The following is a 70,243-nucleotide window of genomic DNA, read 5'->3' on the forward strand; positions in this document are numbered from 1 at the left end:
AGGAAATCACTCCTGTTTATAGTTCCTGTTCTACTAAGGCACAATTGCACTGATTAAACATCGAGCTGCAGTCTTAATTTCGAATGAGCTTGCTTCTCTGTGCTAAAGTCAATAATCTTAACGATATGTACAACATTTTCATTTCCCTGAACATGTTTTTTCTCTGTGTCCAGCTGTATAAAATGTTAGAAAGAAAAAAAAAAAGAAAAGGAAAAGAAAAAGAAAAAGAAAAAGAAAAAGAAAAAGAAAAAGAAAAAGAAAAAGAAAAAGAAAAAGAAAAAGAAAAAGAAAAAGAAAAAGAAAAAGAAAAAGAAAAAAAGGAAAAAAAAGGAAAAGGAAAAGGAAAAGGAAAAGGAAAAGGAAAAGGAAAAGGAAAAGGAAAAGGAAAAGGAAAAGGAAAAGGAAAAGGAAAAGGAAAAGGAAAAGGAAAAGGAAAAGGAAAAGGAAAAGGAAAAGGAAAAGGAAAAAGGGGAGGGGAGGGGAGGGGAGGGGAGGAGAGGAGAGGAGAGGAGAGGAGAGGAGAGGAGAGGAGAGGAGAGGAGAGGAGAGGAGAGGAGAGGAGAGGAGAGGAGAGGAGAGGAGAGGAGAGGAGAGGAGAGGAGAGGAGAGGAGAGGAGAGGAGAGGAGAGGAGAGGAGAGGAGAGGAGAGGAGAGGAGAGGAGAGGAGAGGGAAAATCCAAGCCTCATGGAAAAGCAAGGGTAGAAATGAGTGAGTATCATGGTTCTGAATCAAAGCATCTGTAAGCAGTTTTACAGCTTTAACAATTTTTTAAGAGTTTGTATGACTTCTACTTTGAAAGAATATCCTAGCTGGTAAATGTTAGCTGGATATGAGTAACAGGTAGGACAATTTGACACAGTTCCATTTAATTTTCTCTTTAGAATTTATTCACAAAAGAAGATGAGATTCATTCAAACAATATTGATTGCTCAAAATTACCTGATTAATATTTTCTTAAAATTCATAACTCATTTTCTTTACCCATTACTTCGCCGGTTTTCCACATTTAGCTTTTAAAAGACAGAAGTGGAAGCTAGCGTGGTTAGGCACTAATCATATTTTCACAACCAAGCTATATAGTTTGATAAGAATAACATCTTTTTGTTTTCTAATTTATTATATTTATTTGCTAAAAATATCTATTTGTCTTTGCTCCATCTCCTCTTTCCTACCCACATCTTGTCTTGTCTTACACTGTTCTGGTGGTGCACAAGCACGGGTGTTCCATATTTTATACGGCAATAAAGGCTTCGCTTAGTAGCACTACTGTGTTTTGTTTGTTAAGTAGCAGTAATGTGTCCTGATAAGGCAATTAAGATTTTCAGAATTAGTTTATCCTGGCATAATTTTCACATTCAGATCCAAAATGTTGTCAACAATTCAATAATTCTCACTTAAAACCCCGTCTTTCAGCAAATACTCTTGTTCTGTGTTAGAACATCCGCTGGAAAATGATAGCCCAGCGTGGACACGGTGTAATGGGTCTGCGCATCGCTGCAGCCACAGCTTCCACCCGGAGTTAATTGAAGGAGAATGAACGGGCTCGATATGCATTCGTGCAAGCATCAAAGCCAATAATCATGGAAAAAAACCATCGCAGTAAGAGTTAAACCTTGCTAATAAATATGGCACTGCCCTGCCCTGCCCAGTGTGTTTTCCCTGGCTCGAGATCAACTGGGCAGAGGACAGGACACACCGTGGCCTCCTCCTTCCCACCATTATTCTCTGCCTGCACTCAGCTGTACCATTCCACTGTGGATGGCGGCAGCTGGAAGTCCAACGCATGGGTGTCTAATGCATAATGAAGATGACAGAATGAAGATGACAGAGCAGTGTGAAGCTGAAGACAACGGGCAGTGAATTCAAGGAAAAAGAAAGGTGTGGAATTGAAATAAGATTTCTGAGATTTACTTTTTTTTTTTGGTCAGCAAGTCCTGATCATTACCAAAAATAAGCTGATTGCAAGGTAAGAATGTGAGTGGGTTTAGGCACAAAATTGGAGGATTAATAGGAAAGGAAGTAAAAGACTCCATCAGGCTCTGCTGGGGTCCTGCCCTCGGGATAACAAGCCTCCCCAGGAGCTGGCGTGGCTGGAGACCCCTCACCTGCTGGCGATGGGGGCCCTGTCCTGCCCCATGAGCCTTCCAGCCCCGGCTGCTCTGATCCTTCCTCCTGTTTAATTCATACCAAAAGCAGACAGAGTCCCTGCCAGCGCCCTGGGTAGAGCTGGCTGGGAAGGTTGGTGGCAGCACCCCCCTGAGAACAGGAGGGGTGTCATGGTTTCAGCTGGGAGGGAGTTGACTTTCTCGCCACCAGCCGGTGCAGTGCCGTGGTTCGGGTTTGGGATGGGAATGCTGTTGCTATAAAACACTGGTGGGTTTGGTTGTTGCCGGGCACTCAAGGCCGTTCCTGCTCCTCACCCCACCCCACCAGCGATGGGCTGGGGGGCACAAGGGGCCGGGAGGGGACACGGCCGGGACGGCTGACCCCGACTGACCACAGGGACACTCCATGCCATGGGACGCCACGCTCAGGGTATAAAGCTGGGGGAGAAGGAGGACGGGGGGACGCTGGGAGTGATGGCGTTTGTCTCCCCAAGTCACCGTTACAGCGATGGAGCCCGGCTTCCCTGGGGATGGCTGAGCACCCCCCTGCCATGGGGAGCAGGGAATGGATCCCTTGGTTTGCTTTGCTTCCGTGCGCGGCTTTTGCTTTACTGACTAAACTGTCTTTATCTCAGCCCACGAGTTTTTCCTCACACGTACTCTTCCAATTGTCCCCCTCATCCCAACCGGGGGGAGTGAGCGAGCAGCTGCGTGGCCCAAGCTGCCACTTGGGGTTTAACCACAAGGGGTAAGGGCAACGAGAATGGACTAACACACTTTACCCTCAGTCTCCTTCTCCCCCCATTTTTTTTCTTCCTTTCTCATGAAGGAGCTGCCTGACCTGACAGCTCCTCGCTCCGCTGCCTTCGGATGTCTCTAAACTTCCCTTTGAAGCCGTGAAAATCATGCCATGAATCACAGCGGCGATGAGACACGAGCGCAGACAGACAGAGCGAGAAGTCAGGCTGCCAGTCTTGCGCGGCAAACAGCCCTCCCAGGTCAAAGAGGTGGGCAGGCTTTTCAGCAAGGTAAAACTAATGGGTGAAACCTTCAATTAAAAGCAGAGACAGCCCTCTGGATCGCAGTGCTTAGGGTAGTAACCATCTCTCATCTTCAAGACTCTGGGCTTTGGCGCCGACGGGGAGCCCAGCAGAAGGTGACACAGCCTTCACCCGCCGCCAGAAGCCCAGGCATAATTGCTTTTGTTTGGCCAACTTCCCATTCAGCCATAATCCTGGGGTTTTATCCTTCCTTACATTCGGTAGGTGCAAATAAGTGGTTGTTAAAAAAAATGGTCCGGGATCCATCGACGTCTTGCAGCCTTTATTATTTCAGAGCCATGAGAGGCGTGGGGGGCTCTACCTGCAGCAACGCATGACTTTACACCGTGGTGACTGCCGTGATAAATCGAGGACTGGATATCCCAAAGACTGGATATCCCATGGAAAAGATTCCTACATGTAAAGAGAATTTGTGAGAACACACATCAAACTGTAACTTCCATTATCAATTAGTTCTCTTTATTTGCATCGTCAACATTCAAGCATAAAACAACTGGAACAAAAACAAGCAACGTCTACATTTTACCAGTGTTTTATACTCAATTAAACATCTTCTCTGATATTTACATAGTTGAATGGCACTACATTTACACCACGCAATTTCGTGTTATTTCTATGTAAATATTTCTTTAAATCCAGATGTGAGTTCAAATTAGTTGTGAAAGACACACTAAAATAAAATAAACTTCCATTTGGGGGTGATCACGAATTACTCTAAAACTGAAGAGCAAGCTTGTTAAAACACAAAGGGAAAAGCAAACAATATTAAACCAAGCTGAATAAACGAGGAAAAATAACACACGAGGATGCCTTTAAAAAAGGTTTACCGTATTGCAACAGATTCTGAGGATTACAGGTAAATTAAGATTCAATGGGAGTTTTAATTTAAGCAGCATGGAGTGACACAGTAGTTTAAAATAAAAGCTCGTTGCACATGCATACATGGTCCGAAATTCCTGTAGTGCAACTGAAAGCAGAATTTTCCCCTTTCTTCCTTTATTTCTAGTTAAATCGTAAACGGCAATTTCTTTCTTCCATCCTGTTTCCTCCTTGAAACCCGCTGCCAAAGCACACACTCCCTCAGTAGGCTGCCAAATTCTGCATCATTTCAAAGTAAACTTTAGGGGAAAGAATGGAAAAGCACAATCTCAAAACAACTAGCTCGTAGCCTTCCTTCACTCGTGTTTGCCTGACATCACGCTTCCCTCTCAGATGCGATCTTGTACCCGATTTAGACTGAAAAATCCTCAGTGGTGACCACGGCTTTACTCCTTCTACATTTTTTTCCATTCCACGGATGAGGTTATGTACAAATAATAGGCCAGGTCTTTAAAGTCGTACATTTCCAAATTCCACACAAACCTCGGGGAACTGTGGGTGTTGGAAAACACAGCCTGAGCATAAAAAAATCCTCTTCAGTTTGAGCTTTAAGCGGGGGAATGTTTTCAAACCACTTTATGTGGAAGATTTCTTGAATGACGTGGTAGCTGGGTGTTCATTTCCACCTGTGCCCCATTTTCAGGTTTCCAGTAGTTGGATAAATAATAATGTTGATAGTTATCAACAGTTTGTTTAGCAAACAGAAAGGTGGATCAAGTGGGGCTCTGAAGAGATCCATCCAGGGGCTCATCCTTGTCAATGGCTTCATGAATGATCCAAATGATAAACTACAGAATATACATGAATTTTATACACAGAAGATGACACCAAGCTAGCAAGGACTGCACGTGGGCAATTCAAAATGACCTTGATAAAATGGAGAAGTGGATGAGGGGAAAAATAGAAAGCTGTTAGACTTCCTGGAGTAATCAGCTACATAATTAGATGGAGAGATCCTATCTTGGAACAAATTTTTAGGGAAGAATTTACCAGTTTTTGTGGAACACAGGCTGAACGTGAAACATCCATGTCAAATGACCATTAAAAAAGGCAAACAGAGATATTAGCAGACGTATAGGCTGTGAGATAAGTGAGATAAACCTTCAGTTCCACTCCACATGCGTCTAGTTGCCCGACTGGACTGTGCCCAGTCTTAGCCACGTAATTTCAAGAAAGGTACAGCTGAATTAAAGAACCAGCAAAACACCTTAGACATTTAAGAAGTGTAATATTAAAAAAGAAAAAAAAATTAAACCAATTGTCCAGTGTAAAGAAAAGAATGCTAAAGGGGAACATGTCAATCACGTATGTAGAAGTCAACTGTAAAGAGGAGAAGAATAAACCACTCTCCATGTTGATGGTAACTAGAAGGTGCAACGAGCTTCAGTAGCAGCAGCAGCAGCAAACTCAGAGAAGATTCGGGAACAACTTTTGCCAGTAAGAGAGAAATACTGAAATAAATCACCTGCAGAAGAAAGGACTGCAGCTGGTGGAGTCTCCATCTCTGGAGACATTCCAAACCCGCCTGGACGCGTTCCTGTGCCACCTGCTCTGGGTGACCCTGCTCCGGCAGGGGTGGGACTGGGTGATCTCCAGAGGGCCCTGCCAACCCTGTGATTCTATAATTCTATGACTCTCCTCCAGAAATCTGTGAAAATACAAACCCCTGCCAGGTACGCTGAGCTTGACAGACGGTCACAGCTTGCAGCAAAAGGTGAGACACCTGCCTCCTCGGACATTTGTTTTCTCTGGCTGAGTTTAGTCCTTCCAGCATAAGCTGAGATATTTGCACCAATTTACTTCAATATCAACCGCCTTAGAGTCCAATTTTTTTCTGAAAACACTTTGGCTTCGTTTATTTGAAAAATAGAAGCGAAGGGCTGTATTGTGGTGTCAAAAGCCCGGTCAACGTATTCACACTGAAGAAAAATAAGTCAGTGGTCATTTTCTGCTTGTGCCACCAGCCATCCAACACACTCCTTCAGCCACCTTCCAGTCCCTTTAGCTGTATGGATTTTGTCCGGTCCCTCTGCACGGGGTCAGCCCCTGCTCCGATGGATGTTCTCCAGCGAGGGAAGTCCCTTCGTTTCATTTTCTTATTAAGGTGCACTCTCCCGAAGGTGAAGGGTTAATGACAGGCACCAAATTATACCCAAATTTCTTTAAGGAAGAGATTCATCTTAGACCTACAGCTAGAGAAAGGGATGACAATGATTGATCTTCTCACCACTCAGCAGCGTCGGCAAAGCTACAAACATATATTGTTTTTACTCCTCTGGGAGTTATTTATTGCGCGAAGGGAGGGTGGACAGCACTTCCTTTGAAGTCAAACATCTTGCTTGGATAAGGAGATACGTTGCATGAAACGAAAGTAATAAAAGGACAAAATGCTTTATTAAATCTTCTTTATCACAATATTGTGTTCCAATAGCATGATCTAATTAAAGACGTATATGAACCTCTTTTCATCTGAGGATTAGTTCAGAGGCCTTCATTTATTCTGAAACAAACACGCTGCTGAAAAGTTTCCAAGATCTCCAGTGATGTATTCTTTCCATTCTCTCTAATAGGTGTTGATGCTTTAACTACCTCTTCAAGATTTGTTGTGGAGGGGGAAAAGAGACAGCACGTTTTGAGAGGAAGAGACGAATTATTTCTTTATTATGAAAGCAGCAGGAAATATACCGGTTAGTCATTTAATATAGCAAAACTTTTTAAGTTGTATGGACGTGGAGAGCTCTTAGAGGATATTTCATCGCTTACGGGTAGTTCATTTCACTTCAGCTCTTTCCTTCATATGCAAGAGGTGTAATATCAGATTTTTTTAAATACACCTTGAACCAAAAATCTTTAGGAAAACTGGGTTCCTATGCATTTCCCTCCCGACTCCCACATACCGTGTGTGGAGGGCATTGCTAATTTTCCTTAGGATGGTGCTAGAGGGGAAAAAAAATGTGGGCTACAGCCACTATCTTCCTCCTGGACCTCTCCACTCATTTTTGCCCAATATTTGCAGTTGGCTTAGTCCTGGACTAATATCTGCCTTGAAAAGGTCTTGTTTTACTTAAAAAATCTATTTCAGCAAAGTTTGTTTCCATTTCCTGGTAAATGGGGTTGTGCTATGTTTGGTATAAAACAAACAAATAAATCCCATATCTCGTATTCAGTAAAAGTTAACTGTATAAACACTATAAATGTCTTTGTTTAGGTGTACTGTTTTTCAAGTCTCTAATGAGAATTGGATGACAGATAAATCCAGCCGTCGCTACCTACATCTCAGTAACTTTTATGCCATGGAACTGTAAATCTTGCATGAGAAGCCTGAACCTCCCAAACCAAACTTCAGGAAAAGTGTATGTATTCTGTAGCGACAGGTTTGAAGAGCTTTTATAAAATGTTTTCTATTGCTCAGAATTTAATTGAACTACACGTAGAGGAGATTGTTCCCTTCCTGGAAACAAGCATTTAATTGAAGGGATATTTCTTTTTTTCCTTCATTTCTTTTGCTCCCAGGTTATCCTCCTCCATATTGTGCACATAGTTCCTTCCTCTTCATCTGTGGTTGGTTTTGGTCTGGTTGCTGCATTCAGCAGTCATCCCTGTTCATATGCATGAAGATTCTCAACTGAGAACATAAATTGAGAGTAGTTTTTATTTACTTATGCTCACAAGTATACTCCCCTTGTGGCCCTTACCAACTGCCGTCGGCCCTGCCGTAAGTCCTTTACTCTTCCTCTGTAATCATGTATGAAGTGACTGTAGTTAAAAAAAACCCAAACCTTGCCATACACAAGTACTTTTGTTCTTACCGACATTAAATATCCAAGGCCTCCGTTCCTCCCGCTCAGCCCTCTCAGTGGGTTCCTTACGGCTGTACATTGTTCTCCTCCTCGTAGGCAAGCAGAGCTCAGGTTTGACAAACTTAGGACCTCATCCAAGACCATCTGGTTTATCAGGCCTTTTATCGACCCTTATTAAGCCGTTATTTTAAAACAGAAAATGGGGATGCATTATTAACTTCTGCAGTCTGGAGGAAGACAAAACCGTTTTCTGCTTGAAGTGGTAAAATATACCCGTGTGCTAAGGCAATTGGAGCTATTACAAACAACTTTTAAATAATGCAAATTAAGGCGTACCTACAGAATGTGTAAAGCAAAATACCTTTGAAGAAAAACAGATGAAATGGACCGTTGGAGTCAAAGGAGGGGATACATCTTTGGGGATGGGGAGTTGCATACTTGTATTTCAAAATGGGGTTTTGTACTTGTAATAAAAATTTAGGCTATATATTAAACGTTTGGGGGAAATGAACTGCAAATAATGTCTACGTTAGACTCAGAAAAAAGGTCATTCTACAAAAGAATAAAAGAAGTATGAGCCAAATGGGACTTCTATCGTATCTCATTTCATACAGCTCTTCTGATAACTGCAAAGAACTAAAGCCCAGCAATATTTAGATTAATACTGAAAAGAACTGGCAGATTTAACCGATTCTAGGGCAGAATGTTACAGCAGTAGCGACTCCGCACTGTTAACTCCTCAGCGGGGGAAATTCCAAATAGTCACAGTAAGAACGAGGAGATCACTGCTCCAGAAGGCAAGTTCACTCCCATCTCTGGCAAACAACGGGAAGCTTTGGTGTCTTTCACTCAGACACAGAATCATATCTTGTATCGACACTTAAGTTAAACTTTTATTTTTCATTTATTTTACTGTGCCTGTTACCTATGTTTGTTCTTGTTTTAAACATATACTCTTGTTCCTAATGCATCCCTTGATGGATCTTGAGGCACGTACCGAGGTCCCTCTCCAAACTGATACAGAAGGCCCTTTCCGGGGATCACACGTATAAATTGATTCTTGATCATCAAGATGGATCATTGAGTCAAACACTGAAGGACACCGTACCATATACAGCAATCCCGTCTGTGCCCTTTCCTACTGAGCTGCCGTGCCTTCACCCAGCTGGACTGATGAACTGTCCGGATTCCAACAGAATTGCCTATTTATTTCTGCAAGCATTTTTACTGTCTTCAGATATTAGAACACTGTAAGTCTTGCTCGGCGAAATGTTAAACCATTACTAACACAGATAAAGAGTTCCCAACTGGCCCTGATATCCGTCAGAATGGCAGGTTCAAAGACATTGAAGAGCCCCGGTACCTTCGACCTGTAATATGAGAATAGTGGTTCCAGGAAAAATCATCCCATCTCTTTCCAGTGGAACTGCTGGTCATACACTTCTTACAGCCAGCACCAAATCCCCATCGCATTTAACAGATATATGAGGAAAAAAAAAACAACAGTTAATGTCCCAAAACTGTTCCAACACGACTGGATATGAAGCTGTGGAGAAGTGGAGAAACATCTTTTGCTGGGGAAGAAAAGAAACAGACTCAGGCCTGATGACGGCATAATGGAAGACACAAAAGTGGCAACAGATTCAGCAACGGACTAGCAAATCCTGAGCTAAGATTGATGCTGGAAAACAGACCGCAAAGAGGTTCTTTGAGGTTGTTGAGGACCTCAGCAACATCTACAACAAAGCAGGGTAATTCAGACAGTGATTAAAGCTGAGGAAAAGAAAATAACCGAAGTTTCTGGTTGCTGTATGCTGGCATTGGGTATTCACCATTGGGTGCACAAGAGGTGAAGGAGAGAGGAGAGCAGCCAAGTCCATAACTCGCCCAGGGGAAGTAAGCATATGCGTTTGCATATGTCCCTGTGCACTCCGTTCTCGACACCTACCTGGAACACCACCTATATACGGCAAAAATGGGAAATCTGTACAGATGCAAATACATCGCGTTTCTAAAAGCTGACGAAGTGAAGGCTTTTTCATCAGGCTGCCTGAAACAGACAGTGCAGGTTCTCCAAGACCTTAAAGTATCTTGAAGGAAAGACTTGGCCTCTGCAGCGCGAGCAGTGCTCATTTCTCTTTCAGAGAAGGGATGGTGGGTCAGCTGGCCCAGGAACAGGCTAATCCTGTACCATACCATAGATGTGGATGTTTTTTTTCTTCCTCCCTGGATGACGCGGTTTTTCTAGCAGAAAGATACTGGTCATTCTGGTGCTACCAGCCCTTCGGACTGCCCTCAGTCCTGCTTGCGCGGTCCTCTCCCGAGCAACCAGTAGCCAAGAGAGCAGAAAACAGGGCAGATCCCAAGCTTTTAGTAAAGCAAGGGGAAACCAGCCTTGAATTTCCAGGGGACCCCGTTCAAAAGGCTTAGTGCAAGTCACCTTCTGGTTATCAGGGGCTGCTGGAGCAGGCTCACAACACCTAAGAAATTGAGGTGAAAAGCTATGATACTTCTACAAATCTACATCTAATTAAGAATATCCTTTATGGAAAAAAATAAGAATAAAAACTCCTATTACAAATGATGTCTCTCCCCACCTTAAAACCAGCCTTCATATTAACAAATGAGTTTTTGCTCCGCAGAAATTTTCCTTTTTAAATTGTTGTTTCCTGGATCATTTATTGCTTTCTTTGATCTTGGGCTGTAACTTTAAATCTGTGTCATCTTCCTTGGGCCGTTTAGATAAACGTAGCCTAATAACTTCGCAGTTTTATCTTTAGCAACACAGATAACTATCGCACATTCAGTTTGCTGTTCAGTTGTGAACAACCACAAGATACTATTTTTAAAACTTCATAAAAGCCCTGCAAATATCTGAAGCCACTTAAAGGATAATACTAGTGGCTATCACTGTGATTGTAAAAAAAGCTTATAAACTAATGCAAGACATCTCTTATCTTTTACTATTTCAAAAACGGATATCAAAGAAGATACCATGACTTCATAAGGTCTCAGCTATTAAATAATTCTGCGTTTCTTGTGCGTTCAAATCTCAGGTTTTATTAGTCAGACTTTTAGTGACGAATTAGGTTCCTCCAGTCTTTACACATATTACTTCTAAAAACATTTTGACTTGTAAATCTCTTTACAGGCAGTAACAAAAATCTGAGTAGGAGAACTAATATACAACATGGTAATTTTAAAATAATGAAGCATTAGCAGACTTGAATACTTTATAGAAGCCAAGTTAGAGAGGTTACGAGTAAACTATTGAGTGAAGATGAAGCGCCAGTGGACTTAGTATTACAGACTTCTGAAGAGACAGGATTTCACACTGAGGGGGAGTGTTAGTGGCTTTACCTAAAAAAATTAAGTTTTTCTGACATTAAAGTACTCGATGAATGCCTAAGAATTCAAAAAGGAAGCTGAATCAAAGGGTAGGTGCTAAATTACAGTTGGGAAGATTTTGCTGAATGGGGGTTCCACACGTTCAATGCCCTACACTAAAAATGTATATTGAATATGTTCTTCCGTATATTTTAAAAACACTCCATGGTACGCAAAAAGACAGTTTATTATTTTACCAGTTACAATCTTTTCTTCTGAGCTTTTTCTAAGATTTTCTAAGATTTTCTGTTTTCTGAGATTTTCTCTAGCATCATCAATCATTCCTCCAGTTGCAAGTGACCAAAAATACTGTGTGACTAGTTAGAGATCATCTCTTCCAGTAATTCTTTCTTTTTTAAGAGGGCCGAATATATCTATTCTTATATAAGTCGTCTGAGGTGATGGCTTAGTTTGGGGAATATATCTACGGTGTAAAATTCAGATATGCTTACAGAGCATGAGAGATGCCTACACTCACTAGGTCTGGGTGTCCTCTCTGGCACCACGAGTGAAGACCCAATGGTCTCTTCCACAATATCTGATCCTCCACAAAATAACAACCAGCAAGTTGAGCTAGGAATAATTCACTGCTTCCTTTCATGGTGAAGGAAATGTTCCGCTGTGATAAGTTATCTTTCTACTTGCAGTAAGGCAGGACAAAACGTGAACATATAGACTTGTCTCCCAACACGTGGTGAGTTACTCATTTTCTTGTGTTGTAAGGATCGCAGAGCTGGTACGGTGGAAATGAGCACCTTAGTTCACCTCAGTCCCAATCCTCTCCTTTGACAAACTGGATGGCAATGGTGTTTCCTGGTACCCTCTATGTTGTTACGCTGCAGGGTCTGAGTGAGAGTAAACTGGTCGGACCAACAGCTGGGTAACTGGCAGAAGCACAAGGCAAGGGAAAGACCCAGGAAAAAACATCTCTCAAGTTACGTTAGCTTGGCCCGGTCAATGTATTCAAGCTCAACGACTAAACCTTACTGGTGGTCATGCAGAAACGAATGGGAGGCTGTAGAGAGTTGGGGGTCGGTCTCTTCTCCTAAGGAACAGGCCATGGGACAAGAGGAAACAGCTTCAAGTTGCACCAGGGGAGGTTTAGGATGGATATTAGGAAAAATTTCTTCACTGAAAGGGCTGTCAAGCATTGGAAGAGGCTGCCCAGGGCAGTGGTGGAGTCGCCACCCCTGGAGGTTGGCAGCTGTGGTGCTGAGGGACATGGTTTAGTGGCGGTTTTGGCATTGTTAGGTTAAAGGTTGGGCTCAATGATCTGAAAGGTCCCTTCCAACCTAGGCAATTCTATGATTCTATGAAAGCAGCACGCAGACAGGGAGCACAGCCGACGAACCTGAGCGAGTCCAGCAGAAGGCCGCCAAGACTGTTTCTTATATTGAAACATGGGATGTTCTGGATATCGTGGAAAAAAGATCATATGAAGATAGGGACACGTTGTGCAAAGAGGCTGCACAGGCTCCGTTCTCAAGAGATTTCAGAACTCAACTGGACAAAGCCCCGAGCATCCTGTTCTGGCCCCATAGCGCACCCTGCCTTGAGACAGAGCTTGGGCTAGAGACCTCGGGAAGTTCCTTCAGCCTGGATTATTCAATGATTGCAGATGGCTGCAGATCGTAGCAATCAGTGGCATCTCAGATTTACAGCGATCGTGAACAAATTTCAAGTTGTTTCAGACAATTTTGAAATTAAGTGTATGGATGGTTCTCTTGCATGGAAAGCTGTGAGGCAGGTGAGCTGTTTCACAGATTTTCCGTCTCATGCCAGCAGTGCACTTGCATGTGCAGGAAGAGGCCAGGAAGCTCGGGGAAAAATAGGTTTGCAAGTATCTGTCTGTCTGTCGGCTTACTATGAGCCATCAGCCTACAGTTTGTTTCCCTTTCACACCATGGTAGGACACTGAAGTGCCCATTTTTTAAACTATAAACTAAAGACCGCCTTTGTAGAAGTGTTGTTTGATTTTGGGGTGGAGAATAAGCAAGGGATGAGAGAAGACCAGTCAGCAATTCATTTTTATTGTTGCTGTTGGTAAATGTTACAAAAGGAGGTACCTCCGGAAGGAAAAATCTCAGAGAAGGGAAAATTATTTGGATCCGTCAATGTGTAGTGAAGTTATTTCTCTGTTTTTCTTTTATCCTCAGCTTTATGATTGGCATTGTGTCATACTATTTCCATATACAAGACTGCCTGAAAATTGTTGGTATGTTTTTCATATCAATGTTGGGGGGGGGGGGGGAATGAGTAAATAGAAATATTTCTTTAGTTAATCAAATGTGGATTTTTAATTTTGTTCAACCTCCACTGAAATGAAGGGATGCTTCTTGACCGTCTTTGGAGGAAGCTCAAATTAAACGTCAAAGAGAGAGCCATGGAAATGTACTATAATGAAAACGTATGTGGACCCATTATTGCCTGCTTGTGCGCCCACACATGGGCGTGTACATAAACACACTGTCCAAATGAAGGTTTATTCATCATTTTATCATCGTCTTGGTTATTTGCCTGTGTCTTACTGTGATAAAAGGTGATCTCTTGCTATGAGGCACAGATAAGGCTTTCAGTTACGGCTGGCAGAGCACACAACAGCAGAGTTTTCAAAAAGCCCTTAATACGTCAGAAATCCGTCTGTCCTGGGAGTCAATGGGACTTGGGCGCGCCTGGCACACTAAGGGTTTTCTGAGAACTTCTCTGCCCATGATTAGACAGACGGAAAGGCAGCAGGAGGACTACCAGATAAAACGACCCTCTTGTCTTTAAATTTTACTTTTGCGCCTAAATCTGTGTCTAGGTATTTTCACATCCACACACTTATATGTAGAAATGGATTAACGTCTATATTTGAATAGACTCATTTTCTTCACTCACATTGAAATACCACCGTGGTTATTTGACAGCTTTCAGGAAAGCCACATGTATCTGGTGTCCACGTACCAATTAATATATTTGCCTTTCCTCCCAGTGTTACTGATTGTTCCTCGGGCTTAACCTTAGACAGTGACTTAGTTAAACGCTATATTGAATTTCACCGTTTCCATTTGAACTACCTTTCTGGTAGTTCACTGAAGGGTTTATAGTTATCATGAGTGACCAAAGTACTTGGATGTGTGTACTTAGGTCAGTGTATGGGTCTATACATGTGGGATGGGGGTGAAATCTTTTAAAATAAAACAGCTGCAGAAGAAATGGTCAAGCCATTGAAGGCAATATGATAGCTGCTATTAAATCCCACTTTGAGAAGCTTCCTTTAGCTTTGATGATTTTTTTTCATCTCAAAAGTTGCTATCAATTTTTCGCTGACCTCAGCTCAACCTCACAAAACCAACCTAACTTCTAGTCTGTTCACATTTTTCTCGTGTGAGGACAAAATGAATAAAATAGGAATAGTGAGTGGCATTGAAACCGAAAGGGACCGAAACACAGGAAGGTTTGGGTTTTAAAAAATTCCATTAATTTTGTTTTGCTTTTGTAAAGCCGGTACCCTGAAGTGGCTCAGATCAGGATCTCTTTTTGTCTGAAGGCCAGGGAGGTATGAATAAGTAGTTTGAGCCTTCATCTTTAATTGTAACCAAATGCCCTATCTTACGAGGGATTGAGGATTACCATAAAGGTGTCCCCAGCTTTTCAGGGGTTCTTACTGTTCTTGGAATAAAAATTATTTACATAACACCTACTCCGTATAAAGCCGGAATGACTCATAATCTTTATTTATGTTGATAGCATCTTTATGGGGCATCCTTGTTACCGCGGCTTTATATATTCTTATTCTGATGGGAGAGGAGGGCATAGACGGGCTGATGCCACAGAGCAAGACGAGCTCTGCACCGCCACGAGTTGCGACGCCTGCCCGATAGTGGAACCCGGCAGGGTGAGCCAGGCTCTGAGCATCTTTTTCTCAACGGGTATCAGGCACCTTGCAATGAGGTCGGCAGAATCACCGCGCCGAGCATTTCTCGTGGCCCTCATGCCCAACACATCTTAAAACGTTGCCCCTCCTCAAGCTTGCAGCATTTGGCTGGTACAGAGCTGCCCGTATTCCAGGCTGGGAAATCTGCGCAGCTTATGTGCGCTCCATCCCGTGCTTCAGGAAGCAACACGTCCTGCTGCACATGCAGCGTTTCATTGCTCTGCGTTTTCACAGTAAATCTGACTCGCAGAGCCTTCACCGCGCGTGTTCCCGGTGACTGGGCAGCACATGGGCAGTAGGTCCGTCAGACAGCCCCCAGAAGCGAAAGCCTGGCTGTGCAGGCAGGCGGTGACTTTGTCACATGTGCACAATAAATATGATGCTCTCTCAAAGTGTTGGCCTGACTATAAGGGCTCATGCAGTCTTGTGGTTACCACCAGGCTGTGTACAACCTGCTTGGGCAGAGCATCTGACCTGCCACAGCTCCCAAACAGCTTGAGATCCTAACAAATGTATAAATTTTTCAACAGCTGCCCAAACTATGCTTCTGGGCTGAAAAAGAGAATGTGTTCAGGAAATCCAGCTGTTTGGTAGCCTTAAGTTTACGGAGCCTAAGTTTACAAAGGTGTCCCTGAAGCTCACGGTCTTCTTTTGGGTGTTGGCACCTGCACTTCTATCCTCACCCTGGGGTAAGTCACCCTCTTAACTCTAGTTACGGAACCGGGAAATATCAATACTATTCTGACCAAATTACATAAACTTGTGAAAACGCAACTTCGGAGAATGAATCTGCTCGCAAGAAATGGTCTATGAACATACGCCAAGTCTGCAGCTTTTCAGCTGCGCATACTTTGGACAAGAAAAACACCTGGTCATCCACCTCGTGTTCTGGAGTCCATCCCTCAATGAAGTCATGTAAAGTGTTGATTCTTATCCTTCAGTCTCTCTACTGGTGACCATGTGGTGTGAATCCATGGAGACGCTGCAAGAACCCAAGCAGCTCATCCGCATCCTGATAGAGTCCTGATTGCAATCCTTACTTTTAAAAAAACATTCAGTAGATCAGATGTGTTTGATGGCCCCCCCTCAAAACCCTTTAAGAACATGTCTTACCATGTCCCTTAGGTGAAAATTGGTTATCCACCTGGATCACTTTCAATCACGAAATCTTTCCCCTTATATGCTGCTTCTCTTCTGCTATCAAATAATCACCTGGGACTGCCATACACCTCCTCTAAAACTAGCAATAAGGACACAAATTGCTCATCTTTCCTAGACTTCTTGCAATCTGATGAGAAATTCTGAGACGTGAAAGAAGGCGGCTGCTCCTTGCACAACTATCAGTGGGTCTTTTTCTGAGAGTGCAACCTCTGTACTTATCTCAGATCAATGCCTGACCAAGAATTAAAATCCGCAGCTCTTTTTGCAAAGAATGACAGCAATTTTGTGCGTTCAGGCTGCTTGTCACAAACTCAAGGAGAAGCTTTGGCCAGCTAGAAGATATACCTGGTTACCGAGGGATGTGAATTAGGTGTTTATTTATGCTGCCTAAAAATGTGAAGATGAGCGATGTAAACACACGTGAATGATACTTTTGTTCCTCTACTGTATAGAAGGTTGAAATGTAAACTACTTAGAAGGTTAAAGTGTAATTGGATGATGATTTAATAAAGAAGATGGGATTGTTTAGGCTGGAGAAGAGGAGGCCGAGGGGAGACCTTCTTGCTCTCGACAGCTCCCTGAAAGGAGGGGGTAGCCAGGGGGGGTCGGGCTCTTCTCCCAAGGAACAGGCCATGGGACAAGGGGAAACGGCCTCAAGTTGCACCAGGGGAGGTTTAGGATGGATATTAGGAATAATTTCTTCCCGGAAAGGGCTGTCAAGCATTGGAAGAGGCTGCCCAGGGCAGTGGTGGAGTCGCCATCCCTGGAGGGATTTCAAAGACAGGTAGATGTAGCGCTTAGTGATATGGTTTAGTGATGGTTTTTCTCAGTGTTATGTTGATGATCTGAAAGGTCCCTTCCAACCGAGGCAATTCTAGGATTCTATGATTCTAAGATCTAAGGCATGTTTTGTATCTACGGGTGCATGCCATGGCTACCTGCAGAAGTGCTTGCAGTATGAGGATTAAGTAAACGCTAGACTATCAAGGAGGTCGTTGCCTATTTGCAGACCAAAAATTGGTCTTGAATTACAAATAGCAGTTCTCCACTTTTAAATGTCCCTCATTTCTTTCTTTTCCATGCGACAGCGGACAGACTGTGCACAGGGAATAGCCAGGCTGGGACATTTGGGGAAGAACGGGCCGTATCAGCCCGGGATGCGCACCTGGGTCTGCCGCTGTTTGCCGGCAGGATTCCTCAGGGCAGGTCCTTTGGCAGAGAGGGAGGCTGGGCTCACGGACATGGGCTTTGTTTCCTGCTGAAGAAGCCTGAGCACACGCCGTCACAGTGTGTGTAAGCCCGAGCACACTTGAGATGAGTTGGTGGGGACTTGGACGAGCGAGGCAGAAATGAAAGGCTCCATTCTCTATTCATGGCCTCGTAAACTATTCACTCCCACTTGAATTGCTCCGTTAGATTCCCACTGTGAAGACTTCGGCGTCCTTTTGGTCTTTTCTCTTCGCTTTACCCCGTTGCTTGTGCAGGATACCACTTTAGGCACGCAGTGTTTTAAGCTGAAAGGTCTCTTCCCCTGGAAATTTAAATAGACTGGACTGCATGGAAATATCTCAGAGCGCGCACGTGTTGCATGCTACGAGGGCGCGCGGTTTCTGCCCGAGTCCAAGCTATTAATAATGATTTGTACGGACACTAAGTAACAGAAAAAATATTTAGGAAAAGATTTCTCAGTTCTTATAAGATTGATTCTTTGGTAGGTAACTTTCTTAGTTTATGAAGTAATTTAGAAAGTGCCGCGTTGTAAATTACGAAGCCCAGTACACAGCACTCAGGCGAAGGGCAGTTTTGTTATTGTGACTGCCTGAGATCTGATAAACTATTATATCTGCCTTTATAAACACTTTATTAAATATCACACTATCGCAAACCCAAGAATGTTGTATAAAAGCAGCTCGAGCAATTCAACATCCACTTTTTGTCATAAAAAAAGAAATATTCTCTTGATTAGTTTCTATGAAGCATAATAACTGTAAAATAAACAAGATAATCCTTGTGTAAACAGCACAGGGTACGTGGAGCACAGAAATGGATAGAGGCACAAAGAACATTCTTGGCTTTAAAACCTGAAAACAAATTTCCGCTTCGTTTTATCTAGTTTAATAATAGTTTTAATTGCGGTATTTTTAAGTTGCTGGGGGAAAAAAAAAAAAAAAAAAAAAAAAGCTTTTTCCAGCTTTTTCTTTTAATTGTATCCATCCTCCAAGGTGGCATCCCGTGGGCTGCAATGAATCTTTGTGTTCTTGCGCCCCTTCAGATCCGTCTCTACATTTCGGCAGGGTCAACGCTCTTTCTATTCTTCATCTGTCAAGGGAACAAAGACGTGGGTCACCTGGCCCCAGCGTCCGACTTGCGGTTCACCGGCAACACTCCTTGCTCCGTGCGAGAGGTGCAACCCGTGTGTCACAGCCACCACCGTAAGAAATACAGATTTGTCTCATAATCAGCTGTTTCCCTTCTTTAAGCATCGCCTTCAAGGCAGATGTAAGGCATGGATTTTACTTTCTTTTTCTCGTTATTTTAACCCCCAGTTCTGAAGGCACAAATAGTTTACATTTCTACAGTGACCGAGATCTGAAGCCCTCGCTGTGAACGTTACTTAGCGAAACTCCCCGTGGCCAGCTGGAATGAAGACACCTGCCTCCACAAAGACCACGATCCATGAGAATCCCGAGGAAACAGCACCAGACGTTTTTCCAAGAGCTGGATAGCTCTCAAATGTTACTAATCCGGCCAGATCCCAATGTTTCTTTTGAACTAGAACACTGGTTAACGTGGTTAAGAAGTAAATACTGGGAGGAAATTACTAAATCCTGTTTTTTCAAATTCCCGTGTGTATGTGCATGTGCGCGTGCATCTGCGTGTTCATCAACTTGTATGGGATATAAACAATATTAGAATTTAAAGTCCTGGGTTTGTGTTATTTATAACTTCGTAGCACCCACCGCACAAACAGCAGGTTTCCTGTTGACAGCAGCTATGGGGAGGTGTGATGGCAATCGGCATCTCAAACGGCCGGAGAGAACCCGTCTCCAAACTCTTCTACCTAGGAGCCAAAGGAAGGACCAGTTCTTCCCAATACAGAAAGTATTCGAATGCATTATACTCTTTTCTGAAAGACAGACAGGCATCAAGGTATTTTTTTACTAAGTTTACGCTATTGCCGTGTTTGCATTTATACATCGTTTATGAAACCACCAAATTTATCCGGTGGCAGATTTGAAAAAGAATAAGAATAGGAATAGGAATAGGAATAGGAATAAGAATAAGAATAAGAATAAGAATAAGAATAAGAATAAGAATAAGAATAAGAATAAGAATAAGAATAAGAATAAGAATAATAAGAGCAAAAGAAGGCAAAATAGAAAAAAGACTTTAACTTCCACTATTTACTTCTGGGTAGCACCGTACACACTCCCGTGTCCCATTGTCCCATGATGCTTTCTTAGCCACGCACCACCTCTGTGTAGTTTAGTGCAACGTCCTCCTAGGGATTATCTTCCATTTTTCTTTATTCCCGCGCCAGCAGGACCGGTAACTTCCCATTTGCGACTTCTTCTCTCTATTTAGAGTCAGCCTGACAGGCGAGAGCAACAAAGCGTCCCATGGACACACCACAGCCTTGGGTGCAACTCCACCTTTGATGCTGCTCATGCTTCGGTCGTTAGCATGGCAATCAGTCACTGCAGATAATTCCTCGTTCTTAAACAGGCACGTGCAGCTTAGCTTTGGCGTAAGAGGAGCTAACGCACGTATTGAGGTTTTTCCCGACATTTTTTAAGGGGTGTGCCAAAGGGAGGAGGTTTCTCCCCCTCGACTTTGGCCAGTGGTGCCTCTAACGGGGATGAGGTGATGGTATGTGGGGCGGCTGGGGGTCCCTTCTCCGCTCCCCCCAGCTCTGCTGATCACAGACAGGCATTAAAAAGCCCCCAGCAGACACAGACTGGGCAGCACACGATGGGAATCCCATTACCTACAGAGGCATTAGGAAAGTGTTCCCAGCTGAGAGCCTTTAGAGCCGTTATCCAATTCCCGCTGTTGGTTGAACAACAACACACTTAGGGCAGCATCGCTCCGTTTGCTACCGTGTCAAACAGCGCGACGACCGTGCAGAATCACACTCTGTTTCCCCGAGTAGCCGAGTTTACTGGGGGAGTGGACAAGACATTTACATCCAGAAAATCTGCATTCCTTAAAGCAGATGTTTTTAATTTTAATAACATCAGCCCATAGAAGTGAATATCTGAAATATTCCGATTGCTGTGTGCATGTTGCTGTTTAGGAGTAACACTCCATCTTGGCGGGTTTGCGGAAAACTTCAGGAGCCACCAGCAGAAACAAGCTGCTGCTATCTGTGCTACCAAGAATAATGCCGCATTATTTTTTTTTTTCTTTGAAAGTCACTTAAAAATGCCCTCCTGTGCAGAAGAATGCCGTTTTCCGCACTGTAGAGATGCCGCGTTATAGACCCATTGACCCATGCTTGGAAAATTGCACATGTAAAATTGTTTGCGGTGTGTGCCTTGACTTTTCCACACATGCAGCCCAGATGTGTGCACGCACGTATCATACGAAATGGGCATGCACTGTTTTTTACAAGGTAGGACATATCTTTATGACTAGTACACGATGGGAGCCGGGGGAAGCCCTTCGTGGGCTGCGGGGCACGCAGGGCACAGCCCTGGCCCCCAGCTAAGCACAGGTTGACGCTTTTCCTGCTCCTCCATCGTGTAGACGTCCCTGAAGTGGCTGCAAAAAAAGTGCTTGCGGTGCCCTTTACAATAGCAAAATAATGATAAATGGAGTAAAATCAGCCTGCGCTGTGCTCTGCCTTCCTGTGCAATTCTGGCGACGGCATATGAGCCGGCTCCGGGGTGTACAAACTATTCCTGTTAGCAGTAGGCACACGCGAATCTTGAATTCATACAAATAGGTGCCACCCTGACGAGCTGGAGAAGCACAGCTTGTACTGGGGAGGTCTGCGCCTGGGGGGGGTTGTGATCTTCCTTTTTCCTGTGGGTGGATTTTATAGGATTTTATCGTGGGTGGATTTTATCGTTCGATACGTGATTTGTATTTTATAGGTTGTTGTTCAATACGTGATTGGATATTCGAACTGTAGATCATTCTTCAACCTTTCTTAACAAAAACTAGGGCTCTGAAATCATTTGCCTATTTTATCTAAAAAAAAAAAAAAAGCACAGGAAAAAGGCAGCGTGGCTTTCATTTAGCAATATAAAAGACAATTTTCAACTGAAAGAACTTATGTTTGAAATAATACATTTAACTGCACATGCTACCTCTGCTTTCATGGCTGGTAGACGTCCCAGGGAGCAGTGGCTTCCAGAGCCGTGCCGAGATGGGAAAAGCGCTGCGCTGGGACATTATCTGGGAAGCAATTGTTTCAAACCCTGCATTTCCAAACCCCTGCAGCCCAGCAGCAATTCCCCAGGAGCCACCAGCTATTCCCTGCTCCCTGGGTGACCTAAACCCGGAGTCGGGTGCTCAGGGTGAGCAACATCAGGAGGTGATAATATGAAAGAACCAAAACAAGGCATGGAGACAGATAGCAAAACATTCCCAGCACCTTAGATGCAAACATGCTTGCACTGAATAAAACGGTTTTAGGATGTAAGAATGCTGTTTTACAGTGGAACATGACTCTGGAAAAAAATATATTTTTCCATGAAGCAGATTTTTAAAGGTATCAAGACGCAGAGAGCTGTGTGATTTGGTTTCCAAAAGTATCCAGGGTTTAAAACCTCAAAGGGATTTCCATGCTGAACCTGCACCTATGCCAAGGAGCGTTAGACCCTTTGCCACTTGGAAATCCTCACCTCGAAGTACCCATTTTTATTTTAGCATGTGAAAATCTCTAAATAAACCGGCCCTGTGAAACTAAAGCTGTGATTTGGCTCCACGGGTGGGTAAAGGATCTCAAACGCTAATCGTTTTGGAGTAACTAGAAAGAAAATAGCCTCACGTGCTCGTTATGGGACGGACGGTGGAGTGTTCCTCCTGACTCAAAGTTTCGCGTTATCGGTAAACTAGTACAGGGTAGTGCCAGTGGCACCAGAAATAACCGGAGCCTGTCCCCGCAGCGGTGTCCTGTGCCAGCAGGACGGTCACTGGGGGTTCCGTGGTCGAGCTCGGGGGGGACAGAGTTGGATGTCCCCGATCGGGGGGCCGGGAGGGGGGATACGGGGTGTTCTTTTCTGCCTAGGTATCTTCGGATGTACCTGCGAAATGGTTGGGTCGTAAAACCGTTGAATCCTTGTGTTTTTGCTGCTGGCGAGAATCCATAAAAAAGAGATTTATTGTCATATTTCCCTTTCGTGTTGTACCGTTCCCCTCCACCGTAAAATATTCCCGTCGGTTTATGGCAAAGCAAATATAGCAGCTTAGTTCCTCAGCGCCGAAGTTTCCCCCTGTTACACCCCGGCTTTCGGGCATAATGGAATTAGCTCCTATTTTGGCTGGCTCGGGCGGGGGGGCTGCGGCGCTGAGGAGGCTCAGGGAGCCCCGGGGGGGGTCGGTGCGGGGACCGGGCGGACCCGCAGGTCTGGCGGAACCCGCCCCAGCGCCTTTAACTTTTATTCTTCCTGCCGAAGATTTAAAGCGGCTTCGTACAACAGTCAAACAAGAGTAAGCAGCTGGGGGGGGGGAGGAATATATAACAAATCATAAGAGCGGTTTAACAGGGAAAGGGGGGCGGGCTGGGGCGGGGGCAACCTCTGGTGCTGGGGGGGGTGGTCCTGGCTTCGCAGCCAAAAAAAAAAAAACCAAACACGGGCAGCGTTTGGACCGGGAGATTCTGCTTTTGATAGTGAAAGTTTGACATTTTTTTTCCCCCCAGATCCCTCGCCGAGCGGCAAAGGTGGCAGCGGGGAGGGGCGAGGGGGGGTGGCGGGCAGGTAGCCACGAACCCGGCCGTAATTCCAAAGCAAACCCGGGTGAAATATTGGCTCGGCCTCGCCCGTGACCAGATCGGCGCTTTTTGCCGCCAATTTGTTTGTGGAGCCGCGTTTGAGGGCGGCTGATTGAGGAGGAAACGCTGGAAATAGCAGCGAGGGTTTCCCTAATGAGACCTCTAGAGGGAAGCGGCGGCGGGCAGGGGGGCTGGGGGGGGGGGTTAACCCTTTCCAGCCCCCCCCCCATCGGCCTGCGCCATCCCGACCCGTTGGTAGCCACGGGCTAGTGCTGCAGCCCGGCCGGCTCCCGAGCGCCGTGATCCACACACGTCGGGGATGGTTTGAGAGGTGACAACGCCTACGGAGGGGGACACACTGACGCCTCTTCCAGGTCTCTTCCTCCAGCCTGAGCCCGATGGGAATGTCCCCCCTCCTCTGGCTGGGACAAATCCACTCGAATTCCCGAAAAACGCCCGGCCCCGCTCCCCGAGGGCTCGGCGTACGCGCAGATCTATGGACACACACCTGGACGGAGATCAAAACTGATCTGCCGGGGAATACCTAATAAAAAAAGGGAGCATCGTCTCTTCCCAGAGGGAAGAAAAATGAAAAGCAGAAAAACAACGTGTTGACTCGGTAAAATACGTCCTGCGCGGCGATGTTAAAATATTTATTTTTGTTGTCGCATTTACACCCAGCGTTTTGGCCGCGGCCCCGTTTCCCGGCAGGTCCGAGGAGGGACATGACACTCGCTCCTCCAGTGCCCGGCTTCTTCAGTTACTTTCCTACAGAAAAAAGACAATTTAAATTTTATTTTTTTTTTCCGACTAAAGTGAAGCAAATAAACATTCTGCGTACCCAGGGACCGGTCGTAGCATCTGTAAGAACAAACTACAGTACGGCCGCGCATTTCTAGCAAAGCCTCCTCCCTTCTGTTTATGTTATGCCATTCCTGTTTGTAATTATTTTTATTTTAATTTTATGTCATTTCTAACAGAAGCCAGACCGTTTTCCCCTCCGTGTTTTGTACACAATGCTCTCTTTCTCGATAAGATGTTCTTTCCTATCTTTTCGGGTTTTCTTTTAAAAATGTTTATAGTTGCCCCACCAGCAATCCTCCAATATTTCGCTCTTGTATTTTAAGGACTTGTCCCTGTCTTGCTTTATTTGTTTGTGTGAAATTCAGTTTGAAAGGAGATCAGAGAGAGCAAGGAGGGGTTTGTAATAAGAGAATGACCAAGTGACCTACGGGCTGATTATATGTCATTAACTGGAGACTCGGTGTATCCAAATTACGAGAAAGACCTCGCTCGGCCGGATCGGTTACACACCGCGACACGCCGCGTAGGAACCGCGGTGCGGGGCCGCCGCCGCCGCCAAGTGCGGGGCCGGGATTTGCGGGACCCGGCCGGGGGGTGCGGGGAGCCCCGGCCCCGCAGCGAGGGCCGGGGGGGGGGTGGCAGCACCCGGTGCGGTGGTGGGGGGGCACCGCCGGGAGGACACCCGCGTTTGGGGCGAAATTGCAGTTAATTGTCACTGCTCCAGAGGGATCTTTCCCTTTTTTTTTTTCCCCTTTTTTTTTTTTTTTAAGCCCAGCGAGGTTGCCTTTGATGCATGAACGCTGCCCAAACCCCAGCCTTGTTAAATGAAGACTTTCCATGAAGAATGACAATAGAAGTGGTGATATTTTTTTGTTAGCCCAGACCCCAAGCGATGCCAGCCTGCCCTCCGCTTCCTCCGACGCCTCAACTGCGGATGCTGGAGGACAACTTACTCATTAATTCGCGACCTATTGCATCAACGCCGAGCTCAAGAGCGGCTTAAGATGCTCTTTCCCAGGAATACAAACAACTTCACGTGGAAAAAAAAAAAACCGTGTGCGTGTCTGTATACATCCACGTGCGTGATTAAACATGTGTGTGCACAGGATAGATAAATGACAAACCAATAGAGACACCCTGTGCCCTCACTGCAGAATTTTATACGGTCTTTACCGCCGTTCTTCAGACAAAAAAAAAGGGGTCTTGGTTGGGGTACGTTGTGTTTTTCTTTTCTTTCCGTGATTCCTGCCCAGGCTCTAAATGCAGCTCTGGATCCTCGGTCACAAATATAAGCAATCCTCGAGTAATTGCTTACACATGCGACGGGAGAACGCGTCCCGTCCCGCGCTCACCGCCCCTCAGCGCGCCTTGCGGAGCGGTCAGTGTCTTGGGGGTTGCTCTTCCCTGATTTTTTTTTCTTTTTTTCTTTTCTTTTTTTTTCTTTTTTCCTTATTATCTTTTTTCTTTTATCTTTTACCTTTTTTCCTCTTTTTTCTTTTTTCTTTTTCTTTCCTTTTCCCCCTTTTTTCTTTTTTCTTTTTCTTTTTTCCCCTTTTTTTTTCTTTTTTCCCTTTTTTTTTTTTTCCTGTATACACAACGGCTGCGAGATTATCATGCCTGAAATATGTGGACGTTCGTTACCGATAATAGTAACGTAAACCAGGGTTCCTCCAACCTCCAACGGCAGCAATTATTTCGGGCCTGCTGGGCCCGATCCTGCCCCAGCCCCGGCCGCGGCGGTGGGAGCAGGCCCAGCAGGCACAAGTCCTCTCCATTAACCCGCACTGACAGGTTGACCTTCAAATGATATTTCTCCTGCGCCCCTTCCCAAAAATCGGTTTTCTTGCGGGTTTTTTTCTTCCTGCCTACTCCTCCGCCGTGATCCGGGAGCGGCACCCCTGCGACACGGGGTCCTCGGACACCCCCAAACGCAGCCGGGGGGGGTGTCCCTTCCCCATACCTCTGGTCTCAGGTCAACGACACCGTGCTCTCCATAAATCCAAACGCGTCCCGGCTTTTCCAGACCCGCAGCCCCCACTCCCGGCCGCGCACCCCGGGCCTTTGGGAGCCGTCGGGGGGGCCCGTCTATTCGGCCAGGGCTGTGCCTCAGCTGCCAGGAACTTTGGGGTGCCTTTGGGGTGCTGTGGCGGGTCTGATTATTTGATTTAATTAAAAATATAAAGCCGAAAAGGGGGGAGCCGGCGCGGGGCTGGGCTCGGTACCGGCCCCGCTGCCCTGCCCCGGGGGGCTGCCTGCCCCCCCGCATCGCCCCACCGGTACCGGGGGAGAAGATGCAAAAAAAGAGGAAAGACCGAGGAAACGGCTTCTTCGGCACCGGCCGGGCTTTTTTCTGCCCCGGGCCTGCTCATTCAAGCGCCCGGCCCGGCCTGGCTACAGCTGGCCCAACCGGCCCCCCCCGAGACGACAGTCCCCAGGAGATGCGGGTTTCCCAACCCCCCCCAGCCTCCTCACCTCTTCCCCGGGCCCGTACTCTTGCCTCTGGTTCGGCGAAATTAGCTTAATTTGTAGCATAGCTGAATTCACCCCAGGCCGGGCTGGGGAGGGTGCCCAGCTCTATTGTTTTGTGAGCCCCAAATCCCCCCCACCCCCCCTCGCCCCGTGTCCCGCAGGAGAGGAGTGACCTGGCGATAAGCTCCCCCCCCACGCCGCCCCCTGGGCACCCACCGGGGGCGAGGGCAGCCCTTTCCTCCCGCTCCGCGCCGCGGAGGGCGGCGGGGATGGAGCGGCGACCACCGCGGGGCAAAAGCGACGGTACAGCCCCCCCCGCACGCACAGACCCCCGACGAAACAAAGTTTACAAATAAATAAATAAAAATGTAAAAATAAGTGGGGGGAGTAAGGCAAGGGAAAACCAGCCTCGGCACAGTCGCCACCAAAATTTCCTAATTACAGCGAGCGAGGAAAGTCCTGTCTGGCAGCAGAGCCCAGATAAATCGCCGCCTAACATGCAACCATTTTGGCAGGGAAATAAGTGACATAAGGCTAGAGCTTCTTTTTTTTTCCTTCTTTCTTTTTTTTTTCTTTCTTTCTTTCTTTCTTTCTTTTTTTTTTCTTTTTATTTATTTTTTTTAAGCAAATGGTTTGTGCACGGGGGAAAGAAAAAAATCCGATCAAATCAATAAATCGGCAAAACGCTGGTGGTTTTTAAGGGACTCGAAGCCGAGCCTTGGGAAAGGCACCTCGGGCTGCGGCGGTTTCCACCGCGCCGATCAAACGGGAACGGCTGTAAAACCCCTCACCGTGCAGCCCGAGCAGTGAGAAGCTGCGGGAGGACACAAGAGCTGCATTTGCTCCGAAACTCGCTTTTATAAAACGCGTAAACAACTGCTGGGGGATAGGGGGGAATCTATATAAAAGACCCTGCTGGGCGCTTTATCTAGAGACCCTCTTTCTCCAAAGCTAATTAAGCAATAATGATGCTAGCTTTGGAGGCCGGTGTTCCGATCGGTATCTCCTGTATCTTTTATTACTTGTTCTCTGCCTCATGTTTTCCGTTCCCTTCATCCTTGGAGATGTTATCGGGGTGGCCGGCGCGGCTGGCCACAGGGGCTGTCACCGCCGCAGCCCAGCCTGCGGGATTTTGGGAAGCTCCTGCGCAAAGAAGGAGAGCGCAGGGAAACACAACCCCGTTTCCAAAGCCAATATACCTTCCCGGCCTTGACAATGCCCGCTCCTTCTTCCCACCGAGGGAAATATGGCAGGAAAACCGAGCCGAGGAGCGGCTGCAGAAGCCGCTGGGTGGGTTTTGCGGGTTGAGCCCCGCATCCCCCCCGCATCCTCCGCATCCCCGGAGGCGGGACAGGCTGCCCGGCCGCCCCAGGGCCCTGCCCGCACCCCTCGCCTTCCTCAAATGGAAAAAACTCCCCACTGCAGACACGGCATTTCCTTAGGATAATCCCGAATGGACGGGTGTGCGTGTGCAGATGCCGATACAGATATTTATCATTTTAGTAGGAGCCTGCGTGTGCGCGTACAAGATGTGTGTGTACACACATCGGCTCTGCAGCTGGGCTGGTTTTTCACTTTCGCACTCAGTTTACACCCCGGCGCACACGGGTAGGTGTAGGGACTGATGCACACGCAGGTCCCTGTCGTGTGTCCCCCCGCCACCTCCCCGCAGGTCCCCCCGGCCGGCTCCAGCCCCGCACTCCCCGTCCTGCCCAGACGCGGGGCCGGCGCCCGCCTTCCCCCTCGTTGTTTCCCCGCTTCCCGCTCCCGCAGCGGGCTGCTCCTCACCGGGCGGTCCCCCCTCGGGCCGAGCCTGCCCTCTCCCCGCACGGCTCGCCCCGCCGGGAGCCCCCACACCCGTCCGCCAAGCCCCCGGGCCACCGCAAACCCCCGTCAGCCCCGGCGGCGGCTACGGGAGCGAGCGGGACGGCAGCCGGGGTCGCCCGGGCTCAGCTCGCCTCCTCTCCCCACCCGATTCCCCCCAGAGGGGCTTTTTCGTCCTCTTCCCCCCCCCGCCCCAGCCCCCCAAAACATCCCCTGCAGCCGGGCCCGGGAGCGCCCGGAGCTGCTGCAGAAACGGGACTGGCGGTTCTTGTCGCCTCCTTTCGCAGACTCCTCCATCTCTATCTTTCTCTTTCTTTAATTTATGACCTCTCAGCTCCTGTTGACACAGTTTTCCACACTGCCTATATTGTAGGATTGCATTGTAATATACGCCGAAGCAGCCCAGCCGGCAGCCGACACACGTACGGCCGGGTATTTGCGATTTCGCAGCTATTTGGTAACGCTCGGCTCCAGCTGAAGATGACAACAATTCCCCTCGCCTCCAAGTTACCCATGAATTACAGCTTGAGATCCATTTTCCTGCTGTAACGTCTTCAAGCTTACCACAGCAAAACACCTAAATCGCTACGGGAGATTTCCTCCTGGCCTGGCCGTTAAACAAACATTTAACTATTCCCCTTCGATAACTAAACCTGCTTTCCGCAGACGCTGGGCTTTTTTTATTATTATTATATTATTGCAGAAGCAGGAATGCGGCGAAATATTTATATATTGGTTAGTAAAAGCTAGAAAATAAGCTCTGAACATGCTGTAAAAAAACCCAAAAAATATTCGGTGACTTACCGATCCGACCAGTTAAAACAAGCGCGACACGGGCTTCAGGAGCGCAAGCCATCCGGGCGAGCACTGGCCGAGGTGCGGAGGCGCAGGCAGCAGGCTGGAAAAGAAGGATTTAGAGTCGGGTTTATTGTTAGTGTCTCACAGCAATTCTTTCGGGAAGAAAACCCCGGCCCAGCCCCGAGCTCTTCGCTGCCTCGGAGCCGCCCGAAGCCGGGACCAGCCTTTGGGTGACTTGTGTCGCCAGCCTCCGGGTGACAGACGGAGCTCCGTCTCCCTGCTCGGGGGAGCTGCCGACGAGCTCTCTCCGTGCCTGCGAACCGGCAGCACCGGTTCGCGCTGCTGGGGCATTTCCACACCGGGCCGTCGGTGCGGTCCTCTCCGAGGCCGGTTTTATTCGTTCCTCCACCCGAGCGGCACAAAGCGCTTCGGAGAAGCAACCTCGGAGCGTCCCGAGCCCTCACATAGATTTTTGCCAAGAAATTCCTTGGATCCATACTGTACCTGCTTTGAGATTATCCGATATTTAAGTTTTAATGACTTTGTTGGGTTTTTGGTTGGGTTGGTTTTTTTGTTTTGGTTTGGTTTTTTGGGGTTTTTTTGTTTTTTGTTTTTTTTTTTTTTTAATGCAGATTTTACAGTAAGGCATCTGCTAAACACTTGCATTAACCTCTGCCTCCATGATAATTTTTTCCCCCTTGTTTTAATTACATTATGGATGCGGAGGGGCAGCCAATCCTAAAAGAGGAGCTCGGCAATTAGCAGGGCGAACATCAAAAAAGTTTTATTGCGGAGGGCGGCGGGCCCCGCCCCCGCCGCCGCCATTGGCGGCCGCCGCTTCTGACGACATATATTAACCCGAGCGGCCCTAAAGATGTAGCTGTACATGGAGGTGGTGCGGGGGAGCCCCGCCAGCGCCCCGAGCCCCGCCGATGCCCCGCAGCAGCGCCGGGGCGCGGAGGACCCCCCCGCAGCGGCGGGCAGGGATGATGCCCTGACGGCCCCCGCCGGCGGGCAGAGCGCAGCCCCGGGCCGGGGGCGCATGGAGCGGGGGGGCCGCCTGTAAGTACCAGCCGGCCGGGCCGCGGCGGACTTGGCGAGAGCGGAGGCGAGGAAGAGCCCGGGCTGGGAAGCCAAGCCATCTTGTTTTGGTCGACTTCTCTCCGTAGCTTCGTTTTATTTTTTTTTTTTTGGTGATTTTTTTCTTTTTTTTTTTTTTATTATTATTTATTTTTTTTTCCCTCTCTCTCTCTCTGCGCGCCCGGCCCCGGGCGAGGAAGAGAAAGGAGGAGGAGGAGGAGGAGGAGGAGGCACAACGCATGAGCGGCGGCGGCGGCGCCTGGGGAGGGGGTATCGCTCGGTGACCGGCGGGGACTCTGCGGCAGCGCCCGATGGCGGGGCGGCGGGCGGCGGGGCAGCGCTAGGGACGAGCGGCGGCGAGCATCGCCCCGGTGGGGGCGGGCGGGGGGCGGGCGGGCGGGAGGGGTGGGGGGGGGTGGGGGGAAACTCTTTGTTTTGGGGGCCGGGGGGGCGGGGTGGGGTGCGGTAGGCAGCGGGGATGAGTCTGGTGGGCGGCTTCCCCCACCACCCGGTGGTGCACCATGAGGGCTACCCCTTCGCCGCCGCCGCCGCCGCCGCCGCCGCCGCCGCCAGCCGCTGCGGCCACGAGGAGAACCCCTATTTCCACGGCTGGCTCATCAGCAGCCACCCGGAGATGTCCCCCCCCGACTACAGCATGGCTCTGTCCTACAGCCCCGAGTACGCCAACGGGGCGCCGGGCATGGACCACTCCCATTACGGGGGGGTGCCGCCCGGGAACGGCCCGCCCGGGTTGGGGGGGCCCCGGCCGGTGAAGCGGCGGGGTACGGCCAACCGTAAGGAACGGCGCAGGACTCAGAGCATCAACAGCGCCTTCGCCGAGCTCCGCGAGTGCATCCCCAACGTCCCCGCCGACACCAAGCTCTCCAAGATCAAGACCCTCCGCCTGGCCACCAGCTACATCGCCTACCTCATGGACCTGCTGGCCAAGGACGACCAGAACGGGGAGGCGGAGGCCTTCAAGGCAGAGATCAAGAAGACAGACGTGAAGGAGGAGAAGAGGAAGAAAGAGCTGGTCAGTGCTGGGGGGGCGGCGGGAGGATGGGGGGGGGGGGTGTCGGTGGGGACAGCGCGGTCCCCGGCCGGGCAGCGGGCACGGCGGCTGAGGGGGGGGGGGGTGCGCTGCGGGGCTTGGGCTTGTCCCGCACCCCGTCCCGCCGCAGAGAAGCCTCCGGTGTCCCCAGCACCGGGCCGTTAGCGGCGGCAGGCCGCGGCTCGGCGGCCCGCGGCTCTCCTGCGCTTCGCTTCTATTTTATTTTATTTTCATTTCATTATTTTTTTTTTTTTTCTGACTTTTCGCGGCTGTGCGAGCTGTTGCGAGCCTCGCAACATTCTTCCCCCCCCCCGCCTCCCCCGCCGGGCGCGATGCTGCCGCAGATTTCGGTGTTTCGCCCCAAATCCTCGCCGGTGCCCGGCATCCCCCAGCCCGTCCCCGCCTCCCCCGGCCCGTTCCAGGGGCAGAGGCGACCCAGAGAGGGGAGAAATATCTCCAACCTGGAGTTTTTAAAATATTTTTCTCCTCTTTCTCTCTCTCTCTCTCTCTCTCTCTCCCCAGAACGAAATCTTGAAAAGCACAGTTAGCAGCAACGATAAGAAAACCAAAGGGCGGACGGGCTGGCCGCAGCACGTCTGGGCGCTGGAGCTCAAGCAGTGAGGGCGGCGGGACGGGGGGAGCCCCCTGCTCCCCCCCCACCCCCGGCAGCCAGCTCCCCTCTGAGGACTCTCGGTATTTGGAATCGTCCGGTTTATTTATGTGCAATTTCTCCCCCCCACCCCACCCCAAAATGTGGATATTTGAAGGAGAGGGAAAAAGCATTCCATAGATGAAGAGGAAACTCCGGCTTGGTAAGGGGTATTGTCTCTAATAGTTTCGTGAATGTTATTTGCTCTGTATAAAACACACGGGGAAAACAGAACCATAGAAAAGGAAAACAAAACAACAAAAAAAAATATCCCTCCCTGGCATTAGTGTGTATGTGAAGTGTATCTTTAATACTTGGCCTTTTGGATATAAATATTCATGGGATTATAAAGTTATATTTCAACAGAAGCAGTTGCACCGACGTTTCGGTTGACTCGGTATTTAGTGTTGTAATTTTGTTGTGGTCGTTCAGTATTTGAAGATGTTTTCAACAGTTATTGGTTATGTGCACTTCCGTCCGTAAGGGAAAAAGTGGAATCTAATTAATATTGAAGGTGTAAACGTTGTAAGTACTCAATAAACCACTGTGTGTGTTTTTTACAAAACCAAAAAAAAAAAAAGAAAAAGGAAAAAAAAAGAAAACCCAAATCTTTTTATGTTTTATACCTCAAAATGTTTTGAATAACAGCGTTGTTTATGGCTTTTTTTTCATAATATTTAAAATATTCGGAAGTAAACTAAATTATAAAGATGGCTCCTAAGTTTATTTTTAACCGAGCGGCTGAGTGAAAGGAGGGGTGGAGGGAGGGAGGGATCTCGCCAGCCCCTGAGTGTCGAGCAGGACCCGGGAGCGGGGCTGGAAAGGCAGGAATTCCTTGCGGTGGTGTTCTCCGTGCAGGCGGGGGAGCGGACGCGGCCGGGGGTGCGGGGGTCCTGCGGGGCAGCCGGGAGCTGGGGGGGGAACGGGCGGACGGGGGGGCTTTGCTGGGAGCGATGGTGCAGCAGGTAATTTTACGCCAGGGAAGAAAAAAAGCCAAAAAGGCGAGGGATTTACCGCGGGGGGGGATAGATGTAAGATTTACCATGAGCGACGGTGAACTTAATATTAACTTTGTGGTTCCCAAAACTCTCCTGGGTTGCACGTTTCCAGCGAATATTTTAAATTTTTTTTAATTTTTAAAAATTTTTTTTCGGAGTGCGAACTGCCGCAGCCCGCCCTCCGGCTCCTTTTAAGCGCGTTCGGCCGCTTTCCCGGTGCGATCTCTCTTTTCCCCCCGCTTCAGTCCCCGCAGTTCCCCCCCCGCCCCGTCTGCCGACCCCTTCCCCGGGGTCCCGGTGCCGGGCCGGGGGCGTCTCTGCTCCCCCCGGCGAGGTGGGGACACCCCGCACTGGGAAATACCCTGACATCCCTCCGTACTGCCGGCAGGCGAGGGGAAAAAAACCCTTATTTTTTTCCATAAAGAAGCTGCTCTAGGTATTTTCGGCCATTCCCGCTTAAGCGCAAAGGTTTCCCCATTTTTTTCCAGGATAAAATCCGGGTTCGTATTTTAAACCTTTACTTAAATAGTGCAAATTTAACCCAAGCTGGCTCTCTCTCCAGGTCCAGGGCCGCATCCCTGCCCGCCTTCCCAAGGAAATGCCTCCCGCGGAGACCCCGCCGCAGCGCAGGTAGATGTCCTGTCCCATTGTGTCCTCCCCCACCAAAAAAAAACACCTGGGGCCGCCCCCGCTGGCAGCGGGGTTACAACCCCCCAAAACCGTCTTTTTCTTTATCACACTCGGAGAGAAGAATCTCCCCCGCGCCTTGTTTGCTTTCCCTTGCCCAGTTGATAAAGGTGCATCTTGTCCTCCCCTCATACCTCTTTTAATTTTTATTATTAAAAAATAAAATAAAATAAGGGGGGAGAGGGATGTAGATCCCACGGGGGATGCGCGGCGGGGTGCGGAGCCGCTCGCCGACTCCCCCCTCCCGGCCCCGCCGCCTGGAGCATCGCCTCTAGACAAAAAAAAAAAAATCCTCCTTTTTCGCTGGAAAACCTAACCTTAATCCTCCTTTTTTCTCGCCCAGCGACTCGCAAATACACGCCGAGGAAAGCCCCGAGCAGCCATGGGAAGAAAACGCATGGCATAATCCCCTCTGCTGCGACGAGGGCCTTATCGGTGTTTTATATTTTTTTAATTTGGGATTTTTTATTACTTTTTTTTTATATATATATTTATTTTGCGGGCCATGAAATATGCGCCTTTTGCAAACGAGCTCCGCTCTTTTCCATTTCCATTTGGGCCGATTCCTGCTCAGCCCTTTCCAGGTCGCCCCGCGCGGGGAGCGGGGGGGTGGCGGGGGGGGGGGAGTGTCACAGCGGCGGCGTTATCTGAATTATAGAGATTCACAGAAATTCCAGCTTGGAGCATCGCTGTGGCCCCCTTTCCCCCTTCCAAACCGGCGTGGGGGGTGTGTGTATATATGTCTATGTGTGCGTGTATATATGCGTGTGTGTGCCCCCCCCTCCCCAGTTCCCCCGTTTTCCTCCAGAATTGTCGCCGCTTTGATGATACGATTGGAGGGCATTGATTACAAATTAATTCTCGGACGCGCTCTAAGCCTCTCTATCCTTTATTAGGGACATCTGGGAGTGATTAGGGCCCCGCTCCCTCTCTATCTCGCTGACGTCACATCAGACGGCTCGGAGCCATCCTGCCCCGCGCTTGGGTGTCACCGCGCCGCCGGGGGCCAAGCCCCGGGACCGCCGGGACGCGGGGGACAAGTCCCCCCGGGAGGAGCACCCCCTCGGCAGACAACCCCCCCCCAGGCTCCTCCGGAGCTTACCTCCGGGGCTAGTTATCTATTTGTCTTTTTGGGACTCGGAGAAAGCAGCAGCGGTGCCGCCCCCCTCAACCACCCCCCTCCAACTCCTTTATCTCAGCGCGATTGGCTTTTCCAAAGTGAATCCCCAGCCAGGCACGGCTCCGCAGGGAGAAAAAAGGCGAGGGAAGCGCGGTGGGGACCGGCCACCCCCCCAGCCCCCGCCCGAAGCCGGGGTCGGGGCTACGCGGGGCCGGGGGCTGCGGGAAAACCGCGGGATCCCGCCCCGCCGGGCAGCGCTGCCGGCGAGGGGGGTGGCTTTTGCACCTGCTATTAAATCCTAATGAATCGCCGCTAATTGCGAGCTTGGACTTGGCCGCACAGCCAGCCTGGTAGCCCCGGCTCAGCGGCTTATTCTCACCAACTATTTACTTCGTGATTTTGTACGTTTCGTACCGATTTTATTTTTTTTTTCCTTTTCCCAAGGAGGCAGAAAAATAGTAATTGAATAAATACAACTTGAGCCTCCGCCGGCCGTTGGGCGGCTGACACTTGTCCAGCTGTAGGCTACAATCAGCGCTACTACCAGGAAGGAGGGGGGGGAATGAGAAAGCAGTTGATCCCGTCTCCAGAGGAAAGAGATAACGTTAGACTATTTGTCTGAAAGATTAAATTCTCGGGGTAAAATACGCTTGCCAGGAGGAGAGGAAAAAAAAAAAAAGAAAAAGCCCCGCGTGACCCTAAAAATAGACAAAAAAATACGCTTCCATTTCTTTGTTCCAGCAGAATAAAATAAAATAAACCCCCTAAGATACCGCAACGCTCCGCTGTGTCTCTCTGTAATCTGGAAAGGAAAAGGAACATTTCCTTTCTGAATCAGCGCAGACGGTATGCTCTGCGCCCGGCTTCCCACCACAGCCACCGACCCCGGGGAGGGGGGGAAAGGGGGGGGGGAGAAAAAGGAAAGTAAAAGTAAAGGAAAAAATAATAATAATAAAAAAAAAAAAACCACCAAAACTGGTGAAACAAACCCGAACGGAAAAAATCCCGTGGCTGGGGAGGGCGCTGGGTGGTGAGGGCTCTTGTGCGGGGTTGATGCTGTCCCCCGGCGGGGGGGGAGCGCGGGGTCTGCAGCCCCCCCCGGGCCGCTCGGCGGGGGGAGCGGGGCTGGGGCCAGCAGCGAAGGGACAATGGCGATCGTCGCTGCCCCCTCGCAGGGCCGTGGATTTGCCACCCGTGAGGGCGGTTCGAAGCAGGAACCCGGCCCCGGCGCTGCCCAACGCTCTCTCGAGAGAAAAATGCGAAATTATATGTCAATGTACAGCAGTAGAGCCGTTTTTTCCCGGCCACGTATATCGACCAAACATGTGGGGATAATGGAGAGGACGATTCTCCTATAGGGGTCCCTATTCGCATGCCATATGCGGCCATAGGCTGCAACAGCTGCGTATCACGAACTTTTAAAAAAGATAAATAAATGTAAAAAAAAAAAAAAACCACAACAAAAACCAAAACAAAACAAAACCCAGCAGCTTTCTAAAACTGGCGTAAAAAGACAAGGAAATGTCCTGCCAGAAAATACAGGAGGCGGAAGAGATTAAAAATAATACTATTAATAATAATAGTAATAATAATAATGATGACGATAATATTGGCTCCCTCCCCCCCAGGCCTGGGCAGGTTTGCCCGAAGGAGGACCCCGCAGCCGGGGGGGGGTCCCGGGGACGCGGTGTGTGTGGGGGGGGGAACCGAAGCGCACGGCCCGGCCTTGACCGCCTCCCTCCCTCCGTCCCTCCCTCCCTCCCTCCCAAATCTGGTTTTCATAGAGCCGTGCAGTAATTACCTAAAGCCATAACTGTCTCCCAAATTATTCATTAAAGTCATTCCCGGGAATCCGGCGGCGCTGGCGCTCACATTTACGGCCTTTGCGCCATCCGAGCCGGGACATCGGGGCTGGGGGGTGCGGGGTCGGGGAGGGGAAGGGGATGTCGGGGAGGGGAAGGGGATGTCGGGGAGGGGAAGGGGATGTCGGGGAGCGGGGCGGGGGGGGGGGGGGCTCTCCCATCCCTCCTCTCGCCCCCCGGGGCGGCGGCGGAGGCGGGGGCCCGGGGGCGCGTTGCCCGCCCCCCCCCGGCGGCGGAGCGCGGCGCAGCCCGGCGGCCACCTCGGGAGCGGGGGGTGGGGGGGGGGGAGGAGGGGGTATTTTGGGGAGTTGCGGGAGGATGGTGTCTGTGCCCTGCGGTGCTGTCAGCCGTGACGGATCCCAGGCGCGGCCGCTACTGTACGGCAGATTGAGTTTCTCAGCAGAAAACTCTCTCCCCTCCCTCCCCAGCGTCTTCAAAAACCTTCTCCAGATACTGCGGGTCACTTCGGCTCAAACGGGGAGAGAAAGGGGGGCGAAAAAAAAAGAGGCTTTCCCGCTCCCCCCCTTCCCTCTGCCTTCCTCCCGCCGGATCTCTCCGGGGGGGGAGCACAGTCGGGCCCTTCCCCACTCGGGGGGGGGCTGGGTCGGGCCTCCCCTCTCGCCCCCGTCCCGCTGCGAGCACGCCGCCGAGCAGGGAGCCTGGTCCAGGTAAGCGAGGGGGGGTGGCGAGCGGGGCCGGGGTTGGGGTGGTCCCCGCAGCTCGTCCCCCCCTCCCGCAGTCGGGTCTCGCTGCCTGGCGGGGGCGACCGGGGGTGTGTGGTGGTGGTTGCCCAGAATAGGGCGGAGAGGGGGGTCCTCCTGCCCCAGGGAAGACATGGGGGGGGGGTCGGGGGACGAGGTGGGAGCCCGGAGGGGGGGGACTGAGCGGGGGGGGGTTTGGGGGCTGCCGGGAGCGGGGGGGGGACGGGCCGGTGCGGAGCCATCACCGGCACCGGGCGGAGGTCGGGAGCCCCCCCGTCTTCCCCCCCACCTAGCTTTTCCTCCCCGCCGTAAGAAGCAGGGGGTTTAGCAGCGTGGGGAAACTACCCTTGCCTCCCCTTCGAGACATACAGTGTGTACCGACCCCCCCCCGTCCTTCCCCCGCCACCCCTGGACAATATTCGCCCCCCCGCGCCCCGAGCCGGGATGGGAGGCCGAGGGGCCGGGGGTCTCCCCCTCCGCTCCGGCGGGGATGCTGAAGGGCTGGCGGGGGCCGGGGTCCCCCCCCACCTCCCCGCACATCTCATCTGCCCGCCACCAGCGAGGTCTCCCCGCCGGGGGGATGAACCCCCCCAAAACCTGGGGTGGGGTGGGGGGGCTGCTGCTCCCCGCGGGCCATTCGGCGTGAGAGCCCCGGGGGGGGGGGGGGGTCGGGGTGCCCCCCGCGCCGCGTCCCCCGGCACCGTCCTCTGGGTGGAAACAACCTGATTTCGGTCCTGCCTCTTGGAAAGGGCTCCTGCTCACCCCGCTCTCGGTTTTTCCTTCCCCAGGGGAACTGAAAAGCTTTAACTCAACCGCTCGCCCAGCCCCCTCCCTTCTCGCTCTCTTTTGCTCTCTCCATTTTTTTTCCTTTTAAAAAAAAAAAAAAAAAAAAAAAAAAAAGCTCTTGCCTGTAGCAGAAGTATAATTGTGACCCTGCCTGATCCGCGGAGCCTCCTGTTGGGAGCAGTTAGCTGTGGTTGCATTAGGCCAAGGGACCTCCCAAGTGGCGGTGGCCTGGGTGTCATAGGAAGGGACTCTGCACATTGTCCATTCTTTCCCATCAAAGTCCCAGGCGCCGTGGAGCCAACAGTTTGGTGGAGCAGGAAAATAGTAAACAAGGCTTCCCCCCCCCCCACCCCCGCCCCGCTCCCTTCCCAAGCCCCGGCATCTTCCTGGGACGCAGAAAAAGGCAACAAACTTTTTCATAACTTTAGCTCGACGGTGTGATTTACATTTCCGGCCCCTCTGTCAGAGGGGCAGTAATTTACAGCCTGATAAAAAACACTTTTACAACAGCGGAACATGTTCCAGTGGTGTCTTACTATGAAAAAAAAAAAAAAAAAAAAAGATTTTAAAAAAGGACACACGCAAGACAGAAAAAAAAAAAAAAAAAGTGCGTTTCTCTGCCTTTTTCCACCCTGGCTTTCCGAGGAGACAAATGGGTTGAAATTGCAGCGTAGGCAAAAGAAAACCAAAACACAAAAGAAAAGTAGATTCAACCTGAAGAAAACGGGGAAGAAATCAATCCCGGTCTTGTGTTTATACGGTGTATATTGTATGTCCACGTTTCTCCTATTTGTCCAAGGCTTTCGCTTAATGGATACTTCTGTTTTCCTGCTGTCGGGCCAAATCCTGCTTGTCCTGCCCCGGGGAACGCTTTCATTTGGGCACGGATCTATTGTGTTTAAACAATTTCTTTTCTTCACTAATTCATTTCTTCTCCGGAGTGTAAAATCGAGTAGGTCTGGGAGCGTTTATGAAAGGGGAAGCAACTTTTATTCAGTTCTAATTTCTCTAATCTGATGTGGATTTTTCCAAACACGGGGGTGACGGCGTTACCGCTTTTTGAGGAGCATCCAGTTTGTTCCAGCCAGGCTGCTCCAGCGGGGCAGGGCGGCTCTGGAATCTCATGTACAACATCCCCGTTCCCCGGCAGAGACGATAAACTTTAGTAAATTACAAATATGTGAATTTGGCAAACAGTTACGCATTAACATGATCAAACGATTAAAAAAAAAAAAAAAGGAAAAAAAAAGCGATGGATAAACCACATGTAGCAGTTGCCGCTTTCATGACTTTGGTAATTATTTACACCTGAATCATAGTTTACTCCAGCCACGGTTTCAAAAGTAAACCTTTAAAGAATTTAATTATTTCCAGTTTTCGGCAATAGAGATGAAAAAAAAAAAAAAAAAAAACCAACCAAGGGAAAAACGTAGGTCGGTGCGGGAAGTGCCGTCTCCCGAGCTCTCCGCGCTCCCTCCCGGAGAAGGGGCAGCCCCGGGGGGTGTGTGTGTGTGTCCCCGACACACCGGGGAGCGCACCCTCCTCTGTGCCAGGCCTGGCGGGGGGGTCCTGGGGCTCGCAGGGGCAGAGATGCGTATATCTGTACCTATCTGTATCTATGTGCCTGTGTGTGCGGACGGACTCCCCGGCTCCTTCCTTCGGCTCCGTAATAGCCCTGTTATTTTTACTAAACGATGGGGATGGCTCGACGTGACCCCTCGTCATTTAACCCCATTTTCTATCACCGCACGTGCGCCGGGGTGGGGGGGGGTGGGGGGCGGGATCAGCCGGGACCCCCGGGATGTACGGCGCGGTTTACCTTCTCCTTAGGCGACCCTGGGCACGAAATACTTTCGGTGTTTTATTGCTCCTTCTCCTTAAATCCGCCCCGTCGGGGCCGCCTCGGCGTCCTCCCGCGGCCGCGCAGCATCCGCGTGTGCTCCGCATCGCCGTGGGCAGGGGGAGGGGGTCTGTCGCCCGCTCCCACTCTAGAAGAGCGGTGAGAAGTGATGTTCCCCCCCCCGCCCGCGACGACGGAGATTTATTTATTCCCCGTCTTGGCCGAGGGAAGGGACTGTCCCCCCGCACACACGGAGGCGAGGCGGCACCTAAACTAATCGCGACTCCTTTTCGGGAGGTCAGTCACCGCTTTAGCCGGACTCTTCACTTCTGATCGCCCTAAGAGGTGTCAATACTGTTCTGTTCGCTCCGTCCTTTGCAAACGCCATCGCTCCCGGCTTGCTTATTTTCGAAAATAACAGTGTTTTCGTCCTGCCCAGCCCCAGGAAGGCATACCCTAACCTCAGGTTAAGCGCACAACTGAATAAAAATGGGGCAGCGACAGTCCCCACTGCAGCGTCCCACCAAAAGCGACAAGAAAAAAGAGGCTGAAACGTGATCTTATGGTCATGCACCGTATTCCGACTGAGCCTCAGCTGGAGAAGCAGAGAAAGTGTTTAAAACTTTAACATTCCTCTGGTATTTCTTCTGCACACGTGTGGTTTAAAACAAAGTGGTTATTTTATTTAATTGCCCGTATAGAGAGAGACACACACAGACAGACAGATAGATATAGATATAGATATAGATATAGATACAGATACAGATACAGATATAGATATAGATATAGATATAGATATAGATATCGATATCGATATCGATATCGATATAGATATAGATATAGATATAGATATAGATATAGATATAGATGATATGGGTAGATATAGCTAGCGATATAGATATATAGATGATATAGATGATATATAGATAGCTATAGATACAGATATAGATATAGACAGATGTAGAAATAAATACATAGATGTAGAAATAGATGTAGAAATAGATATAGATACAGATGTAGAGATAGATGTAGAGATAGATATAGATAGGTATAGATGATATAGATACAGATATAAAACTCCCCCCGAAGAGAGCTCTGACACCTGCTGGAAGCCCCAAACCAGGAGATCTCACTGTAAATGCTTCCTGCATTTCTTTTTAATGGTAGACACAATTCTCAGCCGAAATAGCTACAGGGCAGCTTTGCTGAGCAAACGTCCTACGAAAATATCCTCCCGGTTGAATTAATCTTGGGTTGGGACGAAAAAGGTGTGGTTTCGCCCCGTGTTTCCCAAGCCGGACACCTCCGAGCAGACCTCTGGCAACCTTTTCGCTCTTTAATTAAATTCTGTAGAGATTAGTTTGCTGGATTTGCTCGGGTTTATTTTTGCCTGACGAGGAGCGGGAGGAAAAGCCTGGTAGAATTAAAAGGGATTGCGCGGAGGGTCAGGAAAAAAAAAAAAATACGATTTTCTCCTTGGGCGAAACGAAGACCCTTTGGGGGCTCTTTCCGCGGGTTATCCGCATCCACCCGCTGCCCCGACACGCGTGGCCGACCCCGCGGAGCCCCCGCGCATCCCCAGGCCGCCCCCCCGCTGCCGGCAGCGCGGAATCGGGGGGTAGGGGGGGATCGGAGCCCCGTAATGGTTTTCCCTGCAGATGTTGTCCTGGTATTTAAAGGACTAAACCCCAACTTCCAGGCACGCAGCTGGGGTATGTTGTATCCTATCAATTCATAACAAGGAGGCATTCTGGAAAGACTCGTAAGGATATTTATTTTAAAATGTGTGCTGAAAAGATATATGCCGGGGGGAGGGGGGACAGGGTTGGGCGTCTCGAGTTTTGTTTCTGAGCCAAAATGGCACAGTTCGAGTTGTGAACAAATGGTTTCCAGAGAATAGCTCTTTTCTCTTTCTTTTCCCTGAAAAAAAAAAAAAAGTTTGTTTGAAGTTCCCGGAGTTTTAAATGTTAAATAATATTAATACCAAAAAGAATTCTTCGGGACTTCTTGTTTTAATTTTGAAGGGCTGGCATGTGTGGTTCCTTCCTTCCTTCCTTCCTTCCTTCCTTCCTTCCTTCCTTCCTTCCTTCCTTCCTTCCTTCCTTCCTTCCTTCCTTCCTTCCTTCCTTCCTTCCTTCCTTCCTTCCTTCCTTCCTTCCTTTCCTTCCCTCCTTTTCCTCTTTCTTTCTTTTTCTTTTCTTTCTTTCTTTCTTTCTTTCTTTCTTTCTTTCTTTCTTTCTTTCTTTCTTTCTTTCTTTCTTTCTTTCTTTCTTTCTTTCTTTCTTTCTTTCTTTCTTTCTTTCTTTCTTTCTTTCTTTCTTTCTCTCTTTCTCTCTTTCTCTCTTTCTCCCTTTCTCTCTTTCTTTCTCTCTTTCTCCCTTTCTCCCTTTCTCTCTTTCTTTCTCTCTCTTTCTCTCTCTCTTTCTTTCTTTCTCTCTTTCTCTTTTTTCTCTCGTTCTCTCTTATTTCTTCTTTCTTCCTTCCTTCTCTTTCTTCTCTGCTTCTCTGTCTTTCTTGCTTTCTTGCTTTCTTTCTTCTTTCTCTCTTCCTTGCCCCCCACCCACCCATCGTCCCTTTCTTTCTTTTTTTTGGAAACCCCTTTCAAGCGCACTGTGTTCGGGATATTGTTGTTGCGCGTAAAAGAAATAAATAACCCAATAAATAAAGCAGGCTCCTGTTATGACAAGCTCCAAGCCGGAGCAACATTTTTACGAGTTTAAAAGAAAAAAAACAAACAAACCCTTGAGGACAAAGAAAAGAAAGCAAAAGGCTGGAAGAGCAGAAGGGCTGTCCGTGCCGCAGGACACCCCGGGAGGGACGGGGGACTTGCGGGAGCAGGAGCGGGCTCGCCACCGGCCAGCCTCCGGTAGCCCCGGGAGTGGGCAGCTGGCCCGGCACTGCCTTTCCCTCCCCGCTTCCCTTCACCGCTCCAGCCCGTGAAAACCATCCCGAAAAGAGCCCCGGGGGTGCTGGCGGCGGCCCGGCCCCGGGAGGGAGCCTGGCCCCGGGGGTGCTGCTGCCCGCCCGCCCCCTCGGTGGTGCCGGGGCCCGGCTCTGCCGGGAGCCCCCGTTACCCCGGGCCAGCATCTCCCACCCTGCGGCCAGCATCCACCGTCCCGGGGGCCTGGTGGGGGGGGATTAGCCAGGAATCCCTTCGGTGGAAGGGAGGCTTTTTTTCTTCCTTCCCCGCCGCCCCCCTTTTATTTTTATTTTTTTTTTTTTATTTCTCTTCTCATTTTAAGCTGTTAACTCCCGTTTATGATGGAAATGTTACCCCGCGCGTTCCGCTCCGTTCTGGCTGCCGTCGGCCGGCCTGGCTTTAATCAGCGGGGAAAAACGCTCGCCGCAAATGTAGCTATTGTTGGGCTGGAGGAGGCGAGCGGGGGGGACGGGACGGGACGGGACGGGACGGGAGGCCGCGGGTGACAGTGACGGTGGGACCCGCCACCCCTCTCCCGCTCCTCTGTCCCCGACCTGCTGCGGGGGAGCCGGGGCCACGTTATCTCGGGGGCATAACGCTGATAAACGGGCTCATATGTTGGACATTCCCCTTCCCTGTTTTATGGGGTCTCGCCGGTGGTGCTTAATGGGCTGGGTCACCGGGACTGATGCTGGCGAGGTTATTAGGATTAAGTAACCTAATGAATCGCATGGCCATTAGCGGGCTTTGAAAGAAAGTAGTTTTCCCTGTAACCTGGTCTTCTGCCTCTTAACACGGGCAATTATTTTTAACTGTCCCTCAATCACGGGGCGCAGGGGGGGGGGGCTTTTTTTCTTTTTATTCCTTTCTTATTTGTTTCGACCCTCTCTCTGATGCTCAGAAATGGATTTATTCACAGGAGGAGCCTGTCTTTTTTTACCTCGGGGTTCCTCGGGCCAGCCGGACACCGTGGCTGCCCACCGCCCCCCCCCCTCACCCCCGGCCCGGCCGATGGAGCGCAGCAGCCGCCGGTGCCGGTGCCTTCCCCCGTTCCCCCGCCGCCGGCCACCGGCACGGCTCCAGGAGGATTTCTGATTTCTTGTTGTATTTTTCCCCAGCGGAATTTTTTTCTCTTTCTGCCTTTTGCCCAAGCCAGGTAAGTGATGCGACGCTCGGTTCCCTCCCCAGGGGCTCGCCCTTTCCCGGCCCCCCCGTCCCGCACCCCGGTACCGACCCCGGGTACCGACAGCGGGCCGGGGGCGGGGGGGGTCTGCCTGCCGCCTGCGCGCTCTCCCGGCTTGGAGAGGTTGGCAGGAGCGAGCTCTTGCGCCATCCACCGTCTTCTCCGGCGGGGAGAAACCAAAACTATTTATTTTTCTTTTTTTTTTTTTTTTCTCCTTTATTTTCCTCTCTCTTATTTTTTTCCCCTCCCACCCCCCCCTTTTTTTTTTCTTTTTGTCCCTGGGATTTAACATTACTCCACGAAGGATTTTTGGTTTTTTTTTTTTTTTTTTGCAACCCCGGTTCTTTTGCGCCCCGCCCCCCCCCCCCCGTAGGGTCAAGGCAGCGTCTGACCGCGGGCACAGGTTACAGACCCTGGTGCCCCCCCCGGTGCCAGCGGTGAGAATCTCTGCTTTGATGAGAACAAGCGTTACCGGCTGATTAAATTCCATCACATAGGAAATACTTGCCCCCTCTTCATTTTTCGGACCGTTCACACTCAAAAAAAAAAAAAAAAAACCAAACCCAAAAAACCCCACAAAAAAGGCGCAAACCCTCCCAAAGCCCCGAAGCGGGGGTATTGGGGACAAAAAGCCGGGAAGAAGGGAGGGGGGGAGAGGAGGGGGTGCCGGCGGGGGACGGGGGAGCGGCGCAAGGTGTCGGTGCGGAGGGGAGGAGGGCTCCATCCCGCCGCCCTTGGAAAGCCTCCACTTTCCCACAGCTTTTTCAATCCCCAACACTTTTCACACCCTGTTAGGATTTAGCGCCGCCGAAACCGCTAAAACGCTCCCATGGCTGGAGGTAGGGCCCGGCGGGGGTTGCGCCCACCACCCCCAGCCCCCCCCCCCGCGGAAAGGGCTCGCTTCCCTGCGGGAAATTCCTCGGATGCTTGGTGCTCCGGCTGGGCCGTCGGGCCTGCTCGCTTCGGAGGGCAGGGAAGGGAAGGATTCCCGGGATAGCTGCTGGGAATGAGCTGGGGGAGCCTCTCCTTGGGGAATGGGACCGGGCGGGGGGGGTGGGCGACAACCGCAGGGAAGAGCCGGTCGGGCGAGCGTTTCCCTTTTTTTTTTTTTTTTTTTTTTTTTTTTTCTTTTCCCCCACGAAAATAATCTCTGGGAAATTCCAGGTGACGTTTCTTGTCCCTCCTTTCCAAACCTGCCAGCACCGTCCCCAGCAAACCCTCCCGACGGGGCTCTGCCCAGGACCGCCCGCCTCCGAGAGGCACAACCACCCCCCCCCCCCCGCGGAAGGCCTGATGCTGCGGTGTCCGACGGCCGAGGCCGGCCGTGCCCAGCCCTGGGGGCCGTGGGACCTGCAGGTTGGCATTCAGAGCCTCAAGGGGTTTGTTCGGCGGGTTTGCCGCCCCCCCACAAAAAAACCCCAAGGGACTCGTCCCCGGGGCAAAGCGAGCGCATCTCCGGAGCGCATCCCTGCGGCGCTTCCCCCCCGCCCTCCAGGCGCGGGGAGGGACCCTCTCTCCCTGCACCCCTCGGCTCTCCCGCAGCCCTTCTCTTGCACTAGAAGGCCGAAACACGGCGGGGTGGGCACTAGTTGTGCGGGCTGCACCTTTGGGTGCTCCTCCCCCCCCCCCCCCCCGCAGCGAGCGCCTCAGCATCCCTCAGCTCCGCCTTTGCTCTCTTTAAACCTGTTCAAACCCTCCAAAACCTTGCGGCGGGAGAGGGAAATCCGTCAGGAATATATGCACTTGGCGGGACACTTTTATTGCCCTGATTTGTTTTTTTTCCCCATCCCCGTCGGGAAATGCTGCGGTGGGTGCCCCGCACGGGGGCGAGGGGGGACCGCGGATGGGGCTGCGGGGAGAGGCTGGATCCCAGCGGACACCCCGGGGACACTGAGATGTCCCCGTCTGCCCTGTCCCTGTCCCTGCCCGAGGCACACACAGCCCCCCCCCCCACCACCCCGCCCCGGGTCACATCCCACGGGCTGTGCTCGGCAAGTGACACGGGGGTGACTCTGGGCAAGACCGGGGAGGGGGACACTTCGGTCGTGTCTGGGCACGAACATATCGACAGGGTCCTCAGCAGGACCCTAGAGCCTGTCCGAGCGGAGGGACCTGCGGCGGGGGTGCTACATAAACCAGGGACATGTGCCCACTGCTCAGGTGTGACTACAGAGGGTCCCTTCTCCCACCCTGCTGCCGGCTGGAGCCCCGAGGGGGGTGTAAACTGCACCCTGCCCCACACGGAGCGCATTTCAGCTTGGTGATACCAGTGATTCATATAGCGTATAGGCTCTGAAGCCCAGAGCTAGGAGGATCCTCGGGAAAAGGATGCTCTCGCCAGGTGAGGGTGAGACATGGGGACCCGAGCATCAGAAGGCTCCGCGGCAGCGGCCATCGCAGCCAAGGTGGCCCTTGAGAGATTCCCTTCCCTTCCCTTCCCTTCCCTTCCCTTCCCTTCCCTTCCCTTCCCTTCCCTTCCCTTCCCTTCCCTTCCCTTCCCTTCCCTTCCCTTCCCTTCCCTTCCCGGGAAACAGGGGGTTTTTGGGTGCGCTGCCGCCCGTACCGCGCTGCCCGAGGGGATGCTCGGTTTACAGCCGAATATCGCGCCCTCCCCGCAGGTCTGGGAGCAGCAGCGGGGGGAGCACACACACACCCCCACACACCCTCACTCCTTTTCCACCCCTCCGACCCGGTGCTTCCGCGGGCGGCGGAGCGGCGCGGCTGCTCCCGCGGATGCGCGGCGGGTCCGCGGGGCTCAGCGCGGCGCGCACAGCCCCCGGGGGTAAATATCTATAGGTCTGTGTGTATAAATGCGTGCAACACGGGCCGTTAGTGTATGTGAAATTAATACAATCGATTATATACCTATTATATTATTCTACGCATTACGTTGTTACGCGGCGGCGCCGGGGAACGGGCGGGCTTTGGCCGCCGCCGCGGGGGGACGGGAGCGCCCTGTCCGACAGCGCGGTGCCACCGACGGCTCTTCCCCGCGGGAACCGGCCCGATGGATCAGGGGAGGCAAGGGGCGCCCCGACCTACGGACAGCTCTTGACCGTCCCCAGCCGCCACCGCCCCCTCCACCCCCGCAAAAAAAAAAAAAAAAGAAAAAAAAAGAAAAAAAAACTGAGCGGGAGATGGCTGCGGGCAGCGAGCGGTGGGGACGGCGCAGCCCCTCTCGCAGCTCTGGCTGCTTTTCCTTCCTGCTTCTTTTCGCAAATCTCTCCCCGGTGCTTCAAGCCGGGCGATGCCAGCCCCAAACTGCCCTTGGCGACACTGGCGTGGCACGGAGCAGGGCTTTCGGACACCTCCTCGGGAAAGAACAGGCATTGCCCCCTTTTTTTTCGTCGTTTTTTGCTCCTGTAACCGCAGCTGCGGGGTACAAAAGACATGAATAAACGCATCCATCGATCTCTCCTTTAATAATCTCCTCCCAAGTCACCGCGTAACATTCCAGCGATTTCAAACCTGAATCCGTCACTTTGCTAAAAGAAAAAAGAAAGAAAAAAACCCCACCGCTATTAATAACAGCAGAAAAGAAAGGAAGAAAAAGGAAGAGAAAAAAGGAAAAAAGAGAAATAATAGAAAAACGAAGAGAAAAGAGGAGAAGGGGAGAAAAGCAAAGAAGACAAAAGCAAAGCAAAGCAAAGAAAGGCAAAGAAAAGAAAAGGAGATAAAAGAAAAGAAAAGAAAAGAGAAGAAAAGAGAAGAGAAGAGAAGAGAAGAGAAGAGAAGAGAAGAGAAGAGAAGAGAAGAAAAGAGAAGAAAAGAGAAGAGAAGAGAAGAGAAGAGAAGAGAAGAAAAGAAAAGAAAAGAAAAGAGAAGAAAAGAAAAGAAAAGAGAAGAAAAGAAAAGAAAAGAGAAGAAAAGAGAAGAGAAGAGAAGAAAAGAGAAGAAAAGAAAAGAGAAGAAAATAAAATAAAATAAAATAAAAGAAAAGAAAAGAAAAGAAAAGAAAAGAAAAGAAAAGAAAAGAAAAGAAAAGAAAAGAGAAGAGAAGAGAAGAGAAGAAAAGAAAAGAGAAGAAAAGAAAAGAAAAGAAAAGAAAAGAAAAGAAAAGAAAAGAAAAGAAAAGAAAAGAAAAGAAAAGAAAAGAAAAGAAAAGAAAAGAAAAGAAAAGAAAAGAAAAAAGAAAAGAAGAAAAGAAAGAGCGCTAAGCTGCCAGCGTTTCGGTCATGTCGGTGGGCGGCGGAGCGGGAGCGGCGCAGCGCGGGGCAGAGGAAGCCGCCGAGCCCCTGAGCCGCGGAGCCGCGGGCTCCCAGCCGGGATGGGGCGGGTTGAGCCCTCTCCCCTCCCGCGGGAGCAGGGGGGGCATTGCCTTCCAGTGCAGGTACACGGCCAGGCCGGCTCCCTGCAGGAGCGGAAAAAATAATAAAAAAATATTACAAAGAAAATAAATTTTAAAAAGAAAAAAAGAATAAAGGAAAAAAAAAAAAAGAAAAGAAAAAAGAGGAAGAGGAAAAAAAGGAAAAAGAAAAGAGAAAAAAGGAAAAAGAAAAAACAAAATATGAAAAAAAGAAAAAAGGAAAATAAAAAAGAAAAAAGGAAAAATAAAAAAGAACATATGAAAAAAGAAAAGAAAAAGGGAAAAGGAAAAATGAAAAAGGAAAAGGCAAGAAAGAAAAAGAAAAAAGGAAAAGAATGAAGAAAAAATAAAAAGAGAAAAAAGGAAAAAGAAAAAAACAAAAAACAAAAAAGAAAAAAGAAAAAAAAAGAAAAAAGAAAAAAGAAAAAAGAAAAAAGAAAAAAGGAAAAAGAAAGAGAGTGAGAAAAAGTGTAAGAGGGTAAGGATAAAAAAAAGAAAAGGAAAAATACGGGTTTAAAAAAAGGCTAAAACTGTCATGTGCAATTGGGGCTGCAGGAGCAGCACGGGGGCTGGGGCCAGATCCTCACCCAGGACAGACGGGGCCATCCCCGCACACCGAGCTGTGCCGCCTGGGGCTGGCACCGTCTGTCCCGGGGTGAGGATCCGGCCTCACGCCTTCCCACGAACCAAACCCGACATCAAAGGGCACGCGATAGGCAATGTGGAGCGCACATGGGAGGCTCGCAAAGCCTTTTCTGTCAAAACGTGTTTCCTGGCGTTTTCTTGCCCGTCCAGACCTACCCCCCGGCACCCTGGCAGCGGCGCGGAGGAGCGTCGGGGACCTGTGGACCTCTAGAGACGGGCTGTGCGTACGTACAGCGCCCATACAGCTCCGCCGAGCGAGCCCGGGGAGCTGCCGGTTTCCTTGCTGCCTCCCTGGGACGCAGTGGCTTGCGGCAAGTTAATAGCCATTGTCATCCAGGGGTGTTTTTAATTATCTTTTTGGGCCTCTTGCAGACTTAACTCGTCTCCTGCCACTTCGGCTGCACGAGCTGGGCATCAGCCCGACTTCCGCTTTCAAACTCTGCCCTCGCAATCAGCATCTCACCTGCTCCGCACCCACCCCACCGGCCAAGCCCTGGCTCAGCCCAACACGGCCGCCCGTCTCCAGCTCAAGCCCAAGGGCTTGACGGTTGTCCCTCTGCCCCTCCCCGGCCACTGCGTGTGGCCCCCCCAGGATCCACCAGGGTCTGGAGGCACGGCGGGGTCCGAGATGGGCTGCAATGGGAAATGGAGGAGGACTTTAAGGCTCTGGACTGGTGGGGAGCAGAGGGGCGATGGGAGGCGAAATTAAGACCGGTATTCAGGAAAAGAGTCTTAGAAACGTTGTAGGTAATGATTTAAATAAAGTTGCAATTTAGGACGCAACTGGGAATTTGTAGCACGTTTTAATGATGATTTGCTTCTATAGTTTTTTAGAGTGGTTTTTTTCCATTCATTCACACCGTGATGTTTTGGGAGGCTAAAAAAAAGAGCAATCCGTGCGCGTGCATCAGTCAATGTACTGCCGTACGCCACAATAAATGCCGCGTATTTACGTGTGTACTCATTTAGAATCACAGAATGTGTCGGGTTGGAAGGGACCTTTAAAGGTCACCTAGTCCAGCCCCCCTGCAGTCAGCAGGGACAACTTCTCATTGCTGTAACAAATGTAGAGAAAAACTTCACGTTTTTGCAGAGATTCCAAGACACAGCGTATAGAAAGAGTCGCCGCAACGCCTCATACCTAGGAACACACCGCACCTGGGAAGCTCCTATTGCTTAACTGGGACACGAATCCAGCTGGCAAACACCCCAACGCTGGGGATGAGCTGGAAATCGGGTGTTTAAACGCAGAGTGGCTTTTCCATACCGTCCTGCCTTTGCCAAGTGACTGCCCGGGCGCCGGGGAAGCCTCGGAGATGCCTGAATTTTCTGCTACGCTGATGCCCCGGGTCCTTTTGCTCCGGACAGGGCCGAGTGCGTCTCTCGCACCTCATCCCACCTGGATCCGCAGGCATGGTGTTCATTCCTGCTGCCCGCAGGAGCTGGCTCTGGCACCCCACGGACGGGTTCTGCGGTGGCACTGGGGAAAGGACGGCGGTGACACAGTGCTGTCACCCCCCCCTTGGCAAAGTGAGCCAGGTCCGGCTCCTTCCTCCACATTAGGGAATTATCTCCCATCACTGCAGCGCGTCGCTTACAGAATATCAGGACAGGGGGAAGAAATTGCCCTCTTTCCTCTGAAGCTGCGTTAATCTGCGTGACACAATTAACGATTCCGTCCCTCTTCCCTCCTCCCTTGCCCGTGCCGACACGGGAACAGTTCCTACCCGGACACCAGCGTACTATTAGAGGGTGGGAAGCAGAAGTTTCACCTCCCCGAGGAACTGAAATGAGGTCCCCAGAGCCTTGGTGAACATCCTATTAACCGTCAGGCCAGTGATATATTTTTCTATAAAAAATAATGGTTTTTTTCAGTTTCTGAGCGAAAATATTTATTCTCCACCCCGGCAATGCAGGAAAGGACTAGAAGCCGTCGGGCTGGGCAGCCAGGTCCCTGGCGGACCTCAGTAAGTGCTGAGCTGCTTGTGGGGAATGACAGGAGATTTCGTTCCCTTGGGAAAAAGGGTGGGAGGTTTTTTAAGCCTCTGACAGGGATGTCTGTCCCGAAGCAGTCAGAGACGGGGCTTTGGGAAAGCTCCAAACCAGACTGCGCTGTGGAGGATGTGTGAAGCGGTGATGGGCCGTTAGACACTGGGTACAGGCAGTGAGTAGCTGTGCTGGAAAGCACCGAGTGTGTGTCCTCAGAGGCACCAGCACAAGGTGCCGCCCACGTGGGACATCGCTGGCGTGAGCTAACTGCGGCTCAGAGCTCACTTCGCCCTTAGCACCTGGAAAACAAAGTCCTTGAAGTCAACCTGACCTCACGCACAGCCTCTGGGGAGCCGGGCTGAACCCACCACAGGTGAGGGACCTTCCCACGTTAATCTGCGTTGCTCGGTGTAAAAGAACCCGGAGACCCGGAGCCACGCACTGAGGAGTTGCTGAGGCTGCTTCAGCAAGGAGTGGAGCACAGGGTCCAAAAAAGCCCAACTTCTGAGAGATCCGAGCCAAGTCTTCCCTCTGCACATGTCAATACAACGCGTCAAAGACATTTAGTGCCCTAAATATTTTAAGAGCCCAGGGACGGTGCTGAAATGGGACAACTCGCTCCGTAGGCCGGCAGTCAAACCGACGTTTCCTAGGATCGACACGGCTGATCAATAGGGGGGTTTGGGGGAGGTACAATTCCTGGTAAAAAAAGGGAAGTGTGGAAATATGGTTCGTGCGCCCAAGGCCTTAATCTCTCCTTACCCCGCCCCCGTAAAATTAACCACATAATTTGTAATCGTTCATAACAGTTGGAATTGCCTTGACTTTTAAAAGACTTTTCTCATTAGGCAACTCTTTATTCCTTGTAAAGCATATTATTGATCTTAATATGCAGAAAATGCCATAGCTGGCAACTCAGAATGTCTGTGCCATTTTTGCTAAACAATGAGAATTGATGAGGTTTGGCAGGACATTAAAATATTTAACATTATAGCTTTGAGAAGGCTTTTATGTGTCTGTACTAATAGGAAAATCTTTTAAGAGGAAAAACGTTTTTCTCTGCTCTACTAAAATCTCCAGTGAGGGCTGATTGTGTTTGCATTAAACCCTATGGGAGGTCAGTTATTGACTTCAAAGTCAATTCCAAGAGGAATTCCAGTTTGGGAAATTATGACTAGGAAAATATCTCGGCCTTTTAGTCACATGACTAGTGCCATTTAAACGATCATTTCGTTACACACCCTGACGCTTTGGAAAGTGTCTGGGGCCGGGACGTTTGTCTTTGCCCAGAGGAGTTGCACATTAGCAGCTTGAACGCGATGGAGATGCCAACTCCTACGCCATCACGTCAGCTGAAGGTGGACCAGCTGCCGCTCCCAGGGGAGCCGCAGGCCCGTGGCACGTCCCTCTAAGACTCTACCTTTGAGATACCTTTTTATCGTTAATTTTACTCCCAGATCTCTGTTCTCACTCTCCAAACCCGACTGGCAGGGCTGAGCGCTGGTACCCTGGATGATTCTCTGCCTTTACAGCGTTGTGTCTAGGGCGCAGAGCTCGGGGGGAGGCAGGGAGGGTGTTCAAAAACCAGCCCATGGCTACGTTGAGCATTACAAGACCTTCTCTAGGCTCCCCTGCTGTGGCAGGGGGTTTGGACTAGATGATCTCCAGAGGTCCCGTCCAACCCTACGGCTGTGTAATTCTGTGATTCTGAGAAACAGGCAGCTGTGACAGGGAAAGCTTATCAGCCTCAGTCCCTCGACTCAGCAAAGGAGTATTTGCCATCTGATTTGCCGCATCCTGGTCCAAGGCGAGCTGCTTAAAGCAAAATGGGGCCATCGTCACCTGAGGATGCAAGAGCATCTCCAGGGAGCCTGAGCGCTGCCTCGGGCCGGTGCCTCCTCTGACCAGGTGTCTTTGCTCTTGAGATGAAGGAGGAAAACTCTTTAGGCTAACGAGGCGGCCTAAAAGAAGGTTGTGATGAAAAGGAGATAGTAAAGTTCAAGCCTATCATCATCTTTCGGTACCGAGCTCATGTGAGGGCACTCTATCCTCCAGGCACCTGGAGCACAAAGGACCTTCTTGCCTGCATTTCTCTTCAAAGCCCTAAGGGCAGAGCTCAGGGGCCCGTTGAGGCCTCTTGGATCTTCTGTAACATTAAACAACGGCTGATACACTTCATTTTAGCCATGTAGCTCACTCCCAAGTTTTTCCAAGCTGGACAATTTAATTATGAGCATTAGGTTATTGGTGAAGACCAAATTTGCTTTATCGTTTGCAGCCTTCCCTTTACCCCCAGAAGGGCAGCACCTCTTATAAATGCCAGCGGGACCAGAACAAAATGTAACATGGGTATCCTGTAATCATATTTATTCCTGTACACAACAAGCTCAAACGCTGGGGTCTTTTAATAGCTTTTTCCATATTGGAGTCTTTGTTTGGATGTGGTTTTCCTGATGTATCCTAGTAACATATTTAGTTAATTTATATTGTGTGTATGTGTAGACAGATATACACACATCCATATGTATGCACACACATAGTCCTCATTAAGTAAGTGTTAAACCTCCCACAGCAGAGTTGGGTTCGGAGGGCGATGGGGCTGAAGAGGGGACGTCTGTTCCCTCTGCAGAGGGGCATGGCAGAGACCGCTCTGGGGGGCACACGCAGCCCCCCCGCCCCGGGGGTGAAGGTTCCTCTGACCTGGGTGTCCCAGGCAGGGCTGGAATCCCTCCTCCTCCCTTCGAGGAGGGCCCCGGAGATGCCGGGAGGGCTGGAGCCCCTCTGCTGTGAGGACAGGCTGAGAGAGCTGGGGGGGCTCAGCCTGGAGAAGAGAAGGCTCCGGGGAGACCTTCCAGCCCCTTCCAGTCCCTCAAGGGGCTCCAGGAAAGCTGGGGAGGGACTCTGGAGCAGGGAGGGGAGCCGTGGGACGAGGGGGAAGGGTTTTACACTGACAGAGGGGAGACTGAGATGAGATGTGAGGCAGAAATTCTTGGCTGTGAGGGCGGTGAGCCCCTGGCCCAGGGTGCCCAGAGAAGCTGTGGCTGCCCCATCCCTGGAGGGGTTCAAGGCCAGGTTGGACGGGGCTTGGAGCAACCTGGGCTGGTGGGAGGTGTCCCTGCCCAGGGCAGGGGGTGCCACTGGGGGGGCTTTAAGGTCCCTTCCCACCCAAACCGGTCTATGATTCTCACTGGGAGCAAAGTGCCACACTCAGGATCCCTCTGGAGCAGGTGGGCTCGTCATCCCCCCATCCCTCACTTGCATGAGCCTGGAGCACTTGGCCAGTCCCTTGGTAGCAGAGGGACCTACATTGGGGGTGTGAGGACTCGATCCTTAAGTTGTTAGTGTATTTTGGCTGGCTGTTGCAAGACAAGCTCCAAACCCAGGAACATTCAGCGGATGATGAAGGAAGGAGTGGTTCCACATATTGCACAGTAAAACACAAATATAACCACCTTGTCTCTTGAAGGACTCAGTCCTGGCTGTGTCTGTCTCTATTAAAACAAGCCAGAGCTGGCTCCAGGGCTACAATACGCACTCTTGGAAAAGCCACACACTCCTTACCCTCTTTTTTTTTTTTTTTTCCCCAGGCCTGCAAGTGGATCGAAGGAGCCCTGCGCCGTCGGATTTACTCTACAGCAAAACTCCCGTCCAGGAGGATTCTGCAGACCCAAGGGCTGCAGGGTCAGGCCCGGGAGCTGAGGAGAGGACGTGAATAATTTCCTTCATAGCTGGTTCAGAAAAAGCCAGCTGCTTTCTCCAGCCGTGCCAAAACTAAGAGGAGATGGTCTGAGGTTAAGAAACACGTGGGATAATTTTCATACCAAATGTGAAAAACGAGAAATTGCTTTAACATATAGGAGCTCGCCATAAAAATGCGATACGTGTTCCCTTCCAGCTTTAAAAGGAGACTTTATAAACTCTACCGTCTTTGATTTGTTAAGGCAACTTCATGTTTCTTTTTTTAATTCATAAGTTTGTGAGAAAACATAATGAAACCCTTGATGTTTTTATGATGTCGATTAGCGCTTCATTGTATAAGTATTTGGTTATTGAAACATGCACTAAATATTGAGCTGTAAAGTCTGTTGCGACTTATTAATATCTTTTGGAATTAATAGAAAAAATGACAAGATTGCAAAAATGGTATTAATTTTTATTTCGTTTCATTTAATAAAAAACTCACTTGCCTGCACAGTCCTTTGCTTTATTTTCTCACTTATCGTGTATATATTTGAAGAAAAATGTCTGTTGCATATCATCTACCTAACACTAAAAACTGATGCTGTTATTAATAAGTTACTGAGAAAAATAAACCAGTTTGCACTTTGATTTCTATCACTCCTGGTGAGTGATTCTTCTGGAATAAACATAGCTCTAACACATGTAAACAACACAGGAAATTAATAACTAAATTCTTTGGATTTATTTCAGACGCCGCATACTTTATGTAAATATATGTGGCTTTCAATTTCAACGATTTTCCAGTAAGTAATAAACTTTGCTCATTAACCTCCTCTTAAAGTAAACATTTATTACTTTATAAGTGTTATTTCAACTAAATCAAGTGGATGTTCTTGGTAAATTAATGCAACAGATCTGTTGAACCAGAGAGGCGGGATGGCTTCTTTGGAGTTGGGAAAGCTCGGAGTTTCTACTTAAACTTCAAGGGAATGAGATGCAGTACAGTATGTTGGTTTTAATGTGAAAAATGTTGATAATATCTCTTTTTAAATTAATCTACCTTTCCCTTATAAGCTCAGTGGTAAAACACGGGAAAAAAAATCCCATAAAAACTTTTTAAAGTTACATATATCTGCTGTGTGAACCTTGAGTTAGCAGTTTTTCACAGAACTGGCTTGGCTTTTTTTCACTACCAGCCGTGACTAGTCAATGTTTTCCTGGAGTGATCTTGGGGTATCTTTTCTGAAACAGAGTTCTTTTAAGTGTACAATTTTAAGCATATAAAGACAAAAATATTTCGCATTTTTTGTACCAACAGGAAAAAATATATATTAAGAAACATTCTGCTCTTGTGATTGTCATGATATACATTTGACTTCTAAAAAGGTGGACTGTGAAGACTTTGGACCCTTAGAAAAGCTGCTCCCAGGTGTGGAAAAAGCGTGCCGTGGTGCAGCTCGTGGTGTGGAAAAAGCCCTGCCATGCCGAGAAGGTTTGGTGTGGGCCACCACAGCACCTTCAGCATCCTCCCTCCCTCCCTCCCTTCCTTCCTTCCTTCCTTCCTTCCTTCCTTCCTTCCTTCCTTCCTTCCTTCCTTCCTTCCTTCCTTCCTTCCTTCCTTCCTTCCTTCCTTCCTTCCTTCCTTCCTTCCTTCCTTCCTTCCTTCCTTCCTTCCTTCCTTCCTTCCTTCCTTCCTTCCTTCCTTCCTTCCTGCCATCCATCCATCCCTCCCTCCCTCCCTCCCTGAAAAACTAGGAGCGAACTCCTGGGGGGGAGCAGCCATGGGGACTGTGGGAACCCACCTCTTCTCATCCCAAGCATCTCTCCTTAGGGTGGGATTCGGTGGGAACCCACCTCCTCTCAACCTGAGCATCTCTCCTTGGGGCAGGATTCAATCAGAACCCACCTCTTCTCATCCCGAGCATCTCTCCTTGGGGCAGGATTCAATGGGAACCCACCTCTTCTCATCCCGAGCATCTCTCCTTGGGGCAGGATTCAATGGGAACCCACCTCTTCTCATCCCGAGCATCTCTCCTTAGGGTGGGATTCGGTGGGAACCCACCTCCTCTCAACCTGAGCATCTCTCCTTGGGGCAGGATTCAATCAGAACCCACCTCTTCTCATCCCAAGCATCTCTCCTTGGGGCAGGATTCGGAGAATCCTGCTCTGCTGCCCACCCTCCGAGCTTGTCTCCCCTCCTTTTCCAGGCAAGAGCCCACGGGGGAGCATGGGGTGGGCATCTCTGCCCTTTGGGGGGCTGCCAGCACTCAGGGGGGCTGTGGGCGCGGGGTCCCTGGGAGGTATTTCATTGCTCTGACCGTGCCAGCTATCAGCGCACGGCGCAGTGTTTGACACGAGTTTTAGGCTTCTGGAGTTTATCTTGTAATGAGGCGCAGGCCCTCCTCGGGGGACGGTGAATCATCGCATCGCTCCAGCACGAGCTCGCAACCAGCGGCACTTATTTTAGGGATTACGCTGGCCAAGAGTCTCCGCACGAGGTGATATTAGCTCTGATTACAGGAGTCGAGCACTAAAATCTATTAACTCCGATTTTTGGTTTCTTTTTGGTTTCATTTTGGTTGGTCCGATTGGATTTGCTTCAGACATGACTCACTGCCACTTCCTGCGTCTCCACCACGGGTCCGGCAGGACCCTCAGCCGCCGAGCACCCACTTCAAACACAATGCAAATTCTCCTGTATATTTTTCATACTGAGGCTTCATCTAAATTAAACGTGGCAGGCCAGAGGGTATGCTGTACACGTCCTTGGTTCCCTTAGTAGACCGCAAAGAGAACTACAAAGGGGGGAAAAAAAAAAAAAGGGGGAAAAAAAAAAGAAAAAGAGAGAAAGAAAAAAAAAAACTCCGGGTATTTAAAGGAAGAAGTCAAATTCCAAAAGCTCACAGGAAGCCAAATTCTCCAGGCACAAGAAAAGTGACATTATCCAAACCAAACCTTAACGCAGCATGGAAATGTGATGAAGAGTAGGGCTGGTATTTTCAGTGAAGCTATAGACATATATGTAAATACAATCAAATTGGGAACACATTCTAGGGATTAAAGAGATCTGCGTAGCACTAGAGGAAAGAAGCAGCAGATGTAACTGCTAACAACAAAAGAAGGGATTTCTGGCCGAAGTTCAAGATTTTCTTGCACCCAAGCCCAGTGTTGCAAATGAATCCGGACACAGCAAATAATTTGTAGTGACTTGTAGATCCAACTTCTTTTTGTTGTTGTTCATGAACTAGCTACCATTTACCAACATGCTGACTTTTACAAATGAGTTCCTTCAGAGCCGCTCAGCCAACACGTAACGCAGATGTATCTCCGTCGTGGCAGTGTCACTGCTCTACTGAACCGAGCCGCTGCTGCGGCGATGAGATGGGCAACGACCAAAAAGCGTTGACGGCTGAAGGCGGCCAAAAAGTTCTGAGCCCTGAGCAGCAGATTCCCAGCGGCAGAGAGGCGCCAATTCCCACCAAACTGATCCTCAAGGTGCAAAGTGGTCCCAGGCGTCACGCTTCATGTAAGCCCCTTTTGATGATGGATGGGAGGTTCCAGATGGGGAAGACGCCTTGGTGGGGCAATGGCCTGGGGAACAAGACCCATCACGATAGTCCAACACTGATTTTAATTTCTTGGTGTCTGTAGCCATCTTAGCTGTAGGTATTTAATAAGCCATTAAAATTGGGCTACATAATCAGAAAATTTTGCCAGGTCACGACAAGCATTAAAACAATGATAAATTCAACTTCCACACATAGTTCAGAGCATCCCGAACGCATGAGAAGAGTGCTCAGCCAAAAGTAACCTGGAAATTGGACCCACCTTGACAAGTTTCTTATTTCTACTGGACACCTGAGAAATATCAATAGTATTTTTAACATTATTAATTTGACATTCCTGTCTGTATGTTGTGAAGACCAGAAGCCTGATGGGTTTAGAAAGCACATAGAAATGTTGTATTCAGCGTCCACACATACCCCACAGGTTTCCACAACAAATGATGCAGTTTGACAGCTCAAAACCAGTAAAAAATAGGAATGCCAATGCGGATGACAGTCCTCTCTCTGCAACAAGGGGACCTGTGATCTTGAAGGACAGAAAGGGCTACCATATTGTCCCACTGGGAGACAGAGACACAAATACCTTCTGTCCATCATTATTTTTAAGGGACTGGCAGCATCAGACCTTCTAGGTCTGGGAGAAAAGGAGCTCTGGGGTGGTGAGAAAGTGGAGTTTCTCTGTTTCCCAAGAGGATTTTCCACACAAGGCCTGCCGTGTGCCGGGCAGTGCTGCCCCATCCCCAGAAGGTCACCACCGCTGGCTCTACAAACCCATGGCCACTGCCCCATGGCCCGCAGTAGCCACTCTGCCCTCCCTGGCTCGCTGCACACCACCATGTCCTCTCAGACGCAGCCCAAACCACAAGCCAAGCTCTCATCTCCTCTGCACTGGGGATGGCAGCAGATTAAACGATGAAAAAGTAAGATTATTTGTTCTATTTATTACTCGGAATGAAAGTCACGCTTTGGCAGACAACACTTTTATTTTTGTAAGATCCTGTTCTGTCAAACAAAAAAGGGGCAGATAAAGGAATCAATTTTATATATAGATTTGCACCGCCCTTTTAAAGTCTTAAAGTCTACATTCAAGCATTCCTATTAATGATCCAGGACGCTAAACAATTTTTAATATCTTATTACAAAGCTTTTCAGCTTGCTTTTAACAAAAGGAAAAGCTGGTTTAATATACGAAGCCTGAAAAATTGCCAACTATAAAAGAACATCACTGTTTCTTTTTTTTTTTTTTCTTTTTTAATTATTTGAAATGCTCCTGAATTCCCAACATAGCTGTTGGGATCCAAGGTTATGATCTAAGAGAGAAGATATGTTCATTTAATTAAAGTAGCCTCTTACATTTTTTAAAAAAGGATACTTTTAAAACATTCATCTAACCTTTTATGAGCTTTGGGAGGACAGGAGGCTCTGGGGATTGCTAATGACATACAGATAGCCAGATGTTCCTCTCACCTCCGCGGTTTTCCCTGGGACTGATTCTTCACTGCTTGTGCCGTATGCAAAGTAGTCATAATCTGCGTCTCTTTTATGGATTTTTTCAATCTTTGATGATGTTTATGCTGCAGATGGGAAAGGGAGGCAGAGGAGATGGCTTGATTTGCCCCTTGGGGTGACACTGCAGGTTAGTGGCAAAGCTTGTCCCCAAGCAGCACCCTCCCAAGTGACCCGTGCTGGGTGTAGGATGCTTCTGAAATTGCTGCCACCTCTGCGGCCCTTTGCTACAGTGGACTCAAAGAACAGCGAAAGACATAGAATCACAGAATCACAGACTGGTTTGGGTGGGAAGGGACCTTAAAGCCCCCCCAGTGCCACCCCCTGCCCTGGGCAGGGACACCTCCCACCAGCCCAGGTTGCTCCAAGCCCCGTCCAACCTGGCCTTGAACCCCTCCAGGGATGGGGCAGCCACAGCTTCTCTGGGCACCCTGGGCCAGGGGCTCACCGCCCTCACAGCCAAGAATTTCTGCCTCACATCTCATCCAAATTTTGCCCACTGACTTCAGTGGTTTATACCTGATGGAGAAGAAAGTCAGCCCCAGTGCATCATCGGCGTGATTAAAAAAGAGCAGTGAGAGATCATCACTTCATGGGTATTTAAGAAGAGATCAGCTCGGCAGTTTCATCCCCGCTTCAAACCCACGAGTGTCTCCAGAGCGATGCTCTGGCCCCTCTTTGGGAGCCATGTACCGAGCGTGGGATGGTAGCCCAGCCCCACTGCCACCCCGCGCTCTTACTGGAGCTCATTCTTTACCTGCTGCCTCGTCAAGGCAAATGGAAAGCCGAATAAAACAGCCAAACCTATGCAAGAACACGAAGAAATCCATACAAAGGGGGTTGTATGGCTCTCACCAGGCAAATGGTGGAAACAGTTTGATTTTCTTCTCTTCCTCAAAAGTTGGAGCACGCTGACCTCCCTCAGAGCCACAGATGTACTTACGAGGCCTAGCTCCGTGCCTAATTACCAGAACGCTGTCTACGATGGAGCCTATTTTTAAATAACTTCCCTTCCGCCTTTGAAATCAAAGAGAGAGTATGTGATGTAAAGAACAGCCTAGGTCCAGATAAAGTTTTAAAACTATAAGAGAGGAAGTAAAGAACAAGTAGAGGAAGAGAAGGAAGGTCTAGCGGCCAAGATAAGACTCATAAATTCCCCGGGTTTGAGGGGAGAGGAGTTGTCAGAGGGTCAACCCCGCACCTATGGTGGGCCACTACATTCCCCGGGGTCAGCCCTGCCACGGACTGAGGCCGATTGCAGCACCGAGAGCCCAGCGCTCCGCCGTATTTTATCACAGGCTCAGCGTCAGATGGACCAAAGGCCCGCTGCAATGGGATGGGGGCAGAAATACAGTGAAAGTAAACCAAAAACAAACAAACAAAAAGGCATTTGCTGGAACGGTCTTGGGGTGAGACGTACGCCAGGGTCAAAGCTGGAGGATCAAAGGTTGTATCTATAGTGTCTTGGCTTTGTAGGGGAATAATCCTTCTTTTGTCCATGGGGCACCCAAAACGCCACATCTCAACTGGCCGTAGGTGTCTTTGTGTCTCCTTGCGCCAGGAACACACAACGATGGCGAGAAAACTCAAACCCAAGGCAGAGGCTTCCCCAAACCCATCACTCCCCTCCTCGGGTGGTACCCGCCCCGAGAGCAGGGAGCGCATCAGGTGGGGGACGGAAGGGCCGGAGGAGACCGCAAAAGAAGCCACCTCTTGGCCGTACGCGCGTTTTGCTGTCTCTCAACAGGCTCCCCTTCCCCTCCCCAGCACCTGGTGGGAGCCTGGCGTGCAGATGGCCCGGCCGTGGGGCTCGTAGCCCTCCCAATCTGGCAGGCAGCTGCTTCGCCTTCTCTCTTTTTTTTTTCTTTCTTTCTTTTTTTTCTTTTTTGCCAGGCTGCCAGCTCAGGATTGTTTTTACTTTTCTTCCCCCTTTTCTGCTCCCTCCATACTCAGCCTTGCCCTCCGCGATGTAAATTGGAAGAGCAGATGTATAATCTGGGAAATTTTCCACATCCATCTTTTAAAGAGGAAGGTGGATAAGCTAACTCAGCTCTTTAAGGCCCCAGTTCGGAAAAAGCACTTTAAGCACATGCTTAAGTCCTGTTGATTTAGGAAAGGCAAAAAAGGCTGGTGATTTCATAGGTCTTAAACACATGCTTATGTGTCCTTCCTGAAGAGCAATACGCACCTGAACAGTGGCCCAATTATGCCACTGCAGAAAGCACAAAAACGAGCGTTCACCGTAAAATACACAAGCCGAGTAATGCCCCGGTTTAGCTCTTTACAATGGTCACAGTTTTGCTGATTTTTAAGGTCAAAGCAATGTGCTGACTCTAGAGTCTTGTTAGTATCAGGGCGATCACAACCAAAAGCAAATATCTGAATCCTGGTCGCCCCGAATCCTCCAAGCTCTTCCTCCGTGGGTAAACCCCTGCAGCCCTTAGCCTTCAATAGACAGCGTTACCTGAGTGGGCACATTCGGATTTTAGGGAGGAGAAAAAGAAAATGGCTAGGGATTCCTCTCTGAGGATGGTTCCCAGCAGATGTTGAGATCAGATGTTTGCCTTGGCTGCTGCAACGCCACAGAGAAAGGAGGTACAGAATAGACAATTTTGCGGGTCCATCAGCCATGCCTGGGCATGCACCGTAGAGCTGGGTGAGGTGGTCCCTGGGAGGACCAGAGGAGCCTCACACCATGCAATGGCTGTACATCTCAACGGGGGTTTTCACACTTTATTTTCTCCTGCTCTCTCCCTCCCGGCACCCACATACGGTCTCTCCCTGCCCTTAACTCCTCCTCAGCAGACCCTGTTGTCGCTGTTCCTCTGCCAAGATGGAAAGCAGGGAGAAGGTGGGGATCTCTTTGGGCCTCAGTTCTCCAGAGGCCACCCCAAGGAGCTCGGCTGTCCCCGACTGGCCATGGTTGCAGCTTCTCACCTTGCCATCAATGACCAAAAACACTTTGCAGGCTGTCCTGCCTGGAAACACCTTCCAGTGCTCCAATGTGAAGGAAGGGTGGGTGACCTGCCCCATCCCAAGGAGCCACCATCGCTGTTCCCACAGCCCTGCCACTGGCTGTCCCCTTTGGTCCCCATGTCTATTGCCACCTGCACTCCCCGTGGCATGGCACAAGCCCAGCATCTGCACCAGCTGCTTTTAATGAGGGAGGCAGAGGTCTCATCTGGGTGTTGTTGACATGGTCTCCAAAGCGCCTGTCAAGCAAAGAAAACAAGTGAAGCCGAGCTCGCTCCTGGGGCTGATGAGCAGTCATCACCGCCATCTTCAGGGTCCTCTTCCCAGGGAAGACTTCCAGCCTTCGTGACTGCCGTGCCACAGGTCAACGAGTGCAGAGCTACAAATACAGAGATTTGGCTTCTGTTGGAAGCCTGTTGGCTCATGATTTCTGCCAGCAGCTTGCTGTGGAGGTCTCTCTCTGACCTCGGGCTCGCTTTCTGCTGCGCGTCAGGAAGAGCTGGGGAGAGCGGATGGCTGGAGGGCCCAGGCTCACCTCCACCTCCTCGGTGCTCTGGAGTTAGCTATCAACAGGCACAAGGCAGACCAAGGGCGGAAGAAGAAACCAGGCTGGAGAAATTAATGGGGAGGCAGTTTTACCTCGTCTTTTCCCTTAATCGTGGCTTGTGGCAGATTAGCAGAGATCAGCTTTCATTGCAGCTGCCGATACTGCACTTGACCTATGCGGAAAGGAAGAATTTGGTCCCCAAGCCTGGAAGTCAGGCACACTCGCCTAGCTCTGATTTCTCTTAAATAATTTTAATTAAACAAGGGGGGGGGAAAAAAGCGAACTGACAGTTATGAATAATGAAGTGAAAATGGGCTATGAATACAATACGAACTAATTAAACAGTGAGGGTAAGACCATGTTGATTTATTTCCCTTTTTTTTTTTTTTTGTGTGTGTGTGTGTGTCAGACTTTTAAATGAAATACATGTGCATTGGGGCTAAGGAGGGGTTTAAATCTGCTGCACACACTTTCCTTCGGAGGGCAATGCGTGACAGATGTTAGTCACATCCCTGGCGCGGGGCAGGAGCCCCGATGGGAGGGCATCGCAAGTGACGCCGGGCAAGTACGTCTGACCTCCCCTTACGGATGCGCCTGCGCGAGTGTGCGCTGAACCTGCGGCACCGTAAAGCCAAATCATTCCCAAATGCTGAGATGCTTCAGCCTGTTCTCATCAAAGCGTCTGCATTTCCCCCAGCATGTTACTACTGAAGATGTGCAAATAACGATAGCAATATATTGCACCGCAACGAAAATGAAATCACCGGCAAGGGACCATCCCACAGACCACCTGCAGATTATATATTATTTCTTTTCAGAAAAGCTGGCGCAGAGGGGAAAGGGGATTATTTTATTCCACAGAAACTGATGGCAGCAAGCTGTAAATGATACAGGCAATATTCATTCCTCGCTCCCAAAGAGGGGAGCAAGGGCCAGCTACAGAAAATTAGAAGGCTTTACTGAAGACTTTGCTGGATGAATTCCTCCACTGCCGGTTTCCAGGCAAAGGACGGCAGAAAAAGGTGCACGGAAAAAGGTGACCCGTATGGTAGCTGCCCAAGTAGCCCCTTGCCCTGCCACTGTGAATCCCATCCTTTCGTTAGCACTCGTAGACTCCCGTCCATGTGGAAACGGGTGGCTGAGCATCCCCAAAATATTCCTGAGACCTGGCTGCCTGCCTCCCGGCTCGGGACCGGCTCCAGGCTTCCCAGGTTCTGCAAAACATCCCTCCGACTCCCTCGCCCCGCGTTCGCTGCTCGTCCGCGCCGTCCTCGGGTTTATCATCTCCAGCAGAAAACGTCACCCAGCTGGAAGGGCTGTTAGCGCCCAAACAAACCGTATTTTTTCCAATTGTCTTAGGGAGCGGGGCTGTGCGATGCCGTTGCTGTGGAGACTGCCGGAGCCGCGGCACTATATCTGAGAACGGGTCACTTCATACATTCCTTGCTTCTTAACACATTTCCCTAAACAAGAGCCAGGGAGGGAGGAGGCAGAGGTAGGTGGATCTTTGACCTGAGCCACCTGATGCTTGGGAAGCCCCTCGGACCCTGTGTCCCCGTCTCCTTCCCTTTGCTTAGGGGGACGCACGGCCACGTACAGACCTTTGAAGCCCCTTTGATAACCTGCGTTCAGAGAGCCAGAAACCAGGTTGGCCCATCTACGCAAAAACCCCCATGTTTTTCCTCCAAACGGAAAGGCTGTACTTTCACGGCGCTCACTCGCTCACAGAAAGTCTCATTTATGAATCCGCTACAGGCAGTGAAAATGTGGCCTTTTTGTGAATAAAGCCCCAACTGTCTGCTAAGAGTGCAAACACACTGACATCATTCCGCAAACATTTTCACGTAATACAGTCTCTGACAAGCTTTGTTTCCACTCGGGTCAAATTACTTGGAAAAATCACACTTTTCCCATTAAAGAATCATTTTCTCTTGAAGCAGCTTCCAAGGTACTCCACCCCACCCACTTCCAGTTGGATCCAGCTCCCTTTGCCGGGCCAGGTCAGTCCTCAGCGCCAGGGCAGATGCGACCAGTACCACCATCAACCAAGACCACGATTGCTTCGGTGCTGTCAGCTCTGACCGCCCCCTCCAGCCAACAGAGGTCAGAAATCTCTGCACCTCACTGAATAAAGTCGTTTGTGGCCATTTACAAAGCAGCACTTTAACTCCCTGCGTTTATTCGGGGATTTAAATTCAGGTGAGCCTTGCAGAGGGGTCGTTTGAATAAATAAAAGCATCCTAAGGTACCGAGCAAGGTCCAGAATTGCCCGCATGCTCCGAGTGCTTTGTATTTTCTAACAGCGCAAACCCAGCTCTCAGAGGCCAGTTTGTGACACGAATGAACTACAAAGGAACGATTTTGCCTGCAGAAAAAGCTGTCACAAATCTAAGTGTACCAGCAGCGGAGGTTCGATAAGCACTTTGAAGATGAAGAGCGAAGTAATTGCTAACTGTTGTCGTGTTAATTATCCTTGGGCATGTTTTCTGAAGGGGTGAAACCTCTCCTTTGTGGCTGTGGGTTGGGTTCCGGATCAGGCTGCAAAATGGAGCTACAAGAACAAATCAGGTTATTTTTGTATACGCCTACTTGACAGTAGCTGGCAATTCACAGCTGGAAATTAAGGCTCAATTTTAATTTTTCACCATGTCTGCGCAAATTTGGGGAAGGAAACTAAAACAAAAACACCCCTGCAAAAAAACCCCCATGACTAAGAAATCAGTCCTCGTACATTATCTTCTCCATGGAAAAAAAAACTTGGTTTGAAGAATTTTGGCTTGGTTATTTTTAGGACCTTAGTGTCGCTTCCTCCGTGAAATTTGTTCTCTGACACCTTTGTACTTGCTTCACTTCCTGAATTTCTGAATGATGCCGAAGTGTTTTGTAAGTGAAAAGGCAAAGTTCAAGCACCGCCCGCGTGCGAACTTGCGCCTCCCCAAAAAGCTACAAACGTTGACTCTTCAGCCTCACCAAGGTGTATTTTGCTCCTGGAAACGATTTGCTTCTATTAGCTGTAATAATCTGAAAGCTTGTTCTTTTTTTTTTTTTTTGGTAAACTCCAAAAGATAATACATAGTGGGGTTTTTTTTGCCAAATTTATTTATTTTTGTTACCTTTATAGAAAGTGGGCGATTTTGCCATCCCCGTTCCGTAGATGGGGAGAAGGCAGCCTGGCGAGGCTGGAGCGGGAAGGCTCCGGAGTGGTGGCGAGGCAGGGAGGGCACCTACGGCTTTGGGGGCTCAGCACAGTAGTGCTTCGACGGAAACCCAGCGAAGCTGCTGTGCCCAACACCTTTTTAGGCTGGCTGACAACGTGGAAGGAGTTGAAATCCCTCACAAAGCCATTTCTTTAGCCCACGCATCTTACGAAATGTGGAAGAAATGCCAGCTCAATATGGATTTCCTCAAACAAGAAAAAAAGCGCTGCAGCGATGCTGTGTGCGACTCGACCAAACGATTACTTTTTGCTTTGTCTCCGTTCCTTCCTGCACGTTATTTCTGTTTACGTCCCTACCAGTATACTGCGGATCTAAACATCCTCCTGAGGAATAGGTGTGTACTTTCTCTTTTCCTTTTCATGGTGCCGATGTTTGGAAGTGAGAACATTCACCTGCTCCTCTGCCCGATAAATTATTATTCTAAAGTAGTTTCATTAACCACTATACTAAAAATGTTTTCATTTCACTGAAGTTGCCTATAAAGATGGTTGTGGTGGTTGCAATGGTTGCTGCATAAACGCATGGACATTTGGTGGCCTGCTTGACCTAAAAAGAGCCAGAAGTCAGACGGAAGGGATGGACCACATAGATAACACATAGAAGCACAGGGAGAAGAACCGGAACCATTCTTTATTTATTTGTAATGAAAAAACAAGATACTGTTTTAAATTATTGGGGTTGCATAGAGGCGGGCAGGTGGGAGAGAAGAAGGGAGGAAGGTGGGAAGGGAGGAAAGGGGAAGGGGGACAGAAGGAGAAGGGAGGGAGGGAGGGAAGGAGGGAGTAGTTAAAGGTTACTCCCTAAGTCTGATCAAAGGCCCGGCTTTCTAGGCACCGCAGCAGAGATCTAAAGGCCTGAGGAATGTGAATTTGCTGCGGTGTTAAATGGCTTCCAGAGCTGACCCTCGTCCAGCATCTCCAAGCACGGGCAGAGGGGGTGCGCAGCTCCCCGCACGCGCCTGCGGAAACGGGCCCCAGGAAGGCTGTGTTTGAAACGGGAAGGCTAGGGAAAGGCACCTTTGGGCTACCTGGCTGTCCCGCTGTGGTTGGGCATTCAGTCTTGCGTTTTCAGTCCGCATCCAGCCTTGCTCTGAATAACCACGCTGCTCGATGGACCAGCACCTGGTCACCTGGAGTTTTGCTAGCACGCATTGGAAAGAGTCTTCAGCTGAGGCAGCCCTGGTCAGTCTGAGCAACCATCTCGGGTTCAGATTCCCCCAGGACTCCGTGCCTTTCAGAGTTATCACAAGCATTTATGTTCAGCACGGTCAGCCAGGAAAAAAATCATATATAAATATGAGGTAAGCAATTAAGGGTCCTTGTGCAAATCCATGTGATCTATTTTGTATGGCTGCTTTTGGGTGAAATCAATCACTCCTTAAAAGGGCTTATTTCTTTCCAGTTGCTCTAAAGGGACTCTAAAACTATATCACATGTAGAAGTTTACATTATAGATGTCTATAGCTGGATCACAATTTAAACATAGGTACCAAAGGTTGGGCTGATAATACTCTTTCTTCACTAAGCTGAAGAGATGCTAGCGTCTTGAAGGTCCTGGCTCCTTAAGCTTGCCCTAAGCATGTTAATCATCCACTGACAGCAGTGAGTTCGGCTCAGAGACTGCTGGGAATGGTCACAGTGGCTTGTTTTTTCCTAAGGTCCCCATCAGAGCGCTTGGCCTGGACCTGGGCAATGCAGTGCCAGGTCCTCCTGCAGCCTGAGGGGGTTGGTCCTCTTACAAGGACACTCAAACCACCAGGCTAACGGGACATTCCTACCCATGTCTCAGCCGAGGCTCAGCCGTTCTGCACTTGGGGACACAAAACTGCTTCCCCAAATTGACAGGAGTGTGCTGGCATCAGCCGCCTGGTGGTGGCCAAGGGGGAACAGAGGGGTCCCTCTTCCTCCATCAGGTGCCTATCCAGTGTAAAACGAATCCATACCCGCTGTCACAGAGGGAAGGGGGAAGTTCCCAGCCTTCCTCAACCCACAGCTGGACTGCAAAATTAAGCTCAAATATGCTTAAACAAAAATAATCCCCATGGCGTGCGTTTTGGGACACACCTGCAGGCTTTGGGCTGTGGAGGGGCAGAGAGCTCCAGCACCCAACCTGCCCTTCGCTGGCCAGGGAGGCAGCAGCCCTGTGGGGCCACACTTGCAAGTGCCCAGCCATCCCCAGGGACCCAGCCATCCCCACCCCGGCAACTTCTGCTTCCAGAGCCAGCACCGTCTTCATAGAATCAGAGAATCGTCTACGTTGGAAGGGATCTTTAAGACCATCAAGTCCAACCATCCACCCAACACTGCCCAAACCCCCACTACCCCGTGTCCCTCAGCACCACGTCTGCCCAGCTTTGAAATCCCTCCAGGGATGGCGACTCCACCACTGCCCTGGGCAGCCTCTTCCAATGCTTGACAGCCCTTTTGGTGAAGAAGCTTTTCCTAATATCCATCCTAAACCTCCCCTGGTGCAACTTGAGGCCGTTTCCCCTTGTCCCATGGCCTGTTCCTTGGGAGAAGAGACCGAACCCCTCCTCGCTACAGCCTCCTTCCAGGGAGTTGTAGAGAGCCGGTGGTGGCACATACAGCCACCACTGGCTCTACTGGCACTACAGTACACACTGTGATTGCTCTTGTGTATCACACCCTTCCTCATCTCCTGACCTGCATTGTAGGTTTCAAAAACCTGCTCTCGGTCCTGAGCAAAACCTCCTGGCAACGCTCGTGGGCGGGTTGGTGCACCCATGCCACAGCTATCGTGGCTGCAGGGCAGGCCAGAAGTCCCTTGGGGTCCATCAGGCTTGGGTGGTCCACTTCCAGTGGTGGTACACCCCAAACTCGCTCAGGTCAGGCCTTCCCAGGTCGCGCCATACTTGAGAACCTGAGCCTCTCCTGAGTTTGCCCTCAGCAGACACCAGATCTTCCTTGGCAGGTTAAGGCACCCCCTCACCACTCTACTACGCCCCTTCCACTGCTTTAAAAGGAAACAGAAATCCTTTCTCGGTGAAGAGCCCCAAAAAGGTGTGCAACGTGATGTGGTCCCATGTGAGCAGGATTTCCTGCCTGACATCTGAACATTGCTCAAGAATTATTTAGCCTAATTTTCCTCCTAGCATGTAACGTGAAGTTTTCCAGTTGTTATTCCTTACAAATAAGTATCATGACTAATTTGACAAATAACTCCAGACTTGAATACCCCTGCTGGAACCTTTATTTAAAGACTACATCATTCTGGACTAGTTTTTGTGCAAAGCGAAGGAGAAACAACCTCTTTGGCAACAAAGAGCAAAGGAGCTCTTAGTTCTCATTAAGGAATTAAATAGATTTCTTCTATACCTGTGGTCTCAAATTCGGTTATATACACGGATGAAATTTTGTCTCCGGAGAGATCAGTGGGAATTCCGGTTGCCAACGTCAAAGGGCTGAGAATTAATCCAAAGTGAAAATTACGCTTTCTAGGGGGAATTCTAAATTATCAGTGGTGGAAATCAAGCTTGAGATTTCTCTTTGAACAGAGAATTTCCTGAAGAGAATTCTCTTAATTTTCATTTAACTATGTGTATCAATAATGAATATGAGACTAGCAGTCTGGTCCCATGGTACTGAATAAATTACTACCCACTGGATCATAAATCAAGTGTTTGCATAATTTGGCTATTTACAAGTCAAGCCTCAGTCCAGAAACTGCTTTTTCCCAATGCAGTCATTGTAGTTAAGCGAATACTTGGAAGACACACAAGATTTCATCTATTTATCAGTTTCTTTTAAAACAGCTGTTCGTATCT

General features: G+C 49.6%; 1 protein-coding gene and 4 long non-coding RNA genes across 5 annotated transcripts; 4 read left to right on the forward strand and 1 right to left on the reverse strand.

The window, feature by feature from the left end:
• Positions 1-22,845: 22,845 nt before the first annotated feature.
• LOC141743673 (uncharacterized) lies at positions 22,846-25,220 on the forward strand. The gene is made up of 3 exons (XR_012587147.1): positions 22,846-22,973; positions 23,631-23,875; positions 24,831-25,220. It is a non-coding gene; the product is annotated as an uncharacterized LOC141743673 (long non-coding RNA).
• On the reverse strand, positions 23,882-29,904 carry LOC141743671 (uncharacterized). Its single transcript, XR_012587145.1, has 3 exons — positions 29,656-29,904; positions 29,158-29,251; positions 23,882-24,024 (listed from the first exon to the last, which is right to left on the reverse strand). It is a non-coding gene; the product is annotated as an uncharacterized LOC141743671 (long non-coding RNA).
• Positions 29,905-30,661: 757 nt separating this feature from the next.
• On the forward strand, positions 30,662-32,646 carry HAND2 (heart and neural crest derivatives expressed 2). The gene is made up of 2 exons (XM_074588456.1): positions 30,662-31,264; positions 31,805-32,646. Exons 1-2 carry the CDS (start codon positions 30,710-30,712, stop codon positions 31,901-31,903), a joined length of 654 nt encoding a protein of 217 aa, XP_074444557.1. The 5' UTR covers positions 30,662-30,709; the 3' UTR covers positions 31,904-32,646.
• Positions 32,647-32,743: 97 nt separating this feature from the next.
• LOC141743672 (uncharacterized) lies at positions 32,744-35,512 on the forward strand. Its single transcript, XR_012587146.1, has 3 exons — positions 32,744-32,813; positions 33,492-33,559; positions 34,513-35,512. It is a non-coding gene; the product is annotated as an uncharacterized LOC141743672 (long non-coding RNA).
• A 1,380-nt stretch (positions 35,513-36,892) lies between these two features.
• On the forward strand, positions 36,893-55,160 carry LOC141743674 (uncharacterized). Its single transcript, XR_012587148.1, has 2 exons — positions 36,893-37,266; positions 54,556-55,160. It is a non-coding gene; the product is annotated as an uncharacterized LOC141743674 (long non-coding RNA).
• Positions 55,161-70,243: the final 15,083 nt, after the last annotated feature.

The sequence above is a fragment of the Larus michahellis genome, chromosome 5, assembly GCF_964199755.1.
Source record: "Larus michahellis chromosome 5, bLarMic1.1, whole genome shotgun sequence".
In the NCBI taxonomy this organism is placed as follows: domain Eukaryota; kingdom Metazoa; phylum Chordata; class Aves; order Charadriiformes; family Laridae; genus Larus; species Larus michahellis.

Bases quoted from the DNA above. Each gene is read 5' to 3' on its own strand.
- HAND2 (XM_074588456.1), top strand. From the start codon at position 30,710: ATGAGTCTGGTGGGCGGCTTCCCCCACCACCCGGTGGTGCACCATGAG. The intron at 31,265-31,804 runs GTCAGTGCTGGG...CTCTCTCCCCAG, and splicing joins AGAAGAGGAAGAAAGAGCTG to AACGAAATCTTGAAAAGCAC.